Source organism: Emys orbicularis, chromosome 7 (genome assembly GCF_028017835.1).
Source record: "Emys orbicularis isolate rEmyOrb1 chromosome 7, rEmyOrb1.hap1, whole genome shotgun sequence".
Classification (NCBI taxonomy): Eukaryota; Metazoa; Chordata; order Testudines; family Emydidae; genus Emys; species Emys orbicularis.
The window spans coordinates 27,582,455-27,654,543 of record NC_088689.1 but is presented as its reverse complement, the minus strand read 5'-3'; the positions used below and the strand labels follow the sequence as shown (position 1 = coordinate 27,654,543).

Below are 72,089 nucleotides of genomic sequence, written 5' to 3'. Positions count from 1 at the left end.
TTGAACCATTTTGGCTGAAATTTAAAATAAAATAAAATAAAATTAAAAAAGCAGCCTGAGGTAAACATCCTGCATAGAGGGAAGGCGTTGAATACTGGGTTGCGGGAACATGTGGATACCGCAAGTGAACTTGAGAATTAGCATGGGGGACAGATGAGAGGGCTGCATTGTGGCAGTACAACCCAAAAGGGCCTTACGTTGGGCAAAGTCAGAGAGAGTCCCAAGTTCTGTAAGTCCAGTTTCTATAAGGATGGTGGTGGTGGTGGTGGTGGTTTGTGTAGTGATAACCGTCCAGTGCACTGTTTGATGAAGACTCTTTGTTTTAGTCTGAAGAAGATTTTCTTGAAAGAAGAAAAGAAATAGAAAGGCTCTTGCAGAAAAATTCAGACTGGATATGGGATTGGTCCAGTAGGCCTGAGAACATCCCACCAAAGTGAGTGTTCTCAGCATGCTGCAGTCCTCCTGCTGGGGCTTTTATTTTTATGGGTGGTAAATGTATATTTGCTAACATGATGTTTGTTTTCCTCTCCTAAACTAGGGAATTTCTCTTTAAACACCCTAAGCGTACTGCCTCTCTCAGCATGAGAAACACAAGCATGATGAAGAAAGGGGGCATATTCTCAGCAGAATTTTTAAAGGTTTTTCTTCCATCTCTGCTTCTCTCTCATTTGCTTGCCATAGGGCTAGGGTAAGTTCTTTATTTAAAAAAAAAAGTCTTTCTACTGTAGCTTTCTCCCATCTATTATCTGAATAGTGTCATTCCAACCTGTAGTTATTCATATGCCTACAATTTAAATGGTACAACTATTTTGCCACACTGACCAGTTATTCACTAACTAGTATCTACTACTTTGAAGCTATTTTACCACAGAAGCAAAGCAAAGCAAAACAAAACATGGCCAGACCTGACCAGTAATCTTGTTTTGCAAGTATCCTACCTGTTGCTTGTGGCATTGCTGCATGGGTCAGTTTTCCTCAGTGTTTTTCTCACTACTTGAGGATTTACCTAGAAAACTGTCAAAAGCTGAAGTTAGGAATTATACATACAGACATACTATTCAGTTCTGTTGTGATGACTGGATTTTAACTTTAAAGGGAAAAAAGTCAGTGGGTTTTATTCTGCATGTTTCTGAAACGTGAGCATCTATAAAAACAATGGGAGGGGTATTTTTCAAATTAGCATTGGGCCAGATCATACTGACCTTCAGTCGCACCTGTAGGAAAGGGACGTGGGGAAGAGATCAATCCCTCAATTCCATCCATTCAGAGGCTGGGGTTTCCCTACGTGTAGAGGGTGCTTCAGAGCCCATCCCTAAACCCAGAAGATCCCCAGGTATCCCCACAGATGTTAGGGAATCTGTGGGAGGCCAGGCCCATCCACATTAAGGCCTCATGGAGGTTTGCTAGGGACTTCCCACAACCCTAGAGGAGTGAGCTTTGTGGAAAGGATAAAGAATTCTGGAGTGTCATATTTTTTCCTAGGAATCTCTGTGAGATTAAAGGGGGATGATCTGCTTCCCCCACCACCCCCACTCTTCCTTTCTCCCTGATCTGCCCAGTCCTCTGCCCTCTCACCTGTGTAGATCCTGGACCTCTGAAGAGGCCTCTGGAAGTTCCAGGGGGGCAGGGGAAGGTTTGCCATATGTTGCAGAGCCACTGTATTATAAACAAACAAGGTGAAGCTTGCTCATTCCACAGGGCAGCGTGACTTGTTGTAGTCTCATACCAGCATAAATCAGCAGTAGATCCAAGGGGTTCGACCATTGTAAAACTATTGAACATGAGATAAGAATCAGGCTTAATAACTTGCCAGTGCAGTTTACAATTATCTCATAGGCTTGTTTTCAGTGTTCCTTCCCTGATGGAGAGTCCCTTATTTCCTCTCTGTTCACACACCCAATCCAATTGGTTTGAGTCAGACTGCAGATAAGGGAGAACTCCTAGGTGTGTGAGGGCACAGATTAGCTATCTTCATGTACAAATCCCAGACCCCAACCACCTAATAAAATAAGTGATTTTAAACAAACCAATCTTTACTTTCCCCCCAAAATCTTAAATATATGTTTAAACTCACTTACAATAAGTCTACAAAGTTGATTATATAAATAGAAATAAAAAAAAAAAAACTGTTCAGTGTGTTTCTATAAAATCTTGAAGTTTTCCTTTGAAGTACAAACAAGAATACTGTAACATTATATGTACTTCATTAATGACTCTCCAGAATTTCTCTGACCTTGCAACATTCTAGCTGACTTATGGATACAGTAGCACAAGATCACAACTTGTAACACCTTCAGGAAGTGCTACCTTTAAATGTGGTCACAATGGTTAATTTTCATAGTGGTCATTTCTTTCATCTGAGAAAAGCAAACAACACAGGAAAACATAGAACAATAATGAAATCATATTGAGGTGAAAAATAAGGAATAAACAAATAAAAAGTGATTGATAAACACTAAGTCAAGTAACTGAGTGGGTGTGTAACAGCTCAGCTAACACTGAGCACATTATTTTGCTTCTTAATCTGGTGTGAATTATGGGGCAAGAGTACACACAAAATCACGAACAACTGAAAGCAGGTGTTTATAACAAACTCTTTTGCAATTTTAACTATAGCAGGTGCTGCGACTACTTCTATAAATTACATACTAGTAATCTGATGAGGGAAAAAGCATTCCTTACATGCTGTACATTCTTTTTAAAATGAAATGCTTATTCACATGTATTCTCTTCCCCAAGGATTTATATCGGAAGACGTCTGACAACCACAACTACAACCAGCACCTTTTAAAGGGAGAATAAAATTCGGTCAGGCTCAAAGCAATGAGAATATCCATCTGGGAATACAAATGGTGAATGGCAGGAACTTCTGAGCTTGTGATAGCTACATGTCCTTGCTGTTTGTTCTGTAAATGTGTTCCTACTTTAGTAGTAGATGGGGGACAAGAAATACTGAAGCCAAGCTATCATGAATAATTTTTAGATCAATTTATAAAGCATGTTTCAGATTGATTAATATCTGCTGTAATGCTTGGTAGCATTAAAAAACCCTCAGTGTTAAAAAATAAACTCTTTGCTTTCATGTACTGGTTGTGATGCAGCTAGGAATTAATCTAAACCATTATTTCTTTATATTTCTGAAAAAGTGAATATTGTCATTATTGAAGTGTGGCCTTATAAATACTATTAGAGAATCCTGTGACTTGATTTGAGGTGACTCATCATTTTCTTAAGATTTTGATTAGCAATTTTGCATGGGGGAGACACGAAATCTTAAGACCCTTTCTAGATGCTCAGCTCATACATACAGTGTAGCTTCAGTGGAACTATGCTGACTTACAGCAGCTCAGAATTTGGTCTACAAGAGCCTCAATTCAAATTTGGACCTCAGTGCCTAACATGATTTCCTTTTGCTGTGCTCTTTGTTTGTTGGTTAATTAAACTTCCTCTTCTTTTATATTCTTGCAAAATATAGCTTTAAAACTAAGTGTTTTTTGAATTGATAAAAAAAAAGTACATTTCCATCCTAAATTGGCCTACTTATTTCCCTTATAAATCTGAAGGAACAGCATAACTTGCTTATTTATGTATACTAATGGAACTCATTTTGTTTCAGGAATTTTATCTTACTGTAATAAGGAAAAGTTTTTTTTTTTGCCAAATTCATAGGAGGTCTTCCGTATTTTTTAATAAAACTTGTGGATTCACAGTTGTTTCCCCTTTTTAAAAAAATGTTTAAAACCAATTTCTGAAAGCTGTTTAAAAGGTAAGTGCTCTCTTTTGGAACATTTCACTGTTTTTCATACCTAATTCATCTGTCTTATCACAAATAGCAAAGAAAGGTTTACTTAAAATGATTTCATGATTCATCCTTAGATATGAGTAACTCTGAACTATTAACTGATTAAAAGAAATTCTCAAGGAGAAACAATTGAAAGGCACGGTCTTTCATTTTACACACACACACACACACACACACACACACACACACACACACACACACACACACACACACACACACACACACACTATCTGTACATACAGATTTGACTTTTGCTTTGTGATATCATTGTTTAAAAATAAATTTGCTTTGAGCATTGATTTTCTCCTTATCATTTGGCAAACAGACTTTTATCTTTTGTTCTTGGAATGGAACTGAAATTAACATGGCTGTTTACAGCAGCTCCACGACTGTACACAGTGGGCACCTGTGAAACAACACTATGTTTATGCCCCATCACCAACAATGCCATCACAGTTGTGGGGATAGTTTGCTGCTGCAAAGGCAGGAAGTGGCACTCATCACCTAGTCCCTGACCTTGCAGATAGTTACACATGTTTATCTTTACACATGAGTAGTCCTTTGGGGATCAGTGAGATTCTACATGTGTATGAAGTTAAGTATGTGCAGGATCAAGACCTGTTTTGTACTGTATTTATTTGTTTTTTACATTTTTCAACTGTGGATTTGTAGGATTTCTTTATTTTCTGAATAATCTTTCCCATCAAACTGTAAGCATTTGAAAATAGATTCCGTTTGAAGCCTAAAAAACACAATTTTACTCTATATAGCCCCAGATGAGCTTTGTGTCGGCTGACGACTGCACCCATGCAGAGTTCATTCCATGATTGGGAGCCAGAGTCATGAGGAGTTATAACTGATGTTTTTTATTCAACATCTTTCTCCCAGGCAAATATTATAGACCATTATTTTGATGTTTGAGTGGCTGTCAGATCAAGTATACAAGCAAAAAATACATTTTAGTGTAAAGACTTAACACCAATTATTTTTTGTAATTTTTAAAAACAGAAATGAGCACCAATAGGGTTTGTTTTAATTTTTAGTAGTAAATATCAAATAAGTTTATATTCTTTAAATTGCAGGAGTGGCTTTTTCCCCCTATAATCAGTGTGTGCACTTATGTATTACATTTTTATGTAACAAGCTTGTAGAACTGCCCTTTTTCAATTGTTTTAGATTGATATTTCTTGTTAAAAATGTAGTGCATTGGAAGTTCCTTGTTTTTAAATATATTCTGATATAATTAGAGCAATATTTTTAAGAAGGTTAACAGAAACTGTGAAATGCATTTTAGAAAGACTTCCTGGTACCATTGAAGTAATACTTAGTTAACATTACCATAGTAGATTGTGACATATCACTTGTAAGAAAAATACTAACCATTAATAAAAGGAAGGAAATATGTTTTGCTTCATTTTCTTATATTAACAACAGAAGTAAAGAAACCTAACACAGGGAAATAGAGTTACCAGTGTGGTTTCCTGCTTGTGGGAAAGATGCTGGGGAATGTAGCTCTGTGGACACCGACTTAGAGTTGATTAAGTGTGGTTTAAAACCTTTTTAGCCCAAGTGTGTCACCCTGTTGAGTCCAAGCTATAGAGCTTCAAGGCTGCATAAGAATCTGTGCCACAATGCTGTTTGCATACCACAAGACTCTAAAACCTATTCAGCTACATTGACTGCACTACCATTTTCTTTTCTATTGTTCCATTTCCAGTATAATTTTTCTCAAAACAATTTGAGTTGCAAATACCTCTCATTTAGATCATCCCTTATGACAGGATTAATATCTTTGCTCCTAACTGAATCCTCATACATAGGTGACAAATAATAAGTTAACAAACAATAGCTTTTTCATCAGTCTAAATAAAAATCACTTTTCAAGCAGGTATCACTAGGTACCTGCAATGTAAATTACATAGGCTCTCTCAGTGGTTGTGAAAGGTGCCAGATATATTTGTGTGTATCATATATTATTGTTTTGCACTAGCCCCAGTATCCTCCATATCAGGATCAGGACCCTGTTGTGCTAGGCTCTATAAAGGCTTACAGTATTGGGCCCTGATGTAGAGTGGAGCTCCTGCTGGGTGCATCAGAGTTTCACTGATTGCAGTGGGGGCTCCCAGCAGATGCAAGGGTCCAATCTTTACAGAGCTGCTTGTAGGACTGGGGCCTAAACTGAAGCATGATGCTACAAATGTGCATTGCCAAACACTGCAAGCAAGAGGTAACAGATCACCTAATTACATTGGCCAGCTATCTGCAAAACTTGATGGTTCCAAATCAACATTAGGAGCGTTTTGATTTTATATACTTAATATCAGCTATTCCCAACATCACTGAACTTAGGCATTTGAGTTAAATAAATGTACAGTGCGATGGCTAACAGACAGTTGCAAGGAAAGCACGTTTGTCAATGGTTCAACACTTCTCCCCCTTCAATGAAAAGTGGAGCATGCTCTCAATCTAGATCAGTGCCACCATCCTCCCCCAAAAGGTCCAGCAAAACAGAGGAGGAGAGACTTGACATTCCTTATGATTGGAAGGCTCTACATGCAAACTGAATGGAAACAACTAAAGGCATGAATTAAAACCAATTGTCATTTTGGTTCTAGCTTGTGTGCAGATGAGCCCTAAGTCAAAAATAAAGCAGAACTTTTCAATTTCAAAAAGAAATACAAAGTGTATAAACTCATCTTCTCCCTCTTCCAGTCCCCTTGAAAGGTAGGCTTCAATCCCTGAAGAGCAGTACAGAATAGTAGTCAGTCAATCCATTCTGATACTTTCAGAAAGAACCAGTGATTCAAAGGCACCATTTAGCTTTCAGATTCCATTTCTCAGATAAACTTGACACATCCTGACAGTGCTGTGCATGGGTAATATAACTCACTGGGAAAATTCAAACTCCAGCATGGCTCCTGTTCTAGCACAAAAATAAAGGTGACTGATTCTCATGGGAGTTGCAGGTACTCAACACCTTTCTGCCTTCTTTCTGCACCAGCTCAGAGTCCGATTTACCTCAGTGTGAATCCATCCACATGGAGCATTTTGCAGAGTTGGGGCCTACCTTGGCTGAGATTTAGTACAATGTAGAATATTTTTCTCGAAGAAAAGTCATGGAAACGCCATTGCTTGCGGCTTTTCAAACTACATTGAGCAAAGCATGAGAATACACTCTGTGGAACAGTCCTGTGCCAGCAGAGGAGTAGGGTATAAATAATTTCCATCTCTAATATTAAAAGAAAGTTGTACTCTATATGTGCCAAGACTAGTGGGTTCATTAAAATAAAATCAAGTGTCACCACAGAGAAGAGGTCCAAATATACCTAGCTAATAAGCCAACAGAAAAAAACAAACAAACTGCATAATTAAACTTAAATATATTTTTATTTGTAGCTAATCCAGGAGACTAGGCCACCAATTCAACCACCTTTGGCAAGGAGTAAAAACCATGATAATAAAGTGTTCAAAATAATTGGAGATCCTTATATTACTTATTACTTTTAAGTATCAAATGAGAGATGTTACTACTTCCGTTTTCCCCCAGTTCCAGGATCCTCACTCAATAAACTTGTATTCGCTGTTCTGACATGCTATACAAATCATGGAAAGTATTCTGAAGAAAAAAACTACTCATTTTACAAAAAGTGACCTTGGAGGTCATTTTAAAAGACATCTTACAGGCAACTTCTAGTGTTATAGACAAGTAATTGTAGGACCAGGATTTCAGGCTCACCCCAGACTCTCAATTTGTAGTCGTATCAGAGCGTTAAGTTTGCCAGCTGCACAAAGAGCACCCCATAGCCTTCTGAAGTCTGCACCACAGCCACAAAATTTCTGCTAGATAAAATCCTTAGCTGGCAGAAGATCAGAGATTGTAGTGAGGTCATTCATACTGCACCTGAAATATGTTGTATTAATGAAAAATGAAGATCAACTTGACCAAGTAAAGATTCACTAGACTACACAGAAAAAAAAAAAAAGTTAACCCTCTGACCTTTTCACATGGTTGAAAAAAAGGCAAAATTGATGGATAAATGTAACCATATTATCACAGCAGTATTAATCTAGCACTATTATTACTATACCGAGCATTTAACAATATTATATGGTATATACTGTATGTTACTGTATAAAGTACTAGACTAGCTCTATCTTGTGGTCAAATTATTAATTGCTTTTCATATATGCAGTTCCTACATGGATTTCCTACTTCAACTACCAGATCATTTATACAAGCCTAGAGAGCTCAGAATATACTACAAATATACAAGTATAACTAGTGGACAGCTAGTGTATATATTATGGGTATAGAACTCATTACATCCTGGGAATTAAAAAATAAACAAAAAGCAAATGGTTACTTACCTTACAGTAACGTATAGTGCACTAAGTTAGGAGCAATAAATCATCACAAGTCATAGCCAGGATCTGACCCAAACAGAACCCAGAGACTTCTCATCCAGGCAAAGATTATAGCTCTAGTTGATAAGCCCACTTGCTTTTCACCCAATTGGTTTTCCTTATCAAGTACAGGACAAATTTTTGGTTTGAATGGCTACAGTTGAGTCTTAAAATTTTTGTGTAGTGTATCCTTGATCTTATTTTCTATAGGGTCTTTTGGAAGGAAGTCCTGTGCTGAAGTTGTGACTTGTGTCTTTCACTGGTGGGTAGCTGCTTTACCCACATTGGGTTGCTGTTTACAGGAGGGAGATAGCACACTGCTCATCCTGGTCTGGGGACCCATTCAGCCAAGAAAGGGTATGGTACAAATACCTTGACTGTGAGGCCATACCTACGTGATGGCCCCAGGAGCCTGGAAGGATTCCTGTCTGCTCCCCCAGGATCCTAGAACACCCGTAAGTACTGTAGGGGACACCTCTCTGGGCTTTACCCATTAAAAACAGGATTCATGAAAGGAGGAAGGGATTTTTCACTTACCTCCCTGTAAGTGATGGTGCAGCCGTGTGAGGAATGGAGTCCTCACCTGTCTCTGTTCTGGTCACAGACTGCCTGAAGTGCTAACAATGCTTAAGTGTGGAGCCATCCTGTGGAGAGGGGGAAGGGGAAAGAGAGACTCCCCCTTCCCACCGGTCAGACTCAGAGCCCCTTTCCCTGGCAAAGTGAGGGGCCACAGACTGAAAACCAGACCAGTATATCCCATTACACTGCAGCCTATGACAGAGCTTCACAGGAATGACAGGCTTCTCTGCAGGCCCAGACATGCTGCAGGTGAAGGAAAGGTAGTGAGCCTGTCCCTGAATACTGTGATAGCCTCTTTGAAGAGAAAAGCCCCAGCAAAGAGACTCTCAAGGGAGAAGAAGGGGTTTAAACCAATTTAACAATGCTCATTAACAATATGAGCTATGGGCCTTTGGAAGGGGGTGCTTGCTTGAGTTTGCAAGACTTACCCAGGAGCCAGCTGTGGAGGATTCCCCTCTCCATGGGAATCCTCTGTTCTTGGTTAACTCTCCTATGGGAGTCAGCTTCAGGTGGAGTTGAGGCCTATGCACCTGTCCAGCTCAAATCCCCATTCCCCAGCAGAATGAGAGTCAGAAGCTTGTGGCAGCAGGGCATAGCTTGCCGTCTCAAGCCAGGCCCTGGCAAAGTGAGGGTGGATGGCTTGTGGACAGGACACAGCTTGGCTTCTGATGCTCCTGAAAAGCTGCCTACAGCACCTCTTGGACTTAGCTCAATGCTTCTAGAGCTTCCTTTCTGCAGTGGTGGAAGGCAAAGGGAGCCCACTCAATAGGTGCAGTACCAGAGAAGCCAGATGGTTAGAGCATCAATATTCTGGTAATTCCTAACCTCAGGAGAGAGAGAGGAGTTATCAGCTGAGATAAATTAATATTCCATGAAAATGAATAAAAAATTAAGTTATAAAATAAAAACAGTCTGGAAAAACTGAACTGCTAACTTCTTCCACTGCTGGACACAGAAAATCTGGTGACTTGAGCTGAGTCCTGGAACCTCCAGCAATGCTGGACCACATCCGAATTCCACAGGTGGGAGGTATTCCTTATTAGTGATGGATGAGGAGAGAAGCTAGGCAACAGAAAATTGACATTTTCACTTTTCAAACTTTTATAGAAATGCTAAGAGGAAGTCAAGAAATGACATGGTTTAGTAGAGAAAAAGTTAGGCACATCTCATACAGTTTGAATTATGGATATTTTCATGGAGAAGCACAGAAAAGCTGCATAATTGCATCATGTATAATTTGTATTTAAATATATTATTTAAATTAAGCCATGAAATTAAATATTTCAGAATTCCACAGTCAATACCATAAATATACTTTTGAGCACGAGCGTCTTCATCCTCTCTTCATACTATATTTTATCAATCTAGCTTTAAGGATTCCTAGATGACTTCAGCACACTGTAATTTCTGGATTAACTTTGCAAGTTATATAAAACTTGCAAAGTTCTGGAGAAACTTTGCAAGTTATATAAAAATGTGATATTAGTCTCTCTCTCTCTCCACTGTGTCTGCCCTAGCAATAGAAAGTACCAATACTACCAATCAGTCTAAGATACGACTCTTTACTCAAAATCACCTATCTGAAAATGTATCTATTTTTAGAAGTTTAAAATGCACACTGCATGAGCATGACTTTTATGTTTCAAGGAATCATACTCTCTGCATCTTCAACCAAGTGAAGCATTCCCTGTTATATACATTACTTAGACTTATGGGAGAAAGATACAAAAGCAAATTCATTGATTTTAATTCTCAAGCTTACTCTTGTGCTCAGCTCCATAGTTTTCCATTGATTTTTTTTCACCATTAATTTATCTACCAACTCTTCGGCTTGTAGCTGGATTCTCTCCATGTAGTGATTAGAAATGGTTGTGACTAAACCCAACTCCTCCTTTCTGTCCTTTTTATTCTTCCAACCACACTCCCAAACTGAAGACTATGGTCTATCTTTTTTTAAAGGGTCTAAAGATTTTAGTTGTCTCAGTTTTTAGGTGACCAACTTGAGACCCCTTCAAGGGGGCTGCTTTTCATTCAGTGCTGAACAACAGCCTTCTGAAAATCAGGCCCTCAATTTAAGCATACAAAATCACTTGAAAATTTAAGCACTGCATACACATTCTTGAACCACACAATAAATATCTGTTCATACAGTGCTTTCTGCAGTCCAGCATCTCCCACAATTCTGAATGTTTGGAACTGCTCTCCCCTCTTGTAAGTCAAGGAGTCAGGTCAGCATTTTGGCACTACACAGTCCAGCCATGCCCCCTCTGCTCCTACTTGCTGCCAGTTTCTCTACCACTGCAGCAGCAGACAGTGGCAGTTTTTTTGCTGCCACCCTTCCTCCTATTTTAACTTTTCCCCCTTTTTGTGGGCTTTTCAAATGGTGAGTTTTTCCCAGCTCCACCCAAGCCTTCTGTCCCAAACTGCGGTAGATCCTGGGTCTGCGAGTTGGACAGGCATATGGAGTCCCCTACCCACTGAGGCAGCCATGACTCCAAGAGGGGAAAAATAGACCAGCAACACCAGTGCAGAGTAGAGAGAAGCTCCAAAAGCGAGGAGAACCCTGACCAATGAACTCAGGGGGCAACTTCCAGGGGACAGCTGCATAACAAAGAGGGGAGGCTTATGGGGCCACAAGTCCCCCCGCTCAAGTCAAAGTAGGTCCATAGAACCCTGGAGAAGCAGGGCTTCAAATCAGCCAACCAGGAGGGCTCTGAAAATGAGTTTCTCCCCTCCCAGAGGGAATGGGACCCAGTGGGAAGATTCTGAGGCAGCTGTCTCGAGAGGGCTGCAGGCTGTAAGGAAGGCAAGCTGTAACAGAACTCACCAAAATTGCAGCAGAAATTCTATGTTCCTAAAGCAATAAAGGTTAAAAAAAAAATCTAAAAGGGTCAAAAAGGGAAAGAAAAAGCACAAAAATCCAGGAGATATGAGTTCTCTGACCACGACTCCTTCTGTGAGGAAGGTGAGCTGTCTGGCTCTCAAACTTGAGCAGGCTCCTGCGAGTAAACCTCAGAGTAAATTTCTCCTCTTAAAATCCTCCCGAGGCTGCCATACCCCTTCACTCTTCCTTCGAGGAAGTGATTAGGGATAAATGGAACAAGACTGATAATGGGAAGTATATTAACAAGAGCAATCTCAGGCTCTACAACATCCAAAAACTAAGGACTCTGTTGCTGATAACGAAGGAGGAGTTCTTCCCCCTAAGGAACCCATGGATAGAAAGATGGAAACCACTCTCAAGAAGGGATTTAAAGCCTCCTCCACCACCCTCTCGGCGTCCCTTGTAGCTACCTGCATTGCAGGAGCATCTCCTTTCTGACTGGAAGATCTCAAAGCTCTTAAAGACAGAGATCACCCTGACTTTGGCTCCACTTTAAAGAAAGTCTCCATAGCAACAGAGTTTGTAGCTGACACCTCAATGGATGCAATGAGGTCCTCAGCCCAAGCCATGGCTTCCAGCTTAGTAGCCAGGCATCACCTATGGCTTCAACCCTGGAAGGCGGATATTCACTCTAAGCAAGTCCTGTGCTTGGCTCCTTTGTTTTTGGAGAAAAGCAGGATAAGGTGGTGGCAAAAAATACAGAAAAATCCAAACAGCCTTGCCTTCCCCACTAAAAGCCCTGTGGAGAGGATATAGATTGGCCTTCAAAGAGAAGTGCTTCTTTCACTCATCAGCACAGAGGTACCAGCAGATTCCCCAAAGGAAAACAGAAGAATCAAGGTCCAGGGGCGAGGGGAAGTCTCCAGAAGGACCTCAGTCCCTCCCCCGCTCCCCAAATTCATTTCATGACAAAGACCGCAGAGGCCTCCACCCAGAACTGAAACTAGGAGGCAGGATTTCCCATTTCCTAAAGGAATGGTTTTCATCCACCACAGACAAGTAGGTCAGTGAGACAGCGAGCCAGGGATACTCCCTTGAGCTGGGGGCTCCACCTCACCTGTTCTTCACCCAGTCACACAGCTCCGATGACCCCATCGAACAACTTGATTCAGAACAAAATATGTCATCTTCTAGATATAGGAGTCAGAGTGTTCCCACAGAAGAAAGGTTCTCCTGGTTCCCTCCCACAGACTTCTGAAGTTCACCCTGGCAGCAAATATCCAGTACCGAACAATCCAATTCAGCCTATCCTTGGCTTTGGGGGATTTTAGAAACATGGTGGTGGTGATAACAGCCAGACTCAGGTTGCAGGGAACTCCTATGTACCCCTTCTGGAATGACATCATGATCAGAGCGCCATCACAGTCAGCAGCGCAAAGGGCCACGTCTTGGACATTGGAATCTTCTCCAGGTGCACAGCTTCATCATCAAAGCCAAGAAAAGCTCTCCTGTTCAATACAGAAAGTTATTTTCTTGCTTCAGAGCCACGCAAGGCCTACCATAGCACTACAGTATGCCTCCAACTGCCAGGACACCTGGTGTCATGCATCACTCCATGGGCAAAATCACATATCAGAAGTCTTCAAGCCATTATATTAAAGGTGTGGGATCACTGCACGGAACACATGACATTTAAGTACAGGTTTGAATGCAGGTGTTCAGCTCCTTACAGTGGTGGTCCGCCCATGACAATGACCACAAAGGCATGCCCATCTGCCTTCCAGATCCTTTAGTCCCTGCAATCAATGCCAGCCTAGAGGGCTGGGGAGCTAACTTGGGGACCTTAACAGCCCAAGGTCTGTGGAGCCACAGCATAAGCCTCTTAGAGCTGAGAGTAGTCAAGCTAGCACAGTAAAGATTCCCACCCACCCTAAGGAGAAACTACATCCTGTTTCAATAAGACAATATGACTAAACCACCAAGGGAGAACAAGGAGTCCAGCACTACACACACGGAAGCAACAGAAATAATGAGGTGGGCAGAGCAGTTCCTCCTTTCCCTCAGAACTATCCATATCAAAGAGGACCTGAATCAAAAGGCAGAGTGGCTCAGCAGGTGGAGGGGCAAAAACACCAAGTGGAGCCTGAATCAGGAGGTTTTTGATCTCATCGTTCAGATGTTTGGCCTCCCTCCCACCAAACTGTTTGTAAATCATAAAAATGCAGAGGCCAAACGGTGAGGTTTTGGGGATCACTCAGACCAATGAGGGGTTCTGTCACTGTAACTCTGGGTGCCTTAATGCTGTACTGCCATGGCTCAGAATCCTGACACCAGTAGCCAGCCCACAAGCAAAGATTTCACCTTGGCTTCCACCAGCCTAGTTACTTCTTGCAAGGTGATCCCAACAGCCCTTTAAGTCACAGGTCTCCCCAACTCTGTCTATCCAGAGTTCTTAGCTACCAGCCTCTCAAGACTTTTCCCTCTGGTTCATCATCCCTGAACGTGTGAAAACAGCTCCCACTGGCGCACACACTCCACGGTTTGCATGCGAGAGACCTGTTTTGGGTAAAAATAAAAAGAGCAAACAGAAAAATCACAGATTCAAAGATGAAATAATAAGATAAAGCAAACACATACAAGTTACACAAAAAAAACAAAGATGCTATTTCAGACTTTACACTTCTATATCTGACATTCACTTTTCTAATATCAAAGTTACCTATTCCCCCTTAACAGTTTCATAGCAGAGAGAGGCTGCCCTTCAGTTTCTGGATGAAGACTTCAATTTTAAGTCTCCTTTAAAAGTTTTTTTTTTTTTTTTTTTTTTTTAAAACCTTTCTTCCCCCTCCTGGCATGGACACTCATGGTTACAGTGGGGAGTTCTAGCTGGGATGTCTCAGTGTTTTCCCATTAACCCTAAGGGCTTTTTGTGGGTTGTACAACACTAGGTGCTCCCCTTCCTGCCTAACTACTTCACTGTTCTAAGGTGATGAAGTTGCACCAGTTTACAATCACAATTTTCTACATATGTATACACACAAGTGTACATGTTATGGTTATTCATGTATGAACATTAATGACCATCCAGTTCAGAACATTGAAAGCTTTCATGAAAGACCTTTCTTTACATTTTTATACATTAGTAACATTGTGTACAACCTGCTGATTCAATTACTTATTCTTTGGGGTTCAGACCCCTGATCTCCCATCGCGGGGTCTGGACCCTGATCATCACCTCGAGATCCATGGGTACAAATGCTTATCACAGTTGGCCACAGGGCATACTTTATACTTTTCCACCCTTTCAAATACTGGGGAAGGTGGTCCAGAAAATAAAATGAGAATAGGTGATGGTAATACTGGTTATTCCTCAATGGCCGAGGCAACCCTGGTTCTCAGACCTGATAGAGCTGAAACTGGATCCCCCACTCTAGCATCCTTGGAGACCAGACATTCTTCTCTCAAGGTCCTCCTTTTATTCAGATCTAAAGTGGCAGCAACTAACAGCCTGGCTAGTGAGGAAGAAGCACTAGACAGTCTCAGTCTGTCCTCCAGTGTTAAGACATCACTTTTTTCTAGGAGAGTATCCAGACTAAAAACACACTCCTATCTGGGCCAGATTCAGCAACGGTTGCCAAGAGAACGTGAATTCCAGAAATCCAGGAATTCCAAACATTCTGGGATTTTCTCCAAGAAGGCAGACAGAGGCTTCCAGCCCAGTACCATTGTGTCTGCTCTTAGTTGTGTGCTATTCGCAGGATTCTCTGGCTCCCTGACAATCCGCAGGGAGCCAGATTCCTTCAGTCTGATTAGCCAGGGGTCAGGCAGGTCTTCCCAAAATGGGACCTTCTGCTAGTTTGGAGGGCTCTGACAAGCCTTCCCCCTCAAACCTCTGACTTCAAAGTCAGCCTTTTATTTAGCCATTATGACTTGATTCTTAGTAGCTGTCACATCTGCCAGATGAGCATTGGAGCTGGCAGCCTTATCTAAGCAGGAGCCTTACTGTGTGTTCCATGAGGACAAGGTGGTGCTTTTGGCACAAGAATCCTTTCTTCCTAAGGTAGACTGCCCTTCCACGCTTCCCAAGAGGTTGTGTTTCCTTCCAAAACCACAACATCCAACTGAAAAGGTGTGGCACACAGATGTCAGAAGAGCGCTGAAAATCTCTCAAGCATACAGAATCTACATGAAGATTGGACTCCCTATTTGTGTCCTTCCACCTGAAATGCCAGGGACTCAGAGCTTCCAAGTCCCCCATTTCTAGGTGAATTACATTATGTAGCGTGCAAGCCTATAAAAGCGGAGGTTCCTGTCCCAGAAGGGATCACGGTGCACTCCATGAAATCTTTAGCAACCCCATGGGCGGAATGAACAAATGCATCCACCTGGAAATTTGCAAAGTGGCCACTTGGTCTCCAGCTTCATTAAGCACTACAGTATGGGCGTTCTATCTTCTGCAGAGCCCTCCTTTGGCAGGAAGGTAATGCAGACAGTGGCCCAGAAATAATACTGACTTCTAAGTGAGCTCACAAAGGGGTGGGGGTGGGGGTGGGGCACAGTAGATAGTACTTCTTTCCTATTGAACTTTCGTTTAATAACTTCCCACATACAGAATTGTAAAAACTCTGGGTTGCAGAACAGAAATTTTCTGATAATTTATGTTATACAAGCTTTACAGCTTGGAAATTGCTCCTGCTTGCTGCCAGATGAATTGAGAAGGTGTAGCCAGACCGCATGGCACCATATTGATCTGCCTCTGTGAGCTGCAGACAGAGCAGAGTAACCCCAGATGTCCAGAACTGTAGAAGACATTGCAATCTGAAAGAAAATTATCAGTAAGAAATTTTCCATTTCATCTATAGCTCTCAAAAGCACTTTATCCCTGTTTTACAGATGGGAAAACTGAGGCACAGATGGTGAAATGACTTGTTAAGGTCACCCAGCAGGCTGAGTCAGGAATAGAACCTATATCTCCTGAATCCAGTGCTCTAGCCACTAGACAACATTGCCTTCCCTTATCAAATGGAATTTTATACAACTGATTACAGCATACGAATCTTAAAATGTTCTAAAGGGAGGATCCTCTTGGATATGCTTGGTGCATTTAAACATCAATACATTATATGGGAAAGAAAAGTATCAAAGGATAGATCAAAAAGGGAAATTTTGACGTATCTGTAAATTCTGATACAAAGATTCAGGAGTTACACTTCTCATTTCCTCACATAATTGAAAATTACTCCCTCCTAAAGATTTATCCTCCTCCTCAGAAATGTTTGCATAAAATAAGGATCCTTATTTCCTAAACTGAACATTTTTACCTGCCAAGATGAGAGCTTGGGACTTAATTTCTCTTGCAATATTTGTAGACAACACATCTAGGCTTGAAGAATTCAATTAAAAAAAAAAATCGACCGATTTTATTGATGTATTTGTAAGTATTTTTTCAATTTATCAATTTAAATTTTCGCAACTGGGTGTGTGTGTGTCAGACTATTTCTGACAGCACATACTGAAATTCAAAAAGTTAAAATTGTCATCACACACTAAATAAATAGCCTTAAAAAACCCTCTAAAGTTCTCAAGGAGCATTTTTCTAACTTTACCCATCTGTAAATGTCTATCATCGAAATTTAAAAAAAAATCAGTTTGGGTGTACACAGTGAAATCAACATTTATCAGCTTTTACTGATAAATAATCCGTCCAGTGCTACACATCTAATGCTAACAATATTTCTCCTGTTTATACCTTCCACTTGAAATCATACTATAATTCTGTCTCCTTAAGTACTTAAGATACCATGGTGTTGGGTGCAGTATAACAACCTCCCTAGAAAACAGACAATAGAAATCTCGCTCCCACCACTCCCAATGGAAGTTTTCATCCTGACTTCAACTGGGTCAGGATCAAGACTATTTAACTTGAAAAGAGTAATGTGGTGTTACAAACTGATTTCAGACACCAAACAATTGATTTTATTAATCTCAAATTTTATTTTCGTGCAAATATTTGAAAATTGGAGTGGAAGAATGCCACCCATCAAAACAAAAAGGACAAGAAAAATTGTTTCCAAGTAAGATGCACGTTGAAAGCTTTTCTTGAACCACCAGCTGTTTAACTAAAGAATTTAAAAAAAAATTTTTTATATGAAGTAGCCAAATATAATCTCTCTTACAAAATCCTTTAGTTTTCTCCTAATCCCACCTATGGTTTGGGGTTTGCTGGATGCTCTATAATGGCTCTATAATAAGCAGCCCAACTGCATTTACAGTCATCCAGTATGGTGAGATGTCCTTCTGAATTAAGGCTCTGACCTTACAAACACGTAGTCCCGGTCTATACTAGAAAATGAGTTTGGTTTAACTACATTGGTCAAGGGTGGGAGAAATCCATACATCGGCTTGACATGACTCGGGTAAGTCCCTGTGTAAACAGCACTAGGTCGATGGAAGACTTTTTCCATCAACCTAGCTACTGCCTCTCGGGGAGGTGGATTACCTACACTCACAGGAGAACCCCTCATGTTGGCCGTACATAATGTCTACACTGAAGCACTACTGTACTACTGTAGCATTTTAAGTGCAGACAAGCCCTTACACATGTTTAACTTTGCTCAGTGGAAAATTAATGGGACTACTCAAGTGAACTGCATAAGAAGTGTTTGCAGGAGATTCTACAGGCTTTTGCTAAATATACTTGGTCATTTCCCTTTCCTAAGAAGCATACTAATTTAATATGGAAGTCTACATTGAATTATATTGGGGGAACTCTGCTAGAATTTCAATTTCAGAAGCGAAAAAGTTGTCAAAATACACAGAGCACGTTCAGGTAAACATTTAAAATTTATTAAACTTTTTGGTCAAAATAATTGAACAAGTATATACAATCCCATTGTATTAGCTCTATTATGTATTTTAAGAACAAGGTCAAATCTAATGCTTAAATGACCTAGTTCCACATTTCAAGATTTGCAAATAGTGTCACAACCAATATACAGTATAAGATTTTTATTTAAACTTTATTCGTAGAACCCCAAAAAGTTAGCTGTATTTACTAGCTTATTGTGAACAAGAGTGGCACTATGGACATTAATTGAGAGGGAAGGAACAGAGACATTTTTCTCTTGCATATCCATATCTGATTGAGTAATCATAATACACCTTCATTTTATTAAAAATGGAGTGTAAACCACACTTCTGTATTTCATCAGGGAAGCTCAAAGGGTCCAATTTTCAGAAGACGCCTCTGATTTGGCAGGCACATTTTATAGTCCTTACATATCTAGGTAATTTGATGCTATTAAAATGAGCCTGCAGTTATTTCAGGTACAATTTTACACCCACACCTGTTTTGGGTGAAAAACTGATGGATGAGTTTCAGGCTCTTTTGAAAAAGAGTACCAAGAATTATTCTTTAACCTCCTGTTGTCAACAGAAACAGACATTACCACAAATGCATTTCATATCAGTATGTAGCCTCCATATAACCTGATCTCATGGTGTCAATGGGTTACAATACATTAAAATTTGTTATATTGTGCTGCTGCTTGGCATAATAAGTTAATTTTTTTAACTGCAATGTGAAATTCAATATATATATATTATGCCAAATTTTTAATATTTAAAATAAATTATATTTTTTCCAAAACAAATGTACTAAACAGGTAAAAAAAAAAGTAATGCACATAAGGTATGTGTCTATGTCAAACATTTGAGAGACATCTGTTAAATCGGATTTTGAATTGTTAAAGCAGCAATTTAGTTGAACGTTTTAAGATTTTTTTTCCCTTCTGTTCAAGGTGGTCTCTTTCTATAATGGCTCTAGATAACTTTATACCAACCTTTTCAAACTCCTACTTTTTGTATAAAGTATGATGTAATTTTACATGAAAACACAACTTAAACTAATACAAATTTTGTGGAAACTAATTTCAGAGTTTGAAATATTTCATACTACATGAAACTGATTTTTGACAGGCAGGTATGAACAATGTTCTGGGACAAACTATTCAAATCTTCCCATCAGAATTATTTTTCACAACCTCAATACATGCGATAAAAAAATAAAAAGACTGAATACATACTTTCAGATTTAAAAACACTTTTTATAGTTTGTTATTTTTATTAAGTGGTTTACACCAGAAGGTGTGGTTATAGATACAGTTGGTGAGTAAATATACATGGAAGTCTGCCTACAAACCCAACTCAAGACCTACTTAAGTGCTCAGAGATAAAAACACCTAAGCCTAGATAAAAGGCCAGAGGAGGAATGTTTTACAGGCATAAAGCACAATATATGTTTTGAAAGGCCCAAATATTACAGCAGAGAAAGAGCGCAGAGACAGAAATTACATTTTTATGACAAGTTTTCTTCTTGGGTGTTAAATTTTTGGTCTATAAACTGGAAAGGAAGGCTCAGACTTAAATAAATACATTTGAGTATTGGCCTTTATTGAGCACTGTCCATCAATTCTGCTTCTAGTGGGCTTTTTCTTGTTGAAAATTGCAACTCACATCCCCCCTCACTGAAGGCAGAACTACACCATGAACTCAAAACCAGGCAAGCTTCTCTCCTTTATCTATAAAGGGAAGTAAGTGCATCAATGTTCTTTACTGGTAGGACAACAAGGCCTTCTCTTTTACAGAAACAACTGAGCTTAACTATGCAAGAAGACGACTTTGTCCTCAAATAAGCCATCTTTAGTTAATTTTGTCCTGGAATATATACAAGTTATTGGTGGCAGCTACAGCAATGATGTTCTCTGTGGGGTGCCATGCTGTATGAAGGATCTTCTTGTTGAAGTCCAGACTGTCAACACTTATCTCATCTTTCTTTCTCTTACCACCTGTACACACTTTGCGTGGCTTTAAGATGGCACGAGGTTTGCTACTTTCTCTTGATGCTTCTAATGTAATATCCCGTCGTGTGTTACGGTCAAACATCCTAAAGAAATTGTTGTAGGAGCCAGTCATGATAGCACTGTTTAAAACCAGAAGAAAGGGAAATATTTTACTTGGATTACTAGAGACCATAATACATTATTCCACTGCAGCGTGCGTCTAATTTATTTCTTCTGTGCACAGAATGAATGACTGCCAGGACTCAAGTTTAAGACTAGAACCTTGCACTATATTCTTTTCCCTCTTACTTTATGTCCTTCCTCATTGCTACTCCTTTGATCCATCTTCCCACATTATTTATTTCATACACCACATTCACCACTGCCTCCTCTCCAGCTCTCTCCCCACCCACTTGCTATTCTACACATCCTCTCCCCTCACTGTCTCTTCTCTTACAGACACAGACAAATCACTCATGACCTTTCCCTGCTCTAGCCCTCTGGACCAGCACAAGAGAAAGTGGCTGATGAAGTAGCAGCACCCTCCCCCTCACATCTGACAGCAGAACTGCCCCTATTCTTACTCTAGTATTATCCCTTCCCTACCCCCTCTTCATCCTACAGCACTGGAAGCAGCCAGGGGGAAAGGTAGTCCTTGAGCAACCACCCAATTCCAGCTAGCAGTACCAGAAATGCAGGGCAGATCTCCTGCACTGCAGACACTTGGATGTGTATTTCAAAACTGTCTCCTGGAGCCCAAAGCCAATTCCCAGATACCAGTTATCTCTACCTTCCCCTGATGAGAACAAATTATAAAAGTTAATACAAATATCTACATCTCAGTGAAAATTTAATAATTGAGAACAGTGTAAAATAAGCTGACTATAATATCAAAATACAAGGAACACTATACTGATTGGATTTTACTAGAGAGGGAAAGAACTTCTCTGGGGTGGAAACAGTGCCACATAATTTGTGTAACAAGGACAATATCAGAGCCTTAACTATAGAACAGGTTTGTTTATATATAACATTCTAAACCTATGATAGTTCTTTTGACTTTGAGAAATCAAAAAGGTAATGCAGGTAACCTTTTGCCTGAAAAATTCAGAAAATGATCAACTTTGTTGAAAGATATTTAACTCTTGTATTAGCAGAAATGTAATGTAAACAGATTGACACCACTCCTTTCTGGAACTTGATACAAGCAGGGTAGGATTGCTAACATTCCAAGTGAGATTTTTGCTATGACCCTAATAAGCTCTCGGTCATGGTTACAGATGTAGCTGCATCTCTGTCCTCTTTCTTATCTCACTGAGTGCACTCCTTCAGGTGTTAGGCTCATTCCTATATCCCACAGTGGAATTTTGCAATGCTCCCTCTCCTTGACTGGGACCTAGGCTACAGTACCCTATCAAACATTTCTGCCCTGCAGATCTCCCTGTGTTTGGGCACCAGGTTTTTCCCTTCAGGAATCTGTGACCAGAGGTCTATATTGACCAAACAGCCTTCTTAAAACAAAAGTATTGTTTTGCAGCAGAAACAAAGTGTTAGGGGGAAAAAGGATTTTAAAATAAATAAGTCTATAAGCATGTCTATCTTATTTAAGGGTCCTATCATCCCATGATGTTGACATAGGCAGGTCTAGCTTCCTCAGAAACCTGGAGTGAGCTGTTATGTCAGAGTCTTATTTTACTCTGGTTCCTTATAGGTTCTACCTCCCCCCGAGAGCATGTTCCTATTTATATGGTTCTTTTGTTCTTTGGTATTTGGCGGGTCCTGGCCAAAATCAGTTTTGTAGACTGTTTGGAGACTGAGGCAGAATCAAGCTAGCAGTGCTGCCATTGTCCCTTAACAACTCTCCAGTGTTTGCTGATAGGTAGCTCTCTTGAGCCATTCTTCTACTTCCTGCCTGTATTTCAGACATACATCTATTGAGCTAATATATCAATATATTCATACAGTAAACACCCAATAATCAGGGCAACATACAATATCAATAAGTTATCACAGCACAGCTCCAAACCACCACACTCTTGTATATCACTTTTTATCCAGAAATTTTAAACGTTTCCATGGATCATAACACAAAACAAAAGCTAGAAGACGTAAAACTGCATTATACAGCTACCTCTGTTTCTACATGTATCGTTTACCTTCGACAACAAATTTAAGGACAGAACCCAATAGAAAGGTTGGAAATAAAATTAAACAAAAACTGATCTTTCAAAATATTGAAAACCAGTTCTTTGTCTTATTTCAAAAACTTATGAAAAAAAAATGGTTTCAGGATAGTTTTGAAGTCGAAATCCAAAAAAGCTAGTTGTATGCAACCGCAGCAATAATTTATACTAAATAGGGTTAATTGAGAGAAAGTTTACATTGCCTTTGCCACCTCTTTGAGGATGCAAAAGAAAATAATTTAAGACCCTAATCTTGCAAATTGAGTTCAAAAGGACTGTTCACACACTTAACATAAGCATATGTTTAAGTGTTTTCAGGATTGGGGACTAAATTTCTGAAATTAACTTTATTTCACAAGTTAACCTTACCTATCAGAACCATTCCAGCAGCACTCAAACTTGTCAAAGATGCAGTCATTTTCATACAGAGAACAAAGCTTGCTTCGAAGATATTCATGAACCTTAAAACATTTAAGGAAGTATTAGACAGATCTAAAAAAAGAAAAAGATAATATTTTTTAATTTTAAAAAAGCAACACTTTACCTGATATGTCTCTACAGGCCTGTTTTCCATATTGAGATCCCACACTTTAACTGAAAGGTAGTCTCTTGTCATCATGTATCGACCACTGTGACTGAATTTTACATCAGATATCGAGGAAATAATTTCTGAAAAGAATGATCTGCTGCTAGGATCTTCAGGCTCTTCAAAAACTGTAAATAAAGATGTAAAGTAAAACTGAATCCAATACACCAAATTTTACAAATGGCAATGCTATTCAGTATTTACATATTTTAAAATCATGGTCCTGAATACTAAATCCTCCATTTAAAAAAAATAAAAGAAAAAGAGACCATAGCCCTGCTTAGTTTTGTGGGATTTTTTTTTTTTTTTTAAACAAGGTGATCTTTCTTTAAAAAGGCACTAAGTTCTCCTAGTTAGAATCACTAGCTCTTAAGCTCCAATGGGTTCTCCCATTAGGACATATCAAGAAGCTGCAATTCCTGGAGTTTGAGAATGAATGTTAAGAGGCAGAAACTAACAAAGAAAACGTATATGAAGTTAAATTCAAAAGTCACTGTGTTCCACTAGGACTACCGATTATTCTATAACTTTATCATAAAGTAAATCTAAAAAATTTTTAAATGCGAAACAGTAAGAGAAGTCAGCATCTCCAGTGTACATTTCTTTTACAGATCCCACATATTTTAGTGGTTCTGTAGGGAACATGGTTTATTTATAAGTGACTATAAATTGCACCACACAAAATCTACTGAAGAGCAAGTTTCTATTTACACTGAAATTGCAATGACGATCTTCGTCTGCTTTCTTGAAACATGCTTCTTGGTTAGGTTGAAAGTCATTTACTCTTAATTCTTCAAATCAATGACAATACGAACCATTCAACACCAGGGAAATAATACCAAAGTCCTTTCTTACAAACCTTTTATAAAAACATCATAGACTACTGTACGTTTTACATAGTAAAGGAAACTAACACAAATATGACAAGTTAGATTGGCCATTGACATTTCCAACTATATAAGCTAAGTTGACTAAAAAGGAAATGCACCATACCATACTTGCCACAATGTTTAAGCATTTCCCTTCCCCAATAAAAAAACCTCATCTTTGCTACAGTATATGAGCTTACCTGGAAATATCAATGCAATTTAGGTCAACCCCAGAAAGTAGATATATATAAAACCATTACTACTGTAATACAACCAAGAAACAGGCTGTGTGTAAAGATGGGCCCTATTCCTTATGGTGGAAATATAAAAGCTTTCCTCACCTATATGAGGCTGTGTGGCTCAGTGCTTCAAAAACACTGGCCTTTCACCTCTGGGAACTGGCTTCAAATCCAGCACTGATCATTATGAATAAAATTCATTCCGATAGCTGTAAATGGTCACAAATGAAATGGGTTCTGGCAGCCTCAGCCCAGTTCCTAATGCACAAAGGTAGATGTCAATAAACTGCCCTGAACTGGCACTTGTTAAGCAGATACCTTTGAGAAGCACCAAGACTGAGTCTGGACAGAAGACAGGTCTCACTGGTGCCAAAAGCACTTGAGTCACATCGTCAATTGTCTCATGCTACACTTCTGCTTGCTGATGGCCTAGAACAAGACAATTAAAATGTTCCATTCTACAAAACTATGACTCCTTACCTTTGTAAGTTCTTTACCAATAAGCAGAATTTGACATTTTAATGTTTATATAAGTAGAATACCTACACCGTCTCTTGTTGTATATGACAAACAAGTCTATAAAGCAAAAAGATATAATCTAAGTTACTTACATTTTGAATGCCTATCACAGAGGGCTGAAGAACGCATATCACAGAGTCGTATAGTTCCTTTGCTACTACTGTAGACAAACACATTACAATGATGTGGGTGAAACTCTGAGGCAGTAATCACTTCTGTTAGTTCCTCCATGTTAGCGGGCTTAATATCTACAATGTCTGAAAGTTTGTTGGTAAAGGCAACAAATAGCATTTCACATTTTTATTGTTTCTAAAATAAAATTTCAAAAGTTAATGATGATTCTGGTATATTTTTAGAAGCATAAGGTGAGTTCCTCCCTTCTGCTTTGGGGACATTTACTCATTGTAAAAGGACAGGAGCAAAATAAAAATAATCCTGGGCTGGTCCTAGGATCTGTACCCTAAAAACTAAAAATATTTGTGTGGAAATTTTTTGCAGGATCTTACAAACTGAAGACTGAATGGCCTTCGTTCCCCTTATGCCCTGAAACAACTTAATGGCTATTTTATATTTCTCTCACCTTTGCGTTTATTGAAGACACCTACATTACTTGCCAAAATATCTCGGACCATTTTGGCCTGAGATAGGCAGCCTTAAGCCATAGCAAAAGGGTCACTTTCAGTATTGTTTGCAAGGCATATCCATACTTGGTATGCAAAATTCTAAGTTTTTACTTTATTTCAAGATTAACATCAGACTACACAGCTGACACTTTGAATACAACAGGAGATAGAACTCTCTAGCAAAATGGAATTCTTTATTTTACATATATTATCAATAAGCTCATTTAATGGAAGACTGACCCCCACATTTAAGATATATGCTCCCAGCATTTCACCTCATCTTCACTTTCTACTCTGCAAAATTAAACTACCTAAACTCTACATATCTTCCTACTTGCAGCTTTCCATTTCAAAAACATGCTTCACTGTGAATTAGTGCATTTGAACTATTGTTTAATTATATGACTGGAGTTAAATGAAAGTATTTAGGGCACTTATGTTTAGTAAAACTGCAGATATAACAATAAAAGGGTTTCTATTAATAGAAAAAACAGAGAAATTTATATATAATCATAGAATTCATACAGGAAAAGGATACTAAAACTTCTATCTGTGATTTCTAAATGCCATAGGTTAATTCTTAGGTCATCCGCAGAAAGGTATGTTTCATGATCACTATTTACTGAAATAGAGTTTATGTGATACGTGTGTGCATTTGCAAATATCCTTCGGGGACTTGCTTCTACCATTAGGTCCATGGGTTTCAATATTGGCACCTGCAAAGGGGAAGAGAAGATATAAAAACTGACTTTTCTTATATGTGGGGAAAAAGTTAACTGTAAAGATAAAAGCTAGTAATTTGTGATTCAAAAGTTTACATTAAAGATGAATTAATTCAGCTACTGTATACATAGTCATATTTGCGATTATGTAAAATAATAATGTAGACTACAGAAATCTGATTTTATCTCTGTATAGAAACACAGTTCACTTAGTTCTAGGGCACTTTTCAAATTCACTGGGCAAAAAAATATAATAAAACAGTTGCCCACCCTACTCTGACTTTCCATATTAGCACTCGCAAACCAGATCCCCGATTGAAATGCAAAAAAATGACAAATATGTAAGGCTCTCACATACTTCCCCATCGAGAGATAAGTACATGTTTATACTGAACAATTTGGAGATACTCAATTTGAAACTCTCACATACCTGAAAATATCTTCTGTAGTTACTTGTAAGATCTATAACAAAAATTAGCTAAACAAAAGAGATCTAAGACTGTTTACTTTGAGCATCTGATAGCACTTGGTGCACTGACTGCTTCTCCTCTAAAAATCAGTGAATCCCTTCTACACATCAACAAGGGAGCTGAAAAACCCTTAAAACATTTTAAAATGGAATGAAAAAACTATTTGAATGATGAACAAGAAGAATATGGACTTTTAAAAGAAAGTTAATTTACAAATGAAATCAACTTGACCATGTCCTCATAACATAATCTGATGCTCTTTTTAACTGAACTATTGACAAATTATTTTTAAACACACTGAGTGGAAAGCTAAGAGAATAGAAACAATTTTTTTTTAAAAAAGCTTAGATACAAGAGGTTTCTGGAGTTGCCACATATCTTGTTTATTATAAAAAAAAACATTCCTCTTCTTGCCACTAATGATTAGTCACATTTTAACATTTAAGGTTAAAACGTAAGAAAAAATATAATTGATGAAGTGGAGTGCTAGGATGAGGTGGACTAAAAATAATATTTTTCAGGGTACATGAGTTTTATTATAAAAGAACAATCAAAATACAGAACACTAGAATTAGTGTAATTAAGGAAAGGTTAAGCAAAATCTAAATTACAATTAATGCAGTTAAGTGTGAAATTCTCCTTTAACTCCTGGCTGCAAGGCTGCACAGAGGAACAGTGGGCACATGAGCCACACAGAGGGCTTCCACTCTCCATGCCCAGTGGAAAGACCCTCTGTGCCAGTTTCGTAGACCAGTACTGAAGGAATGGGGATGTCTTTATGTGAATCCAGTAGGCCTAACACCCCAATTGCTACAACTGCAATTCTGGAGTACCTGCTGTTTGGAGCAGAAGTCACTGTGTATCACATTGACAAAGATACATTCCCTGCATCTAGTTATTTAGGTTTTATGTGGGTGAAGCAAATTTCTTCTAAAATGCACAAGAAAGGGTGAAGTAAAATTCACTCAATGAAATCTAAAAGTAACTTTTGAGACTAGAATGTGAAAGTGAAATAGCATCAGGTGAACATATTAAGAGACCACCTGAATCATTCCTGGGTGATCGATTATGAAAACATACAAGTGTAAATATCACCAAAATCTCAAATAAAAGGAACATACATTATTAATAAGTTACTGGTGAAACTAAACCCTGAACCACAAAGCTTTCTAGTAACCGTGAGGTTTTTACTACTTATAGCTACAGGACACTAAGAAAAATATTACCTACACATACAATCTTGCTTTGGAAAAGTGACTTGACCTATTATTGTAATTTGATTGGGTTGTGACTGGCTTTAATAATACTGTGTTTTTATAGCCTCAGCAATAAAAACAAACAAACACATGACCAAAAGTAGAAAACCTTCTTGTTTCTGCTCTCAAAGAATTTTTAAACTATAGTAGAACCTCAGAGTTAAGATAACACAGAATTACGAACACTGACCGGTCAACCACACACCTCATTTGGAAGCAGAAGTACGCAATCAGGCAGCAGCAGAGACAAAAAAAAAAAAAAAAAAAAAAAAAAAAAGCAAATACAGCACAGTACTGTGTTAAACAAACTACTAAAAAAAGGGAAAGCTTAAAAAAATTGTAAGGTAATGAAACTGTTTCTGTGCTTGTTTCATTTAAATTAAAATGGTTAAAAGCAGCATTTTCTTCTGCATAGTAAAGTTTCAAAGTTGTGTTAAGAATGTTCAGTTGCAAACTTTTGAAAGAAAAACCATAATGTTTTGTTCAGAGTTACAAACAACTTCCATTCCCGACGTGTTCGTAACTCTGAGGTGCTACTGTATTCGGTCTTGTCTTGACACAGCATTCACTCCATAGTCTTCCTGCAATGGCTTTATATATTAAAAAGGGTAAATCAGGATTAGGAATGGATCCAGTTCTTAGTTTATGATGGTGAAAGAAGAAAATGTTATCAATAACATTTCTTTGCATATTAAAAACATTAAATCCACAAAAAGAACAGGAGTACTTGTGGCACCTTAGAGACTAAAATTTATTTGAGCAGAAGCTTTTGTGGGCTACAGCCCACTTCATCAGATGCATAGAATGGAACATATAGTAATACATATACATACAGAGAACATGAAAAGGTGGAAGTAGCCATACCAACTGTAAGAGGCTAATTAAGTAAGATGAGGTATTATCAGCAGGAGAAAAAAAACTTTTGTAGTGATAATCAAGATAGCCCATTTTAGAGACAGTTGACAAGAAGGTGTGAGGATACTTAAAATGGGGAAATAGATTCAATATGTGTAATGACCCAGCCACTCCCAGTCTCTATTCAAACCCAAGTTAATGGTATCTAGTGTGCATATTAATTCAAGCTCAGCAGTTTCTCGTTGGAGTCTGTTTTTGAAGCTTTTCTGTTGCAAAATTGCCACCTTTAAGTCTGTTACTGAGTGACCAGAGGGGTTGAAGTGTTCTCCTACTGGTTTTTGAATGTTATGATTCCTGATGTCAGATTTGTGTCCATTTATTCTTTTGTGTAGAGACTGTCCAGTTTGGCCAATGTACATGGCAGAGGGGCATTGCTGGCACATACATGATGGCATATATCACATTGGTAGATGTGCAGCTGAACGAGCCCCTGATGGTGTGGCTAAGGCTAATGTCCTATGATAGTGTCATCTGAATAAATATGTGGACAGAGTTTGCATCGGGCTTTGTTGCAAGGATAGGTTCCTGGGTTAGTGTTTTTGTTGTGTGGTTGCTGATGAGTATTTGCTTCAGGTTGGGGGGTTGTCTGTAAGCGAGGACTGGTCTGTCTCCCAAGATCTGTGAGAGTGAGGGATCATCTTTCAGGATAGGTTGTAGATCTTTGATGATGCGCTGGAGAGGTTTTAGTTGGGGGCTGAAGGTGATGGCTAGTGTCGTTCTGTTATTTTCTTTGTTGGGCCTGTCCTGTAATAGATGAATTCTGGGTACTCTTCTGGCTCTGTCAATCTGCTTTTTCACTTCAGCAGGTGGGTATTGTAGTTTTAAAAATGCTTGATAGAGATCTTGTAGGTGTTTAATCTGTCTGAGGGATTGGAGCAAATGCGGTTGTATCTTAGAGCTTGGCTGTAGACAATGGATCGTGTGGTGTGTCCTGGATGGAAGCTGGAGGCATGTAGGTAAGTATAGAGGTCAGTAGGTTTCCGGTATAGGGTGGTGTTTATGTGACCATCACTTATTAGCACAGTAGTGTCCAGGAAATGGACCGCTTGTGTGGACTGGTCTAGGCTGAGGCTGATGGTGGGATGGAAATTGTTGAAATCATGGTGGAATTCCCCAAGGACTTCTTTTCCATGGGTCCAGATGATGAAGATATCATCAGTGTAGCGCAAATAGAGTAGGGGCGTTAGGGGACGAGAGCTAAGGAAGAACACTTCAACCTCTCTGGTCACTCAACAACAGACTTAAAGGTGGCAATTTTGCAACAGAAAAGCTTCAAAAACAGTCTCCAATGAGAAACTGCTGAGCTTGAATTAATATGCAAACTAGATACCATTAACTTGGTTTGAATAGAGACTGGGAGTGGCTGGGTCATTACACATATTGAATCTATTTCCCCATGTTAAGTATCCTCACACCTTCTTGTCAACTGTCTAAAATGAGCCATCTTGATTATCACTACAAATTTTTTTTCCTCCTGCTAATACCTCATCTTAATTAATTAGCCTCTTACAGTTGGTATGGCTACTTCCACCTTTTCATGTTCTCTGTATGTCTGTGTGTGTGTGTGTGTGTGTGTGTGTGTGTGTGTATGTGTGTATGTATATATATATATTTCTTACTATATGTTCCATTCTATGCATCTTATGAAGTGGGCTGAAGCCCACGAAAGCTTATGCTCAAATAAATTTGTTAGTCTCTAAGGTGCCACAAGTACTCCTGTTCTTTTTGCAGATACAGACTAACACGGCTGCTACTCTGAAACCTGTCATTAAATCCACAAGCACTAAATCAAAACCATTAGGAAAAAATATTTTTTGACCTTTCCAATTTCAGAACAAGCTCCACTCAAATACAACATCAAATGTCTCTTGTAATGCATCCTTGAAACCATTAAATTTAGACCTAGATGACCAATATGGCCTAACAGTTCATTTTAATAAAAAAGGGAGCTGACCATTACAGAAAAATATTCTTTAAATTTAATTTTCCACCAATGTCAAAGATAACCACCCTATTTTAAGTGCAAATTTATGAATCCACACAAATGCTGCGAGATGGGTCACTAACATAACAGACTATTCAGGGAGATAAGTAGAAGTGATACATTATTTAGGTTCAAAGATAGCTTAAGAGTCTCATTAAAAAAACGATCATTCAAAAATATTCTTCTATCTTAATAATTTTACTGTCTTCTATAAATTATTTAGATGAGTGACAGGATACACCTAATGAAAAATATTAACTTAATTTTAAACAGACTTTAAAACCCCTTTTTATATTTACAACAGCATTAAGATGTTCCAAGATGTCACTAAGAAGCCCATAACAAAATATTTTTGTCTGAAGCACCCTGGTCTTTAATCTTCCCAAAGCATCTAGGCAGTGTTTTATGGGCCCATGAATTAATGAAACTTCAGTAACGTCTTTCATTTAATTCTGTGTGTTTTGTATGATCCTGAAATACCCAATACAGTTTTGACTCCACATAATACAAACTGCAATACAAGACACAACTTTATAAGTGAACAACACCTCTTTTTAAATGTACAAAGGTAAAGTTGTACATTCAAAAAGTAGATTTAACTAGAGCCAAAGGAAAAAACAAAAAACATACTCGTAGTGCTGTGATTCTAAATGGATCCCGAAGTCGTCCATCTTCATCTTTCAAGTTATAACCTTCAGCTCTTTTATCCCTTTCACTTATTTTCCATAATTTAATAGTTTTATCTAAAAACAAAAATTCACATTCTTGAAATTGAAATTACAAAATTAAAAATGATTCAATAATTATAAAGTTATATGCCAGATTATAAACTCTCCCAGGCAGGGATTGTTTCTTCATCTGGGTTTCCTCTGTGCCTATTACAAAGAGGCCTCAATTCTGATTGTAGCCATTGAGCGCTACCATAGTATAAAATGATTAAAAACACAAACACTACATACTAGAATATTTTACTTTGTTTGAACTGCTTATGAAACCATTCAGAATTGTCCTTAAAGTTGCCTATTTTAACTAGTTATATAAAATTTCCAGACAAAATATAAATTTTAAATGGTGTTAAAGTTGAGAATACATATCAGTAATGTAGAGATTTGCAGGGATGTTCTTATTATGCCCCAAACAAGCAAGATAAACTGAGGAAGTTTGGAATTAAAACTGAAATGAAAAGAAATTCAAATATGTTACTGTATGGAAATGCATAATTAAGGCCCTAATGCCTTAATTCTGCCCTGTAGCACCAGCATAAAATAAAGGCATTGTAGTATTTGAGATCCTGGATTAGATGAAGTCCAGACAGACATTAGATTTTTCATATATTTTTCCTTATGGTGTCACTATAGGATAGAATTAAGGTTTTCTGGGTGCTCTAACAGTGTATTTCCATTCTTTAACATGCTTGGATTTCTTTTAACTTCAACTTTGAATTTCCAGGAAACCGCTTTCTCGGCCATTCCCTGAAATCCTGGATTCCAATCTGAGGACTACAAAAGCCATGTTGGATTTATTATTCAAGGGGGCAAAAAGCCATGACAAAGTTCCTAAATGACTGTAATTTTTCATATGTAGTCAATTTCCAAGACAAGCATCCTTGAAGGCATCAGCCTCTTTCCTCCCTCCCTCCCACCGCCAAAAAAATAAAAACACAAACTAGGAGCTCTTCTTACAGCCAGCAAAACTAGGCCTCTCTTTCCACCTTCTGGAGCCAGAGAATAGTCCTTTGAATGTAGCTTTCAGCTCACCTGCTTTTTCGGGATGGTTCAAATATATTCCGTTGGAAAATCTACCTGTGAAAGAATACTATTCTCCTTCAGGGTCACCAATCCCCATGATCCTTGTGCACATAAGGATACTGAACTATTAAGACAGGAAAGCTCTTTTTCCACTACAGAAAGATGGAAGAATCAGCCTCCAGGGACAAACTTAGAAAGGAATGTTACCCTGAGCCCATAAGTGAGGTTGTGTAAGAAGATTTAAGGAGGAGCACTACACAGGGCGAACCGCCTTGTTAAGGTCAGGAGCATCTTGGTCTGCTGGTTCAGACAAAGGATTAAACCCTAGGCTTCTGGAGACTAGCAGGTCATCTATGTGAAATAAGTTGTCCAAGGACGAGGCTGTGAGTTTTTCAATATATGATAGATTGAATGCTCTGGGGAAAATATTCTGAGGACCACCAGCAAGGAGTATTAATGCAATGTGTCTTTTGACTGACTTGGTCCCACAAATTTCCATGTTAAAAGTTCTTCTCCAAGAAGGCATATGATTATTCAATTCCTGCCATGCTTACATCAGAACCAAGGTACCAATGGCTTCTGGGCTAAGTGGGGGTTCTGACTTTTGAGAGGGAAGAGGAGCAATGTAGGATCAGTGAAATTATGACACCATAAGCACTGGGTATACTTATATCTGTTGACACATCATAAATGGAGGGGCATTTCTCACAAGATCATCTCTACCAACTAAAGGAGAAGGAACACTGCACCTGGAGGAGACTGACTCCACAGAACACTCTGAGTGTAAGGAAAAACATTCAAAGCCCCTGACTCTATCCTAGCTAATCCTGAGGTAAAAACATGGCTTTGGCGGGGAGGGGAGTCAAGGTAAAATTTTAAGCAGAAGTCTAGCCTCTTTATCTGCTAAGACAAGGAAACAGCAGAGAAGCATGAATCATCCACTTTCCTTTAGAGGAAGAATGAGATCTTTAAGAAGTCTGCTATTTTCATTTGCTGTTAGGAAAATCTAATCCTCTGATTTAAGGAGGGATGTTTGAAAAAATGTTTCTCCTCCTTAAGAAATAAATATACACATGAATATACAGTAAAAGGTTTGGGTAGCATGCACGAGGTATTTGCATTTAGTAATTTGTTTTTGTTATTCCCCATCAAGCTAACAAAGAAATGTGCAGTTGAACCAGTGATCTCCTGAGGAGTGAGACTTCCTTTATATTTTAAAATTCTACGAAAAGTGTGACATACCCATTTGAATAGACCTTTCTTTCAGAAAGTGTTATATGCACTATTTTCATAAACAAAGAAGAGACTGATATACAATGTTGAAATGTACAGGGATTTGTTCTGCTGTTTCACAGCTGATGTCCCTGGTGTTCTGTTTAACAGGTGATCATGAAATAGTGGACAAGTCCTTGTGAAAGGTAATAGGGTATGGGTTTTCATCCTGGAGCTCATGATCACCCTCCCCTCTGCCCTTCCTTTATGGGGTGGGGAGTCATGAAATTATGGGAAGAGAATCCAAAATTTATTTCTGTTGCAACGAGGTTAGATTACAGAAAAGTTGAAAACACATTGGATTAGAAGAATAAAGAATTCATTTATGGACTAAGGTATAACATAGAAAAGTGATGTAGTCGGGAAAGTAGACTGTTTTAACCAAAGTCCATGTCAGGAAAGAAAAACAATTATTTTTAACTTTGCAAACAGGAGGGGACTGTCTATTCAGAAATTCAACATTCTTTCACTCAGTGTTGATGGAACTGACACTTTCATAAAAGGTAGATGATTCCAGTCAAATGCTGGGTAAGACAACAAACATTCTCTAAGGAGCTGGGTTGTGTTATTGCCAAAGGGATTAACTTCAACAGTACAGATAAAGATGAAGCTTTGGCTGTTAGAATGCCAAGAAATGTCTACCATGTAAGGAACAAGGTAAACTATCCAGTTATTTCAAGTTTACAGATAGACTGCAAGTCCTTTTAATAGAATCCATATAACAGATATCTCATCTGAAACCTTTTTAGGTTTTCTTTCCATTCTATAAATTGTCTAATTCAATTTAGAATAAGCAAAAGCTGTATTTGTAGAATTGATAGATGTCTGGGGGAAATTGTTTGCTAGCATTCTGGAAAAAAGTGAATTCATTATGGGAGACAAGGAAGAATGAGCCTTATTCCCAAACCCCAAATGCTAATCAGAAAAGCGGTTATCACTTTTTAAAAAAAAATCTATAAAACTAGTACCTTCAAGGCTTCTGAGTAAGGGGGTTTATTTGGATTACAAACTGATCTGGGGAGGGGCTTTCCTTTAAATCTTATACAGTGGCAAGTACACCAGCAGCAAATAATGATAACTTGGGTAACAGTCAGATGTACAATAAAATGTAGGCTTCCAGAGGCATATAAGACCCACCCCAACCACCAAAGATACAAAGTTCTTTCACACTCACTTTGCAGGTTATTTTATGATAAAGAACACCAGTGCAATTGTATACTGCAGTATTCCATATGAAACTTAATCACACTTGCTCCATGTTTTAAATCTATTAATTACAAATAATCATAAGGTTACATTAGTTGAAAGATTAGAGGGAAATAATTTTGATGTCATTTGTTTTCAGCATTTGATATTACTTTTGTATTCAGTTTCACTGCTTCCTTGTGTAGTTTCCATCTGTATTCACCTTTCACACAGTAATGGGGAAGAAAAACAGTTACAACTAGAAAAAAAGTGATTTAAAACAACAAAAATTGGCAGGCAGATTCCGGGTCTCATGTAATACTTGAAACTACTGTTGATTTTTTTTTTTTTTTTTTTTTTTTTTTTTAACTGGTTTGATTTTAAACTCATACTATCTCTTTAGACTTGCCAACCGGCATTTTCAGGACATAGTGTAGGAGTAATAACCTGCAAAAAAGCCCTTCCCTATTAATAGAGCGTTATGGTGGAACAGCAGTACTACAGTACCCAGCACAATGGTACTGCAATCCAGAATGGAGTATTTTAGTGAAACCATAATATAAATATTTACTAACATATATTAGAAGGTAACCATTAAGATTTTCCCCAATTTAATATGGCAGAGAGGAGAGGTAGGGCTATATTTCAGATTTATTTAAGTGAGACTCTTAATTTTATGTATGGTATCGACATACCATGGTCATGTATGTAATGGAAATACAAATAAATGTATTCCTGTCAATACAGCTGTTCCTTTTAGTTTGTAAGCTCTTTCAAGCAGGCACCATGCTCTGATGTTTGGGAAACATATCACATTGTGGAAACCACCAGAAATAATGTTGCATTACTAACATCAGGTTGCTCTGTCATTGAAGAACGGCCCTGCCACTGGACAGCGCCAGGATCAGAGAAACACAAAGGAGGCTTAAAGCCTCCTTCTCTCAAGCTATGCTAAGGACATGGGGCTAAATTCCTGCCTTTTGCAACACATTTGTGCATGACAGGAGTAGAAAGCACATAGAGCTTCTTTACATAGCCTTCAGTCACACATGCAGAACAACAGGCAGGAAAAGTACTGCTGGCTATTATGTCAGCTTACATATTACATCCAAGGGCACATTCAGTGGGTTGGTAGGTATATCTTCCCATATTCCCCTAAGACAGTTAATGCATAGTTACTTCACTATTCTAAACATATGGTATCAAACCTAACATGTCTTGCATGGAATTAAAACTATGAAAAAAGGATACTATTCTGTTGTATGAAAGTAATGAACAAATGGATCCAGGGTAAGACTATGAAATTCAACTAGAAGTATCAAAAGATCTTGCTGATTTACAAAATAAAAGTACACAATGAAATGTGCTTACCATTTGTAGACAGCAGGAAATGAGCAGCATTCTGTTGTGGTAACCACCTAATTTTATTAATTTTTTCCTCAATTTCTAGGCTCTTCAAGTAGTCAAACTCAGGTTCATGACTCTGAAAGGTACTGTAAACGTTATATTCTCCCCGAGAATGAGGACGGCTTTTATTCTGCAAGGAAGCATAACATTTTTATTAATGAAATAGAACTTCTTTATTTCTGTACCTAGAAAATGACAACACTTATATAACATTCTAAGAACAGATAAAATAAATGTGAACTAGGAATTGGGAAATGATACTGGGCAGCCTTGATGAACTGGTCAAGATCCATTAGAATGATATTCTGTATAACTGGTCTTTTACAATACAAATTGTAAGTTTAATTTAAAACTTCCATTTTTGTTTAGTTTTAGAAATTGCAAAATCCAGCCTGTTCCTGCTATGTTTGATGCACCAGTACGCTCTCTGCTGGCAATGTTCTAGCCACAGAATTTCACTGCACATTAGACATGCCTTATATGGTTACGGAAAGACCCCATTTCTCACAAGATGTGTGGTTTTGTAAAGTTTTTAAAATGTATTTTTTTAATATACCAAGGTTATAACATTACAAACTCTACAAAACTGCGCATATTGGAAGACAGTGGACTCTTACCACTATTGGGCAGCTCCAGTCCACAGTAGGGTTCTGTGGCTGGTATGTCAGCAACAGAGAGAATGTGGTGCACCAAATAGTGAGGGAGCAGGAAATCTGTAGCTGGCCTTGACTTAGAGATCTGCAGAGAAACAAAAGTTTTACAGTAGATTAATATTATACAAATGTTTCTTCTTGTTCTTGTTATTTGGGACAATCAACATGTAATTTCTAAAATTACTGTTTTTTTAAAATATGCAAACTGACATTAATGCAGATTTGCATTAAAAGTGACCTGAAAATGATCATCTCCCCATATCAATGTGTGGCAAAACCCCAACAATCAAGCAAAGATGGTCCAATCCTGCAATGTGCTGAGCATCCTCAACTTCCATTCATTTCAATGGAAGGTGAGGACACTGCGTAATTCAAGACGACGTCAACTTGGCTTCCATTCTGTTTTAGGCCACTCATCAGCAGGCTCTTGTTCAGGTGCTTCCCTATGTTAACAATAACCACCATGAAATACAGCCAGAATATGGAGTAGGCTGGTGAGGCCTCAGGTACAGTAACTCCTCACTTAACGTCCTCTCGCTTAACCTTGTTTCGAAGTTACATCGCTGCTCCATTAGAGAACATGCTCGTTTAAAGTTGTGCAATGCTCCCTTATGACGTCGTTTGGCTGACTTTACAAGGGAGCATTGCACTAGTTCTTCTTCTCCGCCTCCTCCCCCTCCCTCCCAGAGCTTCCCCCGCCGCCAAACAGCCTGGAGTGGAGCGGAAACGGGAAGAAGCAGGCCTGGAGCATCCCCCGGCAAAGTCAGCACCTGTTCTTCTGGGGGGAAGCTGCTGCTGCGCACGGTACTTCCTAGCGTCCTTGCCTGCCTCATTGTCTGAAGCGGGCTGTGCCTGTGTGGGGTAAGCCAGGGGCACCTCCCCATCACAGTACAGTACAGTACTGTACAGTATATAATGCCTTTTGTCTGCCCCCAAGGGCTTCAGCCCCAGGCAGGGTGCCTGTAACCTAAGCCCTGCCACCCAGGGCTGAAGCCCTCAGGCTTTGGCCCCAGGTGGTAGAGCTCGGGCTTCAGCTTTGGTCCTGGGCCTCAAAGTCTAAGCCAGCCTTGGCGACCCCAATAAAACGGAGTCCCGACCCACAGTTTGAGAACTGCTGCTCTAGCCCATGGGGATAAGCAGGACTTCCCTGCAGTTGCTTGTTCCAGCAGCCAGGGACTGCTGTGGTGCCAGGCACCAGAATTAAAAGCAGGAATACTGTCTCCTGTCTTCTCAATACTCCCACTGCTGGTGCCCAGGAAATTTTGAGAAAGAAATAGCAGCATAACTACAATGCAAAGGGATAAGGAGCCATGGTGGGGAGACAGGGACTGGGACAAGGAGTCAAGGGGAGGCAGTGGGAAGGCAAGACTAGGACTGGAACAAGTTCAGGTTGACAGGACCAAGGGCAAAACAGTTTGTAATCACTTGAGTATGCTACACACAGAACCTGGAATAAAACCCAGGATTCCTGAATCAAATTCTTCTAGCCAAATATGTGCCTCATATCCCTCTACTGGCTGATCCACACAGAAGATGACAAGTCACTACTGCTAGCAGTGACTGTCAGCTCATGGCCTTGTCTACACTGGGAAGTTTCTGCGCAGTAAAGATGCTTTCTGTATTGTAACTCCTGAGGCGTACACACTGCCAAGCCACTTACTGCGCAGAAACTGTGTAGTTGCAGCGCTGTAAAAAAAAACAAAACAAAAAAACAACCCAACACACCCCGACACGAGGCGTACAGCTTTCTGAACCGGGGATATAGCGCCGCAGTGCCAGTGTAGACACCCTGGTTGATTACAGCGCTGCGATTGGCCTCTGGGAGGTGTCCCACAATGCCTGTTCTTGCCTCTCTGGTCATCGGTTTGAACTCTACTGCCCTGCCCTCAGGTAATCAACAGTCATCCCCACCCCGTAAATTCGTGGGAATTTTGCAAGTCTCCTTCCTGTTTGGTCAGTGACATGTGCAGTGGTCTCAGTGCATCTTTGCAGGTGACCATGCCTGCACCACACATCAGGCGATCCCCCACTTGGAGCAGTGCTGAGCTGCTGGACCTCATCAGCATTTGGGGAGAGGAGGCTGTCCAGTCCCAGCTGTGCTCCAGCCGTTGGAATTATGATACCTACGGACAGATTTCACGATGCATGAAAGAAAGGGGCCATGACCGGGACACACTGCAGTGCAGGTCTGAAGTGAAGGAGCTGCGGAACGCCTACCACAAGGCGCGGGAGGCAAACCGGCGCTCCGGTGCTGTGCCCACGAGCTGCCGGTTCTACAAAGAGCTGGAAGCGATGCTTGGTGGCGATCCCATCTCCACTGCGAAGTCCACTGTGGATGCTTTGGTGGCTTGCGTGCCAGTCGAGAGTGGACCAAGCCAGGAGGAGGAAATCTTGGACGACGATGTGGAGGGAGAGGGGGACCCAGAGGCAGAGGACGACACGGAAGCCAGAAGTGCATGCAGCCAGGAGCTGATCGATCTCTACCCCGGAGGATGCTAGCCAGTCACAGCTGTCAGATCTTGGCAAAGTGCAACCAGGAGAAGAGGCCCCTGGTAAGTGGCTGAAGCGAGTTGCTGCGGGCAGGAGGGTTGCAGAAAGCAGGCTTGTGTCTGTGTGATGCGCGTACCACCACATGCTTAGTCTGAGCGGCGGAACAGGGTGTTGACTGACTCCCTCACTTCATGAGCATCTGCCTCAGAGATTTCCAGGAAACTCTCATGGAGATACTGGGCAATCCGCTGCTGCAGGTTCTTTGGTAGAGCTGCTTTGTTTGTTTCTTGCCCCATTAAGGGTAACTTTTTCCTGCACCACTCTGCTGTCACTGGGGGGTGGGGTGGGAGGACCATTGCTGCACACAGGCGAGCCGCATAAGGGCCAGGGTGGCCAAAAAACAGGAATTGGAGTGGCAGGACAGCGAAAGGAGCACGCGGAGTACCAGAATGAAGCCACGGAGCGGCTCTTAAACGTTATGGAGTGCCAAGCGGACACGCTCCAGGTGCTACTAGCACTGCAAACCGAGCAGCTCCTCACCCGCCCTCCCCTGCAGCCACTGTCGCAAAACTCTTTCCCATGCATCCCGTCCCAGACACCACCAACACACTCTTATCAACCTCCTGGCTCCAGTCTGTATCCACGGCATTCCACTCCTCCCCCGTCACAATCCAGCACTGTGGACTCCCAGTACCCACTGTACTCAACACCCGTCCCTCTGCAGTTTAGCCCTGCTGAAGTACAGTACCCGCTGCACTGTCCTCCAAAGGAGAAGGTTGGATACGATACCTGGACATACACAAATCTAACTGTCCCAGGACCTCACCTCCTCCTGGGACCCTCCCTTCCCCCTCAGTGCGGATGTATTTTTTTGTTTGTTTGTCTCTCTCCTCCAGTTGTTTTTTTAAATAATTGTGTTGGTTTGAAAGTAATCTTTATTCTATTAACTGAAAGCAAACAGAGCCCTGAAAAGCAGCAGGCAACTTTCTTAAACCTTCATAGTGCATCATCTGCACAAATGACAATCACCTCAGCATTATAAGCACTGCACTTCTGAACACAGCAACAAATATTAGTGGCTTTCAGCTTCAAATTTCTGCCTCAAGGCATCCCTGATCCTTATGGCCTCACGCCGCATCCCTCTGATAGCCCTGGTCTCTGGCTGTACAAACTCAGCCTTCAGGGGCTGAGCCTCAGCAGTCCAGCCCTGAGTGACGCTTTCACCCTTCCCTTTACAAATATTATGGAGCGTACAGCATGCAGCTATAAGCATAGGAATATTGTCATCGGCCAGGTCCAGCCTCCCATATAGGCAGCGCCCGTGGGCCATTAAACGGCCAAAAGCACATTCAACCGTCATTCTGCACTTGCTCAGCCTGTTGCGAACTGCTCTTTGCTGCTGTCAAGGTGCCCCATGTATGGCTTCATAAGCCACGGCATTAAGGGGTAGGCAGAGTCTCCCAGGATAACAATGGGCATTTTGACTTCCCCTACAGTGATCTTCTGGTCTGAGAAGAAAGTCCCTGCTTGCAGCTTCCTGAACAGGCCTGTGTTCCGAAAGATGCGTGCGTCATGCACCTCTCCGGACCAGCCTGCATTAATGTCCGTGAAATGCCCACGCACGATGATCCACAAGCACCTGGAGAACCATTGAGAAATACCCCTTCCGATTAATGTGCTCGGTGGCTAGGTGGTCTGGTGCCAGAATTTGAATATGCCTGCCATCTATCGCCCCTCCGCAGCTAGGGAAGCCCATTTGTGCAAAGCCATCCACAATGTCATGCACGTTGCCCAGAGCCACAGTCTTTCAAAGCAGGATGCGATTAACGGCCCTGAACACTTCCATCAACATGAGTCCAACGGTCAACTTTCCCACTCTGAACTAGTTAGCGACCTATCGGTAGCAGTCTGGAGTAGCCAGCTTCCACAGTTCAATCGCCACACGCTTCTCCAATGGCAAGGCAGCTCTCATTCTTGTGTCCTTGCACCGCAGGGCTGGGGTGAGCTTATCACACAGTCCCATGAATGTGGCTTTCCTCATCTGAAAGTTCTGCAGACACTACTTGTCATCCCAGATGTGCATGACGATGTGATCCCACCACTCAGTGCTTGTTTCCTGAGCTCAAAAGCAGTGTTCTACTGTGATCAGCATCTCCGTGAATGCCACAAGCAATCTCGTGTCATAGCTACTACGCATGGTGAGATCAATGTCGCACTCCTCTTGCCTTTGTAGTTTAAGGAATAACTCCACTGCCACTCGTGACATGTTAGTCAGAGTGAGCAGCATACTGGGCAACAGTGCGGGATCCATTCCTGCAGACCAAAGAGGCAGAGCTCGCAGTACACAAACCGTTGAAAGATGGTGCCAAATGTGAACGAAAGCACAGGGATTGCTGGGATGCAAAACAATGCCTCACAGGGCATTGGGACAGGATCCAGGATGCCCCGCAACCCCCTCTGCCTTCCCTCAACTCTTAGCAACAGAAAAGGAAGAGATGCTTTGTGGGATAGCTGCCCAGAGTACACCACTCCAAATACCACTGCAAGTCCCGCAAGTGTGAACACGCTATTACGCAGGCAGCTGACAGTGTGAACACACAACAGAGGTTTCCCTTCAGCGTTCTCTGAGCGGCGCTGTAACTGCCGGCGCTGTAACTCTGCCAGTGTAGACATATCCCAAGTGGCAGAGGTCTGTGCTGGTGATCTAAAGGTCTGTGAAGCAGATACACCTATATACAAAAAAAAATTATCCCAAAAGTGTGATTTTAGAAGGAAAAAGACTTTTTGCTCTGACTGAATTAAAGTCTAACCTACAACCCAAATTTTCAGTGTAAAAAAAAAAAATGCTGCTCAAAGATAACCAAAAAAATAAGAGGATGTTATGAATATCTGTCTATAAAACACAAACTGTTCTTCTCTGTGCATGGCTCAGTGAATGTCTTGTTTGTGTTTTCCTATTATTTCAATTCCAACTTTTCATAGCTTTGTATTTTTTTAAATTATTATCGAGTTGGGACTTTAGTAGGATAGTTGAAATAATGTCTGTGGACTGACCTAAGACTTCAAATGTCTCAAAATAGCTTTGGACCTGCTGACTGTCTAAACATTTTTCTATCTGTGGATTTTCTGAGTGGTATTACTGCAATCAGGAGGTTCTTTGTTTAGTAAAGGTGACCTAAATTGAACCCCATTGGACAATGCTCATAACTTCAGAAGAGGAGTACTCCATTCTGATTCCTCAAGGGACTCCTGAGGAGGTGTTCCAAAGGGAAGGAACCAGCTAGGTCACCATCTTCAAAAACTGAAGTAAACAAAGTTGCCAAAGCTTGTGGGTCTGCTTGCAACGGGTTCTGGCATCTGGCCATTTGATGCCTCCATGCCTAAAAAAAGGAGGCCTGTACTTGCTCCATCCTCCCAGCTGGCCACCAAGGGTACGTTCCAGCAACATGCAACATCTAAAATTCAATATTTACAAGCCTGTTTTCTCTAGAAAAGCAGCAACTTCTGTCAATGTTAAAACATCCAAGCTGATAAAACCAGTGGCTAATATTCTCAACATGTAACAGCATCCTGAAGTTGAATTAAACCACAAAAGTATCAAATTTTCAAATTTGTGTTTTTTCAATTTTTGTTAGTAGCTAGACCTCTCTAATAAAAGTGCAAGAATACTAAAGTTTTTTTTTTTTTTTTTAAACTCCAACAGATGGCTAGTTGCTACCAAGTGTGTGCACATGTGTGTGCACAGCTAAAACCCACAGAATTAGAGAAATTTGCAAGGAAAGAATAAAGTTTATCTAAGAACCAAGCATATAGGCTTTTTATTGTTTTACCTCTTTTCTCCGAGTTCTATATACATTTGGGTAAATAAATAATGCTTTGTTCTGAGAAGCACTTTTTGAGTCACTTTAATAAAAGATGCTAGTCACAGGCCCTCAGAGGAAAAGAGCTTACAGGTGCCGGATGCAGTTGGTCTTGTCATGTAATAATAGTTGGGAAACGGGGCTGCCACCCAGAGATCCAGTCCCAGAGTGGTTGGAACGTATGTTTCCATCCTTGAGAGAGGTGAAGGAATTCAAGCCTATTACCTGAAGGACACACTTGAGGGACCAAAAGTGGTCTGAAGTATACCTCCCATAACTGATGCGAGAAAGAAAAAAAAAAGTTGGCTTATAACATATATTGATAATTTCTTTGTGGGTTGCACAACCTCGGAGGACCTAGTGTGAATACCACCCAGTCAGCTTTAAATGTGACCAATTCCCTACAAGTCTATATTCCCATATGATTAATCAGAAAGTTTGGAACACATGAGAAGTCAATATGGCTCCACTTGATGGAATTTCTTTAGTTTTCCTAGGTTCTTAAGAAAAGCAAATTACACACAAATAGTCATGTTAAATAAACATTAAGGTTGCAAAGTCAAGCACTCAAAAGTGAGATTATCCTAGAAATAAGGTTGCTTGTGCAACCTTAATTTATCTCCCTTGTGTATATGCATTATAATCCTGTCTTAAACTACCTGATCATGTACTAGAGAGACAAGGTGGGCGAGGTAATATATTTAATTGGACCAACTTCTGTTGGTGAAAGACAACCTTTTGAGCCACACAGAGCTCTTCTTCAAGTCTGGGAAAGGTACTCGGATTGTTACAGCTAAATACAAGGTGGAACAGATTGTTTAGTCTAGGTAGTTAACACATATTGTAAGAGACCGTTCAAGGTGGCCAGTTAACCTCTGAAGTCATAAAAGAAAAAAGGGAAGGTAAAAGTGGGTTACAGATCATTGTAATAAATCATAAATCCAGTGTTTTTATTAAGTCTGTGATTTTTAGTTTTGTCTAGTAAAGTTATGAATTCAAGCTCCAAGGCTAGCCTTTTGAAGGTGTTCTGCAGGTTTCCCTTGAGAATGAGGACAGAGGTCAGATAATGCAGTGATTGTTTTGTGAAAAGTGTTCGCCCACGGGTTATGTGGTGCTTTTGTCTTAGTTTTCTATGTGATGAGTGCCATAGACAAGCCCATGAGGAAATTAATAATTCTGTATGCAGAGCAGGATTTGAATTGTATGCAGTAAATAAGGCATGGGTCCATATATTGAACAATGAGGCTAAAATGAAATATTGACTACCCATTAACTGAGCACTGCCCATCCTATACACTTAATGAGGCAGGGTTCTGTAAAAATAGTATGAGATCTTGAATTAAAGACTGTCAAAATGCATACACAGAAGCGGTAAAAGTTAAGGTTCCACGGGCCACCTTAATTCTGGTAATTCCTAACTTCTGAGTGCTTGACTTTGCAAATTGAACATTCTTTTAACGTAGTTTTTATGTATAACTCTATAATGTAGATATAAATGTACGCATACTTGAGGGCTCAGAGACAGGATTTTCCTCAGGCTTTCAAAGCAAGGTATAAAAATGCTCTTCGGAGGCAGAAAAAAGTTGAAAGAAAGTGAACATTCCACTTGGTAGCAAGAACCATATAAAGATTTCTTTTACAGATATGGCAAAGCGATGGTAATCCAAGTATTTGGCTGTGTAAGGATCAGGTAGTAAATCTGTGTTCTTTACATTCCATGAGCTCATAGTGCAGTATCCCAATGTACACCATTTGTATGTTGTAATAAACTGGATTATGCCCCTTTTAAATGTCACCATCTGTATTTATCAAGATTGAGGATACAGAATTTTTCTGTGTTTTTTTCCTTCTATTGTGAAGATTATGGTACAAACAATATGCAAATATGAAGTGTATATATACACATGCCAGCCCACACTGAGTAACACAGGAAAATTTTAACTGGTGCCTACCATCTCAATGACATTATCTGCCAAACAATTTTTGGAGAAGGCCTTCTCTATGCTCTGCCCTGTCAGGTTGTCACACATTTTTGGGGCTGATTGGGAAGCTGCTGCCTCTGCTATCTTTGAGTCTGCTGCTCCTAGAACACAGCAAGCTGCTGATGCTTCAATTTTCAAGCACCCTCTGCTTTCCTCCTAGCAGGTGAGCTGTCCATGCCTTCTTTCTGAAGACAGTTACAACATTTCTAAAAGAGACTACAATTTATCTTTTGTCACCCTGACCCTGAGCTTTAAGTTAAACAGTAGGTCCCATGGCAATCTGCAGAATAATTGACTAAGAGTCCTGTGACACCTTATAGACTAACAGACGTATTGGAGCATAAGCTTTCATGGGTGAATACTCACTTCATCAGATGCAAGGATAATTGTGATGCAGAATAATTGTGATTGTACAGGCTAAACAGAAATACTTGGAATGGCCATTGCTTCAAATACAGCATTGAGTTCAATAAAGAGATTGGGACAATTTCAAATTTTCTAAAGAAATATCATGGACTAGAAAACAACATGGTAACATTTAAAGTTGGTGATATCAAAAGCTGCACCAATATCATGCATGTTAATAAATGAAAAACTCAAGCGCAGCTTCGGTAGGCACACTTCATTGTTTTTGAAGTCACTGACCTCTTGTTCCCTTTGAAATATAACCACTCTGCCACCCTTGTCTCCTGTCGCAAGAAGATCTCCAGAGTAATTAAATTCAACTGTTGAAATAATATCAGCTGTAAACATAAAATAGAGATAAAATAGCATTATAATGTGTAAACTGAGCCAAGTAATTTCAAGATCTAGAAACTGAACACAATACAGAGGAAGACAACTATTCCACTTTGGTAATATGACAGCAAAACAATCCTATCTAATTTACAGCATTACTATCCAAAACTAAAGCCAATACTTCTGTGCATGTATATCTTATTATTATATCTTATTGCTGTACATTTGCTGAGTGGCAACAGTATGCTCTATGCTGAATAGAACAAGGTAGTAAGCGAAGCCCACAAAGGTACGTTTATGCTACAAACACCGACAGCTGGCCTGTGTCAATTGACTTGGGCTTGCGGGGCTTAGGCTGTGGGGCTATAAAATTGCAGTGTAGATGTTTGGGCTCGGACTGGAGCTCAAACCCTGCGACCCCCGGGAAAGCAGGTATGAGATAACCTGCCGTCTGGGGAAGTTTCCTTCTAAGCTAATCTCCAACAATTGAGGGTTACAATCTAAAACATGATATTTATATCCTCTCAATTTTTTTTATTTTTGCATTTATTGCAACAATTCTGGATATTTTTGCTACCCAGATAAATATCTAATCTTGTTTTGAATCTTGCTAAGTTTCTGGCCTTAGTGATATTCTGGGGCAATGAGTTTCACGGTCTAATTGAGCATTGAATAAAAAAAATATTTCCTTATCAGTTTTGAATTTGCCACCTTTAATTCTCTTGAATAACCTCTTGCTCTGATGACACAAACAAACAGACATTCCTCTCAACTGTCTCTATACTATTATTATTTTGTATTTATGTCCCCTGAAATTTGTCTCCTTTCAACATAAAGAATCCCAATCTTTTTAATCACTTATGAGTTCACCTATACTTTTAAACATTTTTATTATCTGCCTCTGAACCCCCTCCAATTCTGTAACATCAGTTTTGAAATGGAGTGACCAGAACAAAACACATTATTCCAGATAAAGGCATACAATTGTCATATAATAGCACTACAGTATTTTCAGTATTAAATTTCCATTCATTCCTTATGCACTCTATCAATTTGCCTTAAAAAAACAAACAAAAAAACAAAAAAAAAAAACACCCCACTGCTGAACATTCAGAGGCCTTCACTTTTGTCCAAAAGGATGCCTAGATCTTTTCCCTGAGTTTATTGCTAGTTTAAAACCCAATAAAGTGTATTAGTAGTTCCAATTACTCTCTGCTGTGCACATCACACTACATTTTATCAATCCTGAATTTCATCTGCCATTGTGTTGCCCCTTCAATTAACTTGATTAAGGGCCCTCTGAGGTTCCTTAAGGTCTTCTCCAGTCTTGACTAGATAATTGTGTCATCTGCAAGTTTGCCGCCTCACTGATTATCTCCTTTTCTAGATAATTTTAATAAATTAAACATTAGTCTTACCATATAATGTTGTGGCACCCTGTTGAAACCTTTCCATGATAAAAAGTGCCCATTCCCCCCAACTCTATTTCCTATCTCAGTCAGTTTCTGATCCATGACAATACTTTGCCTCTCACATTAAAGTTTTAAAACACATTTCCTAAAATAAATTTTCTGCAATACATATGGAATATTCTGAATACAGGAGGGTGTGTCATAAAGGTTTTTATTGGCACTGAATAGAATGATCTAATTCAAAAATAGTTTTGACAATCTTGAGCTCCTTGAAGCTGACACAAACTGAGATAAAAATATTATCACCATATCATACATATACAGATATATGAAAAAATAGGTGTGTGCATCACGTACACAATGAGAAACTGAAAAATTGCGAAAAAGCAGAATGAATGAGCAAGTGATTTAAGAAAGTTGTGGAGGCAATCCAAATTTGATGCATAAAAATCTATAGATTTAGGATATTTTCAAGAATTTATTTCAAATTTAAATGTCCAGCCTTTAAGTTACAGACTATCATCACTGTATAAATAAGCACATTGCTACTGTAAAATTTGAAAGCTATACAACAAGTGAGACCATTTTTACTAGTGGAAACTGGTAAAGTGCCTCTGAACAGAAACTGAAATTAATCCTTCTCTTAAGCTATTACTGATAACCTTTAAATCGAAGGAAAAAAACATTTTAAGGAAAACGCCTAACATCTATTCTATCCTCCAATTCTAACTACCAGAGTACTCATTGACTCATTCTCTCAAAAAACATTAAAACAAAAAGCAGAAATTGGCATTGCTGAAACCTTGGGAGACAATCATTATAGGTGTTTTTCACAGAGACTTATTTTGTTTGATGCCTATGAGTAACTGATGTCACGTGCTTAACATAGGTCTATTATTTACTATTTGCATTACAGCAACACTGAGATTGGGTTCCCATTATGCCAGGCACTTTACAAATAGGATACAGTCCCTGTCCCAAACACTTTAAAATTTTAGTAGGCAAAACAAAGGGTGGCAGGGAAACAGAGGTACAAAGTGGTGAAATAAATTAGGCAAGCTCACATAGCAGATTGGTGGCAGAGCCAGCATTAGAACCCAAACTTCTCTGCTGACTCCCAGTCCAGTGCTCTGTCCACTGAACAATGCAGTCTGGATTTTATACAGAACCCCCCAAAACATGCTGGGTGTATTAAAGACATGTTCGATATGGAGAGGTAGATAACTAGAGGTGGCATAATAGTATAAGGTAACAAAAGAAGTGGAGGCAGTGGAGTTAGTGACAAAGTTCAATGGTGGCAGAGGTAAACAAGGTCAAACGGACATTTGATTCATCTTGCAACTACAGTAGCCATTTGGATTGACTGCTGGAGACTATGAAAGTATGGGCTTTTCCACTGGAGCACTCCTTTATTGTGTCACTACTGGAAAACTAATGAGGCCATGTGGGAGGTGCAGCCACTAGAATGATTTGTGGGTGTGCACGGGGGGCGGGATGTGCTGGGACAAATATTGTAAATTGCTGACAGTACATACAAGAAAGTAAGTTTTGGAGAAGGAAGCCAAATGGCGTACAGAAGAGTACACAAGATTACTTTACTGTTCTGCTGTTGCCATGGAGCTGAGGGAGCTGCACAGAGCACGGTGGAGTCACCACTGCAACTTCCAGTTTGGAAAAGGTCACTTAACTTCTGCTTCTCTAGCCTGTCACTCTAACAATGTTTCAGAACACTTCTATTTATTTTTTCCAAAATCTAGAGCTTTCTTATTTAAGCCTACATAAGAAGTTTTAACGATGTTACTGCTATATAGAATAAACACAAAAACATTAGAGGATCACAAGAATTAGGAAAGGGACTGTTATAGCTAACTACATCTAAGTGTTCTTTGGCTCTTTCAGCTCAAACTGTCAAGAACAAAATTTGGAACATAATGTACAGCAATTCAGAACTATTAATCCCCTGATAACAAAAGTAATTTTTCATCTCCTTTCATAGAATCATAGAATATCAGGGTTGGATGGGACCTCAGGAGATCATCTAGTACAACCCCCTGCTCAAAGCAGGACCAATCCCCAGACAGATTTTTACCCCAGTTCCCTAAAATGGCCCCCTCAAGGATTGAACTCACAACCCTGGGTTTAGCAGGCCAATGCTCAAGCCACTGAGCTATCCCTCCCCCCAAAGGTAACCTGGCTTGTTGCCTCCAAGAGCAGTTCATATGAACAAAGAGGCTAAAGGTTACCTGAAAAGGAAAAACTGATTGGGCTTTTGCTTTACGATATATAATTTGAATTTTGCTTTTTTTAAAAAAGGGTTTCCCCCTGTTTTTTTCTGTTTACCTTAACAATGAGGAATTTCAAATCTTCCCTTCCTGTGTTAGAGGACTGGAATCTTTCTGAACCCTTGGTCAAAGGGGTGAAGGTACTGAATATATAAAGTCTGTTCTTTGAAGTGTTTAAGTTAAATTGGCAAAAAACAGCTTTAAACATTCTAAATAAGTTAATTTTTCCTTTTAGGCAGGTTTCACTTCCATGATTATAAAGGAACAGTCCCATAAATTCTCTAACCATCCATACAATTCCAAGGGTAGACAAGACCTAAGTGTTTTAACTTTTTTTTTTTTTTTTTGGGTGGGGATGGGGGAGGGGGGGGGAACAAAAAACAAAACAAAACATGGAAAACCCTTCCCACCTTCTTCTTCATCCTTTTCTCATGCTGTTCTACCCCAGCCTCCAGCACTTTCAGCTCTTCTTTTGCACTGTGCACAAACCCATTCTCTCTCCCTTACAAGCCACTTTAAAAAAAAAAAAACAACCACATTTGCAGGGCTTTGTTTTTTAAAGTTACCACACTAAACTTGATGTATTTTTAATCACATTTGTTACATACGAATATTTTTCTTCCACTAGTTGCAGGACCACCAATTTTCTCTACTACTAGACTATATCAGGCAATCCTTGACAAGAGGAAAGTAACCATTACCAACATTTCCCAGAAAAGTGAGGAAAGAACAAGTAGCATCATCATAATATCTTCCCCCAGTCCTTTCTGAAAAGAAAAAATAGATTTCTGGGCCTATTATACCATGAAGCACTACTCTTGGGAGTGGCACACCCACAGAAAGCTATGAGATTAATTATGTATTACTTGGAAACACTTCTGAAGGCTTGTCCAACTTGCTGCCCTGCATGTTTCCCTGAGGGTGACAGACTCACTCTGCCCAGGAAGTGGTCATAGGCCTCAGCAAGTGCACTTGTAAATTAGGCAAGAAGGCAGGTCTTTTGGATTTATATGGTTCTATAATGCACTGTTATTAATCAGGCAATGATTTGTTGCTATCTTACTGTGACAGAATGGATCTGAAGGAGGAGTACATTCTTACTGGAAGTAGTTCTGTTGATAAAATTTAACTGCTCTCTGCAAATCTACTGTGCAGCTTTGCTCCTTATAACATGATGGTTTAGGGAGGAAGGAAACTAAAATGTCATAGGACAAATGACAGCTTCGAAGTTGTCAGTAGCCATTCCTAGGGCCACTTTATCATCCTGGAATTTACGACACTCAATCTCTATAGATGGGACCCATTCTTTTTGATCTGATGTTAGGGCATTTTAAATGACCACCTTTTAGTATGGCAGTAAATGGAAGTCTTGCTCAGCAGCTCAAAACACTAATGTGTGCAGAAGAGTGTTGAAATTCAGGATAGGTATTCTCAATATTGAGATGCCCCAGTTCTTCACAGCAACAATGAGCATTTTCACAATGTAGGTGGTCTGCTAACTACATGTATAACTTAAGATACTGTAGAGGGAGAATAGCTTCTCCATAGTTAAGGTCACAAACAGCTTCCATTATTAAAGTCATATTTTTGCCTGTTTGCTTTGGTCTGTATAATTGTTTTGACCTGAAGACCGCCATATTTACTGTAAAGGCATAGGACAGGGGTCGGCAACCTTTCAGAAGTGGTGTGCCGAGTCTTCATTATACCCTCTAATTTAAGGCTTCGCGTGCCAGTAATACATTTTAACGTTTTTTAGAAGGTCTCTCTATAAGTCTATATATTATATAACCAAACTATTATTATATGTAAAGTAAACAAGGTTTCAAAATGTTTCAGAAGCTTTATTTAAAATTAAATTAAAATGCAGATCTTATCAGTTTAGTGTGCTCCTTACCCTTGCTTTTCCTTGCTGAGTTTTCTGGCACGTATTTGTCTGGCACGTATTTGGATACAGTACTTTAAGCTGCGCACAGGCTTCTGAGTGATCAGTTGTTAACCGGCTGGCAGGAGGTCAGCGGCTGGAACCCCAGACCGGCAGCTGAGGTGAGCGGAGCGGGCGGCTGGTAGGGCTAAGCAGGGCCGGAGAGCTGGACCCCGTCTGGCAAGGGGCCTGTGCTGGAACTCCAACCGGAAGCCAGGTGAGTGGGGCTGCGGCAGAGACCCCGGCTGGCAAGGGGTCAGCAGCTGGAACCCCAGAGCAGCGACTGAGCGGCTCAGCCCGCTGCTGCTCTGGGGCTCCGGCCGCCGGCTCCTGCCAGCCGGGGTCTTAGCCCGCTGCCGGCCTGGGGTTCCTTCACCCAGGCCAGCAGCGGGTACTGAGTGGGACCGGCGGCGGGACCCCGGCTGGCAGGAGCCGGTGGCAGAAACCCCAGAGCTGCGGCGGGCTGAGCTGCTCAACCCGCCACCGCGTGCCATCAAAAATCGGCTGGCGTGCCACCTTTGGCACACGTGCCGCAGGTTGCCGACCCCTGGCATAGGAGAATGTTTCTGTAAAGTATGCAAAAAAAATCAAAATCTTTTGGAATGACAAGTCATTTAAAATGTATTCCGATTTGAATTTGTTGTCTAATGTTTGTCTTCTTGGATCTCAAAACCCGCCTACTACTGTCCCTTCAAATTTGCATATAGTTAGATCTTTTCAAAAAGTTTTAGCTAAGCAAAATTAATGAGTCTTGGATTGTTTTGGGATCCAATCCTGTCCAACTTCATTAGGATTTTAACATGTTAAAATACACCTGCTTTCCTAGATTTGTTGGCTACAAGAAGAAAAAGGAGAGAGGGAAAGGGCTGAGGACATGATCAACACCACAGGAAGGGAAAAACAGCAGTTGCTGGAGTTCAGCTATGAGGAGGGAAATACCTTAACTTTCACCCCCTCCATAGTGTGCCACTCTATCCCACAGATCCCAACAGCGATCCCCAACTTTTCATGGTCATGCCCCCCCACCTTGGGATCGGGGCCATGGCTCACAAGGGTGGGTGGATGGACAGCGGTAAGGGGGATGAGGCTGGGGCCACAGCTAGGGGCATTTCAGGGGCCAGGAGTGGAGCCACAGCCAGGGGCCGAGGCTGGGCTTGCAATCAGACTGTGGGGGAGGCCGTGGCTGGGAGCAGGGCCGCGGGTGGGGCCTGATGGCACTCCCTCCCTGTCCCCCTGTGGGGGCTGGCCTGTGCCCGGTGGCGCTCCCTCCTTGTCTTCTTGTGGGGGCTGGGCCGCGCCTCTCCCCAAACGTTCCTCTGTGCCACCCTGGGGGGGTGTGCCTCACAGTTTGGGGACCCCGCCACAGAAACAGACACACAAGGGGGCAAGAAGCAGGAGAAGGTAAATATACAGGATTATGCATCCAGGAGGCAAGCCTATATTTTCAAAAGGAACTCGTTATGGTATTCTCTGGACATATTTTCTAACTCCTGGAACTATGTCAATAATCTAAATCTACTAAAAGAGCATTTAATTTACTTAAATTATTCTGAAGTTATTTCAACTGTACTACTGGTAAAGTTGTTTAAATGAACACTTAATTATTACAAAATCCAGCTGGTACAGAGCTTAATACAGGGGTCAGCAACCTTTCAGAAGTGATGTGCCGAGTCTTCATTTATTCACTCTAATTGAAGGTTTCGCATGCCAGTAATACATTTTAACGTTTTTAGAAGGTCTCTTTCTATAAGTCTATAATATATAACTAAACTATTGTTGTATGTAAAGTATATAAAGTTTTTAAAATGTTTAAGCAGCTTCATTTAAAATTAAATTAAAATGCAGAGCTCGCCAGAACGGTCGCCAGGACCCAGGCAGTGTGAGTGCCCCTGAAAATCAGCTCGCATGCCGCCTTTGGCATGCGTGCCATAGGTTGCCTACCCCGGCTTAATACAAGCAGTTTGTTGACACAAAAAGGTTTTTCTAATTACACAAATATACTTATACTAATGTAATGTCCCCATGTGGACACAATTATTCCAGTAGAAAAGTGGCTTTTTCCCCCCCACTTTAGCTTAAACCCTTCCCAAGCAACATTAGCTACACTGAAGGCAATTTTATTCTGGAATGAGAATGGGGCCACTTGGTAATTACACTGTACCCGTATAAATGGTCAAATTTTATTATATAAACAAGTCCATGTGACTCATGGTCTTTACAAGACCTACCTCTCTGCCAGTCTCTTTTTCAAGGTGATAACCAAGTATTTTTGCTTTACAGGAGCTGAGTTGGAAGACAGAGGGCAGTAGCTTTCAGTGGTCACACATTATAGAACTGCTGAAATGGACCCAGCTGCTGGGTTGTCATCTGTTTTAAGCAATACAGAGACTGAACAGAGGCCAACCAATGGCCCTATCCTTGGGTTCTTAGGCACATCCTCGAGGTGCAGATGCTCTGTCTAATGCTCCCCCTCCCCCATGAGAGTTGGAACCCACACAGCTGCCTAGCCCCTATTCTCAGATTCCCTGCTGCTTAAACTCACCCTCCCTCAGAGTTCTACCAAAAGGTGAGAGAGGCTTCTGGCTTTCAGTTTAACTCTCTCCTGAGGCAGTACAGTAATTGTTGCATATAATGCACAGACACTTTATTTAGTCTTTGTCTACACTGGACTTTCATCAGTAAAACTTTTGTCGTTCAGGTGGGTGAAAAAAACATGCCCCCAAACGACAAAAGTTTTACCGATGAAAAGCGCTGGTGTGAACAGTGCTTTGTTGGTGGGAGAGCTCTCTCCTGCTGACAAACAGCAACAACACTGCGCGCATTTTAGCGGAATGGCTGTGACACAGCCTCAGAAGTCACCACTGCTCTTTTACTTAACAGATAAAACACCAGACATTACAGATCATTTAGAAAAACAATGAAAATCCTAAATGCAAAGCATCTTGTGAGCTCACTCTTTCCCTGGAAGTTACACAAGCAGAGTCTCTAGCCTCATCAAGCCACTACATGCTGGGCTGCAAGCTGCTACATGCTGGGTTGCTTCTTCCTTATCCTAACCTGAAAAAAAAGTGGCCACATAAAGAGCTCCTACCTTTTTGTAACTTTTAGCCCCCTTTGTCAGGTGACATCCTGCTCAGCCTCCTCAGGTGATCAAATTCCTTCCAGGTGACCTCTCCCCTGATTAACTAGTCTAGTGTTTAGAGCTATTCCGTTTCAATGGGAGAACGTTTCAGATTTATTGATCTTCTATTGTCAGCCCTGTACCTCTATTCGGTTGGAATTTTGGTCCAACATGGAGGCAAAAGGACAACAGAAGACAAAGGGCTGCAACTTCAAAATGGAGTTTGTAGCTTGGTAAAGCTGTGACGAGCTGCGGCTTTGTCTGAACCAGTTCTGAACTGTGGATGTTATTATGAAATTGCATCATGAAATTTCAGTGGCATAGAAAGCCTATATGTATGTGGATCCATCGTGAGTTAACAGGTTGTGTCATGTCTCTGCCAGGCCAGAGACAACTGAGTGATGAGCACTCAAAGATGGTCAATTCAAAGTATGACACCTTAGGACAATGGGTTTGCTCTAGCTGGGCACTTCCTCTTCTTGTCTATGGGCAGAAAAAGCTTTGGAATGTAATGATAAGTTACTAGGAGCAGACAAAAGAAGCTGGCAGCCCCAGCAGGAGTCTATACATGAATTCACAAGGGAAACGGAGTGAAGGAGAGCCATTTTGATCAGATTAAGATGAGAGAGACTGCTCAAGGGACAGGTTTGGTAAGGCAGCAGAGGACTGCACCTGCCTGTCCTGACAGAACACGGATGATCCCCCAAGTACTCCCAAGGGAAGGGTGAGCTACTGAGGAACACTACATTTAGGATGTTTATTTTGTACTACCTGTACTCTCCTGTGCTTTACACGATTAACGATAAGACAGCATAAAAGTATAATGCTATACCCACACATACACACTCTGTATATGCTTCACAACTATTACGTGTCACTGAGAGTTAAACTGTAAACCAAAAACTTCACACTTTTGGGTGGAGTTCTGGGAGAGGGATGTGTTTAAGTAGTGGGGAGTCTGAAGGGTCAGTGTCGTGCCCAGAGGCGCTAGGTGGCTAGAAATTGGGTTCCAAAACTCCGGGGGCGTGAGGGGGAAGGGAGAGTATATGTCAGATAGAAAGTCTGCACCCTGAGTGTTTGCCCAGGGACCCCAAGATTAGGGCAGTGTCTGGACTCCACTCAGCCTGCAGAAGCTTGAAACACCCCAGGGATCCAGCAGACAGGGGGTTGGATTCCCCTCAGAGCTATCCAAATAGGTGGCCAAAATGGGACACTTGCTAGAATGCGCAACACCAACATGCAGACATCTGCGGGACTGGGGCCTAAACTCATCCCTTTATTTCAAAGAAGGATCAAGATACACCAAAGTCCAAATAAAGCTTAAAATACGATAGAAATTCAAGCTACATAAATTCTTAAAAGTAGCACTTGTTTTGTGAAGCAATCACATTGTTAGAAAGCACTTCAAGTATAAATTACAAAATATATATAGTTAGTATTTGATTACAGAAGACAGCATCTTTAACACAGTCCAAATACCAACACACAATGCTTTCAAGAGAAACACACTTATGACAGTTAACAACCTTGGAAAGCCTAAAAAAAAAAAATCTCAAGATGTCAGTCTGATAAGGATCTTAGGTTCCTTCCAATATTTAAGCAGCGCCCTGACTTGTCACCCCTGAAATTAAAACAGGAAAAAGGTCTGTAGTGACGGCTAGACAAATTTTAAAATTATCCATAGTACTCCACTAACCAGATTTGAAAGTGACTAATGCTTGGTCTACACTACAGAGTTAGGTCAACATTAGGTCAACCTAATTATGTGTGTCTACACTACAATGGTGCTTCCCCTTAAGTGAATGGTCCATTATAGCAACATAGTAACTCCACCAGGAGGCACAGTGTTTATGTTGATGTAGTTAGAGCAATGCAGTGTCTGTGTACACAGTGTGTTACTTACATTGGTTTTTGTCTCCCACTGTGAGCCCTCCCCCCACACCAGTGCTGACAGCTGGGTGTGGGCTCCCAGCCTTCCCCCTGCCCAGCGCTGACATCCCAGAGTCCTGTTGCTGCCTCCTGGTGAGGGATTAAGTGTGAAGGAGAGCCTGGCCAGGGTCTGACTCTCCTTCCCTGTCAAATCCCTCACCAGGAGGTGGCAGGAGGACACTAGGCTGTCAACCCTGCAAGCAGGGCCCACAATGGGAGCCCCAGGACTGACCAAGTTGCCAGAGCTCAATTTCACAGCAGAGAGCCCACCAGCAGTGAAATTGACAGTCTTGTCAGTTTCACTGCTATTATTATTTCTCATTTTGTCTCCAGCTCAGGCTGTAAGCAGATAGCCAGAGCAAAATGTAAACTAACAGCAGCCGTGAAACTGACAAGAATGTTAATTTCATTGCTGGTAGGCTCCCTGCTGTGAAACCCCATCCTGGCTCACTGTGAGCCCAGCATCTGCCTGACAGCAGGGGGTGGGGGAGGCAGCTGTGAGCCCCCTGCATACAGCTGAAGCTGTCAGCCCCAGGGCTGCCAGGATCCAGTTGTCAGTGTCCCACAATGCCCCACTTCAGTCACTGGAAGAGCACCACCCACAGAAGAAGCAAGTATGGACATGAACCACTGCTTTAATTATTGCAGTGGCTGTATGCCGACTTAACTTACGTTGACTTAATTTTGTAGTGTAGACAAGCTCTAAGGAATATGGTCATACCGTTTGATCTCAAAGATCCAAGCATATCAGTATGCTGATATACACAATGGGATAAGACTCTTCCAAGAGTACTGGGCAAATTTATCTGAAGGGGAATTACTGTGATTAGACCACTTTTGTTGCTTTCTTGTTTGTTTTAAAGAATTAATTTAGTATTATGTCTGCTGAAAAACAGCTATCTTCTATTGATCAGATAGGGCAAATTAGAGAAAGTAGTAAGATCCATCAATCACAGTTCTAATTGTGCTTACAAAACATTAAAACTGAAAGTATTTAGAAACATTTAGAAAGTAACTTTAAACAGTTAGGCAATCCCAGAGCTATCTTTGCCTGTGAAATCTGGGGTTATCAGCATGGAGGCTTTAGGCAAAATATTTCCCTGAAATAAGGAAACTACAATTGAGATTTAAACAATCCACTTTTAAGAAGTCTAACTTTGTTAAGTAACTGAAACACTTGCTTGGTATTATCAAATTTCTTTCCCCAATACCATTCTTCAGCTGTTCTCAAACTCTCCTACTTTGAAAACTACATCCTTCTATATGCAATAAATCTAACATGTATCATCATTTTACATGACCAGTTTAGAGCCATTACTGATATCCTGAAAGAGTGCACTTCCATTTGTTTGAAGACATACATATAAAAACAATTCTATATCAATCTCAGCAAAAAAGATTCACTATAAATTTATAATAGCTGTTTCAGCACAGGGATAGCATCAGAAAGAAAGCAAACTTCAGTTTTCTATATTAATCAAATAGGTTAAAAAAAGTTTTGAAAATGTACATTTCAGATAGAGCTTACCTGTATCAGCACATATAATCTATTAGGATTGTTACTATCTCACACCACTCAGAATAGTATTTTCATTAAAACAGCATCATACCAGAAACAGATGCTGAACATGATCTTTTACGTTAAAGAAATACCTTTAACTTTAAAACTAAAAGCACACTTTTGACTTCCTCAATAGTTGCAAACTGAACATGAGTACTTAATAAAAAGTTTATAGAAAAAACTCTCCATTTGTGTATTTTATGGATCTGACACCACTTTGTGTACTGTCATTTTCAGATTTCTTTGTAGAGTTAGTTCCCCCCACTTACATCTCTTTTTCCACAGAGCAAAAGATAAAGACAGTTAAAAAAATGTATTTGTAAGACCACAAAAAGTGACAGGAAATTTGCAGTTAGTAGTGTATACCATCATGACTATATTGCGAGCTGATAGCGCCCCATCAAATCAGTTTATATGGACAGCTTGGTAAAAAAGACTGAGATTAGACACCACAATTCAGTAATCAAGGCCCAACTCCAACACCTAGGATCAAATACTGCAACGCTCACTATAGGTGCAGACTCTCAGACTTCAGTGAATGCTACAAGGACAAAGAGATGCACAATAGCAGAGCCCAAAGAAGGACTGGGGGACCAGTTATTTTTTTTAAATGTGATTATAAATATTCCTGTTTAAAGACAAAAGGTGAGAGAAAGAACTCTCACAAATGGCAAAGGCTAACAGTATTTCAAGTGTAGCAAATTATAAATATAACTAAGGTTTCAATCCTGTAAAACACATGCGCTTTCATATCAATGGGACTACTTACAGGTGTAAAGTTAAGCAAAAGGTAAAGCATTAAGCAGTATCACGAGCAAATGAGTCTACAAGATTTTGATTCATACTGGGGGGGGGGGGGGGAAATAAGGCTAAAAACAAAAAATGATTTTTAAAATGTACTTTGATATAGAGCTAATGAAATGCCCCTCATCTGAAGTCCATGCTTTTCATATAAAAATTATTTAAGACACTCTTCAAAAACACTTAGAAATAAAAGATCCAGCTAATGCCTTCAGTTTACTCGAATTTTACTATGAACAAATGGATAAAATTTTAAAGCTCAGACAAAAGACTAAAGAGAAATGCTAAGAGCCACAACACCACATGGGTAAACTTTTACAAATATTGGGCTCAATGCACACTTGAAGGAATGGGGTTAAGCAGGGCACGGACCTCACTTCCCATGCCAACAAAGAGGCCCGCTGCACACAAGGGGGATTCACTCATATTATAGGGTAGCAAACACCACCATCCTCCTAGGGATCCACAACGGAAGGGCAATTTTAGTATGGTGATGTGTTAAATAGGAGATCTGTTGGTGGAGGTTGCTTAGAAATAAGCTGAATCAGCACATTATCTAGTAACCCTGGCTGTACCCCTTCTAATGGAAGTACTGTCTACTTTCAGATTGCACTGGCCAGCAGTTATGTGAGTCTTGCAATACTAGAGGCCATTTTTGGGTAGACTTTCTGCCACCTTGAGCCAAGATCGCTGCCAGATTTAATGTCGTTTATGATGCTAAAGTGAATGAGGCCACAACAGGTGCGTCTGCTTCACTTAGGCAGAACTCCTGTTGATTTAATAGGTACTTAAAATCAGGCCCATAGTTGGAAAGTACGTTGTTACGAGTTTTATAAGTTATAGCTATACAGTTTTTCCTATCAGACTATGCCAAGGGATGGAGCTTAAGTCTTTCTAACTTGCCAATGCATCCTGTAATAATGTGCATTGGATCTTTGAGAATATACATTTCTTCCACATTGAATTCTGATGTTACAAAATCACTGAATGAGGTAGTAAAACTTACTCGCTATTTAGAAAGGAGAGAGCTTCTGATTATATACAAATGTCCTGGTAATCAGCAGTGACTGAAAGGTAATTTTATCATAGTAAATATTTACCAAAACTGGATTGTTTCTTAAAATATAAGCAGGGGTGGCTCTTTAAGCTTTTTCACAGACAAGAGGTTTAAACAAACAAAAAGACAGTGTTCTAGGAATGCCTGAAAACCTATTAATATAATTAATTTACATAAATTCACAACTTTAGAGTGTGTTACAAGTGTAGAAATAATCAGCTGACGCATACACCCATCTCTAGTCTGAATATTATCTGCTCCAATAAATTGAGTCTTTCACATGCCAGATATTTTGGAGGCAATGCTGTTTCTCCAAAACAAAAGTAACATACAAACTAAAACGGCCTCATAATATTTTTGCAGTAAAAAATAATATGGATGAAACAAACTACGCATGGGAAAAATACATTCAAAAGTAATTCCAGAATCAAGAACAATGCACATAAGTAGCTAAAGTACGTGTGGTTTTTTTTTATTTTATTTTTTTAATGTAGTAGAAACTCAAATACGTGAGGCAGCATATGACATCCTCTTTACAAGCATGTATCTCAAACTGGGACAATAGGAGATCTTTTAAAAACAGAGACTGTAACTTATTGAAACTCATATAGCAACACTATACACATCAATCTTGATTATTTAGAAGGGATGGACTTTTTAAAGCAAAATGTTTATCGTTTTACCATTCTTATTCCAAAATGCTCTACAAGTCTAACGTATTTCAATTGCGCTTAAAAAGGTACTTATTTCCTACCCAAATGTCCTTATTTATAGCTTTCAAATGTCAGCAGGTATGAATAAAATCCTTCATTGCCACAGGGAAATTCTAAACACTGCTTTTGAAATTCATCCCTAATGAAGGAGCCTCCCTCTCTGCAGAAGGCAGAAACTTGACATGTCTGACTACCTTTCTTTTAAAAAAAAAAAAAAAATTACCACTGTCAATACCCCATCTCCCTGGTGATTATAAATGAAGAAGAGGAGGAAGCCACCTTCTCTGTTATGCTATCTTGTGAGAGCAAGCCGTTCGGAAAAGCACAGGCACTAGCTTAGTCATCGCATCCTTCCCCCCCTACACACACCCCATCCTCCGGGATTCACAATGGGGCAGGAGAATTGCAGCACCAGCGCCCCGCACGAGTCGGTAGGCGTGACACGTTAGACAAAATAGGTGTTGGTGTCTGGGTCTAAGGCGGGGGTCGGGGTGGATTAAAGTGAATGCGGGACTGGGAGCCACTGACACCCCCGACAGGGGACCCCTATGACACGGCGATTCCTGCTCAACCGCGGGCCGCAGCGCCCGGACCCCCCTTCTTACCTTCCGCCACGTCCTCGTCGATAGCCCCCTTCACCTGGGAGAAGCACCACTGGAAGTCGTTACCACCTCCTCCTCCGCCACCTCCTGCCACCCCTGCGGAGACAGAGCGCGGTGAGGGCGAGCGGCGCGGGCAACCCCAACCCGGCCGAGGGCACCTGACCCCTAACCCGGCCCCAGCTCCCCGCACCAACCCTGGCCAGGCTCCTCAGTACCCGGCCCGGCTCATCCCAAACCCAGCCCAGCTCCGTACTGGCCGGCCCGGCTCAACCCCCACCCAGCACCGGCTCGGCCCTGTCCCTCTACCCAAGGCCCACACGCGGTCCGGCTCGGCCTGGCCCCGAACAACCCAGCCAGCCCCACCGAGCCAGCTCGGCCTCCCATGCCCCGGATCCGCGCTGCCTGCCCAGGCCTGACTCGCTGCCCGCCCCTGTTCGGAACGCAGAGCGCCCTCCACCCGGCCCCTACCCTAGGCCAGGCCCAGGCCTCCCCAGCTGACGGCCGCGGCGCTGCGTGCGTCTCGCTCACCTGCCATGTCGCGCAGTGTGTGTGGGGCGGGGGGCTGCGGGGCCCACGAGGGGGAGGCGCCGGCCGGGACCGGGTCAGAGCCGCCGCCGCCGCACACAGCTGCAGCCGCTGGAGGTTTTGGGGTTTCAAAATGGCGCCCATTGCCGGTCGGCCTGATCCGGTGACGTCATCCGTCTGCCTCTCTGCGGGAGGGGGAGCTGGGAGCGCCGGGCGGTGCAGGAAGCAGGCGGAGCCGGGCCCGAGCTGTGACGGCGGGGGATACACGGGGGAGGAGGATCTGGTGCGGGCGTGGTGGGACCTAGAGGACATAGGCTGGCCGAAGGGGGTGGCCTGCTAGGCTGGGGCTGGCTGAGGTGGGTGGCCTGCTGGCACCCAGGGACACAGCTTGAGGAGGGGCAGTTTATCCAACTTGAGCTGTAACCGCTCGCCAAATAGAAACCTGCTTAGCTGGGACTGGGGGATCCTGCACCAGGAGGGGGACAGGCTGGAGTGGGGTGGCAGCTAGGGTATCACCCAGTGCTTAATTTGTGCCCGTTCTGAGCCCTGACATCTTGGGGCTTGGCAGTTCTGAGCCCCGGCACCTCTGCACTTGCTGTGTCAGTTATGAAACTACAGATGTTGCTTGAGCCCCGTACCTCTTTCATTACCAATTAAGCACTGCTAATGCCAGGCCGGCGGGAAACGCTCCCTTCAGGCTGAGACCAAACGGGCAGAGAGGTGGTATAAGGCAGAGGTGACGCGTAGGGGAGCCTGAGGGGTCCAGTGTTCCCCTAGATTGGCCTGCTGGGGGGAGGGAGGGGGTCTGTCCTTTTGCTGTGCCTGCCCCCCAAGCACGCTTGGCCCCTGTCCCTGGCAGCCAGGTCCGAGCAGGGAGTGGAAGGGTTGGGACCAGCAGCTTCTCATGCCAGCCATGCTGGGTCACCGCTCTGTGCAGCGTAGCAGCTGCCTGAGAGAGTCTGGCTGGGGAAGCGGTGGTGGGCTACCCCCTGCCTGGGCCTGGCTGCTGGGGACAGAGGCCGAGCAAGCTGGAGCCCCCTCTTCTCCAGGCATGTTTCTGGCTTGCTCGGCCCCTGTCCACGGCAGCTGGGCCTGGGTCGGGGGTGGCCCACTGCTGCCCCAGCCAGGCTCCCTCAGGCAGCTGCTGCACAGAGCAGCAACCTGGAGTGGCCAGCTTGAGCCGCATGATAAGTGCAGGGAGAGCGGCCAAACATGGTGGGGATGGTGGGCGGACACAGCGGGAGATGGACAGAGCCCACTCCGGCAGTAACTCTGGTTGGGTGGGGTGAGCCCTGGGCTGGGTGCAGGGCAGGGGTGAGTCACTGGGCAGAGGAGACACGTGTCCTCCCCTTTAGATTGTGGGCCCCCCCTCTAATATGGGGAGACACGGATCATCTCTGGTACAAGGCAGCGAGAGAGGAGCAGGTGGGGTGAAAGGGCTGAAGTGTCACTATTGCCGTGTTTAAACACAACGCTAGCTAGCCTTGTTTCTATCTCAGTTTGGCTGGTCGGTGCAGCTAATGTTGGATAAACTGTAAGGAAGGCCAAAATCAGAGGCGATAGAGACACCAATTTGGTATGCAGGTCCTGTTGGGATCCTGGAAGTGGGCGGGCAGAAGCCTGGTATGCAGGTGAGAGGTAAAAGGATTGGACCTGGGAAGGTTAGGCAAACATCATCTCCACACATCTGGGCACTCAGAGACAGCATTGACAAGATTGAGCCCTGGTGGTTGCACAGCTGAGAGCAGTTGCTTAGCATTATCCTGTCAGATCAATCAGGACAGAGAGTTTTCATTCTGCATACCAGTTTATGCAGTCATTTCAGCAACACCATAATCAACAGGCCACAAAAAGGGGTAACACTGTCAGGAAGATATCTGGCTTTTGAGTGTATTTTTAAACAGAGTTCCACTTAGTCCACTGTCATCTGTAACCTATCATTTAAATCAGCTTCTGTACCAAATGACTTGAGGATAGCTAATGTGACGCCAATTTTTAAAAAGGGCTCCAGAGGTTGCCCTGGTAACTACAGGCCAGTAAGCCTCATTTCAGTACTGGGCAAATTGGTTGAAACTATCGTAAAGAACAAAATTGTCAGACACACAGACGAACATAATTTGTTGGGAAATAGTCAACATTGTTTTTGTAAAGGGAAATCATGCCTCACCAATCTACTAGAATTCTTTGAGGGGGTCAACAAGCATGCGGACAAAGGAGATCCAGTGCATATAGTGTATTTAGATTTTCAGAAAGCCTTTGACAAGGTGCCTGACCAAAGGCTCTTAAGCAAAATAAACAGTCATGGGATAAGAGGGAAGGTTCTCTCATGGATTGATAACTGGTTAAAAGATAGGAAACAAAGGGTAGAAATAAATGGTCAGTTTTCAGAATGGAGAGAGGTAAATAGTGGTGTCCCCCAGGGATCTGTACTGGGCCTAGTCCTATTTAACATATTCATAAACGATCTGGAAAATGGGGTAAACAGTGAGGTGGCAAAATTTGCAGATGATACAAAACTACTCAAGATAGTTAAGTCCCAGGCAGACTGTGAAGAGCTACAAAAGGATCTCACAAAACTGGGTGACTGGGCAACAAAATGGTAGATGAAATTTAATGTTGATAAATGCAAAGTAATGCACATTGGAAAACATAATCCTAACTATACATATACAATGATGGGGTCTAAATTAGCTGTTACCACTCAAGGAAGAGATCTTGGAGTCATTGTGGATAGTTCTCTGAAATCATCCACTCAATGTGCAGCGGCAGTCAAAAAAGTGAACAGAATGTTGGGAATCATCAAGAAAGGGATAGCTAATAAGACAGAAAATATCTTATTGCCTCTATATAAATCCATGGTACGCCCACACCTTGAATATGCGTGCAGATGTGGTCGCCCCATCTCAAAAAAGATATATTGGAATTGGAAAAGGTTCAGAAAAGGGCAACAAAAATGATTAGGGGTATAGAATGGCTTCTGTATGAAGAGAGAGTAATAAGACTGGGACTTTTCAGCTTGGAAAAGAGGCGACTAAGGGGAATATGATAGAAGTCTATAAAATCATGAGTGGCATAGAGAAAGTAAATAAGGAAGTGTTATTTACTCCTTCTCATAATACAAGAACAAGGGCCCACCAAATGAAATTAATAGGTAGCAGGTTTAAAACAAACACAAGAAAGTCATTTTTCACGCAACCCACTGTCAACCTCTGGAACTCCTTGCCAGAGGGTGTTGTGAAGGCCAATACTATAACGGGGCTCAAAAGGGAGCTAGATAGATTTATGGAAGATAGGTCCATCAATGGCTATTAGGTAGGATGGGCAGGAATGGTGTCCCTAGCCTCTGTTTGCCAGAGTCTGGGATTGGGTGACAGGGCATGGATCACTTGATGATAACCTGTCTGTTCATTCCCTTTGGGGCACCTGCCATTGGCCACTGTCAGAGGACAGGATACTGGGCTTGATGGACCTTTGGTCTGACCCAGTATGGCTGTTTTTAGTATGTGGGACATATTTTTGCTTTTAAATCCCCCATTAATGGTAGGCTCCTCTTTATTTTTTTTTATTATTTTTTTTTTGCTCCTCTTTCTTTAGTCCTCTGTTCGGAATCCTGCACGCTCTGAGCTAATACCATTGACGTATTACCGAGTTTTAACATTATCTTTATTCCTTACCCTTACACTGTTTGTTTTCTTTAAACAGCCATATGTCTTTATAGTTTTAAGGATCTGATTTAAATCCAAAATAGCAAGGAGAATTCAGAGTTGATTTACCATTCCTTGTTAAACCATGCCATTCTGGTATGGAACTAAATAGTATTATAGAAATGTAGGAGTTGAAGGGACCTCGAGAAGTCATCAAGTCCAGCCCCCTGCTCTGTGGCAGGACCAAATAAACCTAGACTATCCCTGACAGTTGTTTGTCCAATCTGTTCTTAAAAATCTCCAATGCTAGGAGTACTGCTCACATTTCTTACTTGGAACAAGGTTCCCTTTCACATACAACAGTATTCTGTCCATCTTTCTTCCCAAGTGACTTTTTTCCTCTTAATAAATGCTCACAAAATGTATTTTTTTTTAATGCTCACAAAATGTATTTTTGAAGTCCTTTATTTATGTGCAGGGACATTATAGACAATGGCATCTGCAAACTTCTGTCTGCTGCCCTGCCAGTGTACATCAACCATGATCTATTTTAGAGAGACCAGTCTTAGAACAGTTTAGTCTCTGTGTGCATTCAAAACCTCGGTCTATGAAAAGTGCACTAATAACGTGTAATTTTTTCCTAGCTAATGCCTTGCACAGCTAATCTATAGTATGAGTCACCAAGAAGTTTAATTTATACAACTTTATACACAAATGGTACTTTCATGGAAAAATGCCCTGAATCTTTCATTTTAAAAAGGAAAATGGTGTCAGTGTATATTAGAATCCCTTAAAAATCCTTTAGGCCTTAATTAATTAAATGCAGCATACCACTGAAGTTGCATGTTATTCATTAATGCCAATTGGATTTCCTATTTTAAAATGTTCTTTTTTTAAAAAAAAACTTCACCCTGGAATGATACAACATGAAGTAATAATATGGACCCGAATCTTGAAAGCTAATCCACGCAGGTGCTACTGTGGGCTCCACATGAGCGCAGGAGTCCACCCAGGCGTATCATCCTGCAGGATGTGGGCCACAGATGTATCTTCTAGAGGCCCAAATCTCCATTTAATTCTGACAAAGTCATATTGACATTATAAATGTGGGACAAATGTACTAATGTAATTTCATTCATATTAATAGGAATAACATGTTTTTAAACTAGTATAAAACCAATGAATACTTCTTAGGAGTAATAGACTGGGTTACAGACCACATTTTATTTATTGCTTCTCCCCTAGTCTCATTTATCTAGTTTTCCTGTAGACTGGTTTGTTTGATTAAATATACAATGAAAAAGAAGACACCTGTGTTATGAAAGAGCCCTTGCAGCGCCATAGTTAAAGTTGCTTTCTGTTTTGCACTTAAAGTGAGAGTTTAACCTATGTTTTATATGAGAAACACAGTGAGTGAAATCCTGACCCTATTGAAGTCAATAGAGGTACGTCTACACTGCATCTGGGAAGTGTGAGTCCCAGCATGGGTAGACAAAACAGCATTGTGGATGTTGTGGCACAAGCGGCGGCTTGGGCTAGCCAATCGATCTCGGACGCAGGGGGTTGGGTTGGCCTGGACTTGGGCAGCGAGTCCAAGCCACCACTATTGCCATAATGTCCACCCTGCTCTTTTTAGCACACTGACTTGAACGGAGCTAGCACAAGTCTGTCTACCTTTGTTGGGAATCATATGTCCCAGCTTCAGGGTAGACGTTCCCTAAGAATCTTGTCATTAAGTTCAGTGAAGACAGGATTTCACCTAGTGTATCTGCCCCCAATTTTCAGTCAGAATCTCTCTCTCTCAAGTAAACCTTGAATTTTCTGAGGAATTTCAAGAAGATTGGTTAATTCATAAATGTCTAAGGCTCATAATTTTTTGAACTGCTCTAGCTTAAAATGCATGTAATGAGAGTTTGGGCTCCCTGGCGTTATGCAATCATTTTGTTACATAAAGAAAAAATAGCATTCTTTGTCATAATCTTTATGTGCCACAGGTACCCAATGGAGGATATATGTGAATGTGACTTTTCCAGAAATGTGCAGAACAGATAGTAGGCCAGAAAGTTTAGGAGAACTCTGGTTGGTTGATGGTGGTGGGAAGTTTGGAATAGAGGATGTGGGAAGCCTGATATACTTACTGGTATAGGTTGTGATGTTTTGTCTGTGTTGTTGTGTGGTGGTTCTAATGGTGAGCTGTCTCTCTCTGGGTGAGACAGGAAAAGGTATGTACTCTTAGATGCCTTAACTTTTGTGGTTATATGTTAACATGTTACGTATGCAACAATAGCTCGCAGCATAGCATTTTTGTGTGTCAGTATATCTATGGAGTGAACTAGCTGCTTTACACATGTCGTATAATAGCATATGAGTCTCTAGGTTTCAGTTGAGAGGATATGAATATTTACACAAGTAAGCGTGTTCTGGCAGCATCATGAGAACCACAAATCCAAAACGTAGGGCCCTGAGGATGTGTGTAGACACATTCAGTATTCCAAATTCATGGGTTTTATATATTTGAAGAATTTCACACATTTTAGTAGAAAAATGTTTTTATTAAATACATACATAGGTGCTGGAAGGATGTCAGGACTGCTGTTGCATCCGCTGGCTAGAAGTGGTTACCATCATATACAGGGTTTACAGTTTGGTTCAATGGCTCTCAGCACCCCCACTATAAAAATTGTTCCAGCACCCATGAATACATATGCACAGCATTGATCTGCATGACCTATTTATTTATTTACTTTGTTAGAATGTTACACTAACTTTGACTATTTTCCTGTTGTTATGTAAACTTTCTCAACTTACAGCTTGATTTCAAGACAATTCTGAAGAGTGGTATGGTGGAAAGTGAGAGGGCATGATCAGATATTTAGATTGTAAGCTCTTTGGGGTAGGGACTGTCTTTTTCTGTGTTTGTACAGCACCTAGCACAATTTTGTCCTGGTCCATGACGGAGGCTCCTAAGTGCCATAATACAAATGAATAATAATAATAAATATTGATAAGAAATAACTTAGTCAGTCATCATACTTGTATTTATTTGTATGCTATAAACCTGTTTAAAATGCTGCAAAGGTTGCTGGGTTTTGCTTACATCTGTGAAATATTGCACTCTGCTCACTCCCTCAGGCTGTGAAGTTATTTTTACCAAATGCCAGTGGAATTTTTTTCATATGTAAAACATAGACAATGTACTATTAATTACCAGATGAAAGAAGGGTTAGGGTTTGAGGCCATAGGTTGCTTAGCAGTGTCCAGAGAGACAAAGCCGTAGTATTGAGCATCTGTATTCACTGTAATGCAAAAAAAGTGCTTTTATTAGCTACCTCTACCCCAGCACTGGGCTGAGAACTGGTGAGCAGGATGAAAAGTGGGCATGATGCAAAAAAAAAAAAGGGGGGGGGGAGGCAAGAGGATGGTATGATCCATGAACCTCTTGGTGCCAGCTGGCAGAGGGATCCCTTGGGTCAGAGGTGTACATAAGAATTCACTAGGGTGGCATGTGAGCCAGTAGCCCCTTGGTCATCATAATCACTGTGAAATGTATGGATGGATAATACAGTATTTAAAGGAGGTGTGTGTCTGTATAGAGAATTTTGTTCTTAAGGCAGGTAACCAGGAAGTTACGCATCTTGTACAGGTTCCTTTCAAGCAGGAGGTATCTCTCTGTCTGGTCATGTGTGATGTGTGTATTGGACATTGTTTGTCTCACAAACAGGAGGCCCTGGAGACGCAGGGGGAGCGCGGGGCCAGGGTGAGTGAGAGTCCGGCCTGGCCCCGAGCGCAGGCAGGACTGAGCCGGGCAGTACCTGGAGGGAGAGCAGGGGGGCGGCCCGCGGGGCCAGGTGGCGGAAGTTCTCCCCACCTGGGCAGCGGGACTTGGGAGCAGCCGCTGCTGCAGCTCCCACTACCGCGGGGGGAGGAAGCGGCCGATGGCCAAGCTCGGTGGCTGCGGCTCTGGCGCCCCCAAACCCCCCGAGCCCGGGCCTGTTGCGGGGACCCAGTAGCGCGCACGCTGTGCCCAGCCCCTGGCCAGTCGCGTCTGGGCTGGCTGCTCAGCTGGTGCAATCCCGCGGCGGCCCCGGGGTGGAGGCATTGGTAGCCCAGCCCCGTTCGTTCCCCTGCGGAACCCGAGCGGGACGTGGGGGCTGGGGCCTGCTGCCCTCACTCCGGGGCCGCCCGCGGGATTGCACCAGCTGGGCAGCCAGCCCAGACGCGACTGGCCAGGGGCTGGGCGCAGCGTGCGCGCTGCTGGGTGCCCGCAACTGGCCCAGGCTCGGGGGGTTCGGGCCCAGGCGCCAGAGCCGCAGCTGCCGAGCGCCATGGCCGCTTCCTCCCCCCGTGGCAGTGGGAGCTGCAGCAGCAGCTGCTCCCGAGCCGCTGCCCGGGGGGGAGAACAGCCTCCGCCTGGTCCCACAGGCCGCCCCCCTCCTCTCCCTCCAGTACCGCCCGACTGAGTCCTGCCTGCGCTCGGGGCCAGGCCAGACTCTCACTCACCCCGGCCCCGCGCTCCCCCTGCGTCTCCGGGGCCTCCCTCCAGCGCTTGTGGAGGGAGGAGGAATGGTGAGCCTTGGGAAGAGGCGGGGATTTGGGGAGGGAGCCAATGGGGGAAGAAGGGGGCGGAGTCGGGGTGGGGGGGCGCGAGCACTTCCGGGCTCCGGAGTATTTGCTTGTTTGTCCAGTGTCCCGACCTAACATTGGTCGGGACGCGGGACAAACAAGCAAATATCGGGACAGTCCCGATAAAATCGGGACGTCTGGTCACCCTAGGTGTATCCCAGGATGAACTGAGGAGGAAAGCTGACAGTGTGACTTGTCTCATGATTGGAGGGTCACAGCCAAGTGTGGCAATAAAATTCTAGAAGGATTTTGGTGAGCACTGCTCTGTTAGATATTAAAATATCTAATTAAGTAACTCTAGGTTCTATAATGCATGATATGATTTTTTTTTATATGTAACTATTTGTTTCTGCTACTTGAATCTGTACTTTGTTAAATAAACTTTTACTTGTTTTCATTTTAAACCTATTTACCTGCTATATGTTAAGTGGTGATCTGAGGTGTGACTGGTAAGCTGTGGTATACTTTTTCCTTTGGAAGCAGCAAATGGGTGAATACTGTGAGTGTCCTTTGGAATGGGCTAGGCACTACAGGACGATGCTAAGAGGGCTCAGAGATTGGAGTGTGCCTATCACTAACCTGTAGAGAAAGAGAGAGAGAAAGTGGGGCCTATGTAGGCTTGGAGGAGAGTGAGTGTGTTGCCTGCAGCTGATGGAATCAGGGAGCTGACCCACAGCAAGCACAGACAAGTCTTCCTTACACTAATAAGACCCTGAGATATTGGCTCACTTCACTAACGGTCAGGCAGGTGCCCCCAGTTGATAGAGTGGTTAAGGACTTTCCCCTTCTTCCTGCTGTTGACCACCACACTTGTCTTGTCCAGACTGAGCTTCAGTTAGTTGGTTTTCATTCAGATTCCAGTTACTGCCAGACATCGGGTGATGTGCCAGCCTGGAGTGAAAAAAAGGGAGATATAAAACTGGGTATCATAAGCATACTGAGGACACCGCAGCCCTTATGGATGATCTCCTAGAGGCATTTCATATAGATGTTGAACTGAAAAGGTGTTAGGATTGAGCCTGCCTGGGGCCTGCACAACTGAGAGCGGTTGCCCCAAACCATTGTGTATGATTGCTCAGAACAGAATGAGCAGGTGCTTCTGTTCACCCAGGCCAAGTCCTGTCATGAGTTGAGCAACATCCTGTGATCAACAATATCAAAGGCCACTGAAATGTCTGGAAGCGTCAGGCAGTGCATCTTTCCTCTCTCCAATATCCTAGGGAGATTCTTGACCACCCAAATTAGTACAACGTCCTATCTGAAGTCTAATTGGATTATATGCAGTACATAGGTATTAATTTAAGGGAAGAACTATAGCTCACAGATGTCTCATTTAAATTACCTTTGCCCTCAGGATTCGTGACCCTTGTTGTAATTGTGGGAAGAAAAGAAAACAGTTCTATATGCTTTTTATGGATTTCATTATACGTTAAAGAAACTTAAAATTAAACTTTCAGTGAAAGACTAATTACTATACCTTTTACTAAACTAAGTAAGAATTAAACACACAGTTAACAAATCAAAGTTACAATGTGAATTGAATAAATAAGCCTATGAATTAACAATGATATGGAATGGAATCACAATCAGATCATTAGATGAACACAATCAAGCTTCAGATCTTGAAATTAACACCTACATGATTCTTTCAAATACTAACCCTGGAAACTTAAGGAGGCATAGTTTACTTTTCATTCCTTTGAAGCCGTATCTAGATTCCTGCAAGGTTGCCATAAATTGAATGACTT

The 72,089-nt window shown here is 41.3% G+C and overlaps 2 protein-coding genes across 3 annotated transcripts in view; one reads left to right on the top strand and one right to left on the bottom strand.

Moving 5' to 3' along the window:
• Nucleotides 1–3,964, top strand: part of BNIP3 (BCL2 interacting protein 3) — a 17,116-nt gene extending 13,152 nt beyond the window's left edge. The window contains exons 4-6 of the mRNA XM_065407931.1: nt 327–433; nt 539–688; nt 2,740–3,964. Of these exons, the coding sequence (XP_065264003.1) occupies nt 327–433; nt 539–688; nt 2,740–2,791 (309 nt within the window). The 3' untranslated portion in view covers nt 2,792–3,964. The remainder of the gene's footprint in view (nt 1–326; nt 434–538; nt 689–2,739) is intronic.
• Nucleotides 3,965–18,443: 14,479 nt separating this feature from the next.
• PPP2R2D (protein phosphatase 2 regulatory subunit Bdelta) lies at nt 18,444–46,165 on the bottom strand. Of its 2 annotated transcripts, XM_065407119.1 has the most exons (8): nt 46,058–46,165; nt 36,392–36,557; nt 31,446–31,558; nt 26,007–26,184; nt 24,938–25,102; nt 23,177–23,346; nt 23,002–23,093; nt 18,444–20,589 (listed from the first exon to the last, which is right to left on the bottom strand). In XM_065407119.1, exons 1-8 carry the CDS (start codon nt 46,163–46,165, stop codon nt 20,310–20,312), a joined length of 1,272 nt encoding a protein of 423 aa, XP_065263191.1. In that variant the 3' UTR covers nt 18,444–20,309. The 2 variants fall into 2 exon arrangements, with proteins under 2 accessions (XP_065263191.1, XP_065263192.1); XM_065407120.1 differs by lacking the exons at nt 31,446–31,558; nt 46,058–46,165 and having other exon boundaries at nt 36,392–36,504.
• Between the last annotated feature and the right edge of the window lie 25,924 nt (nt 46,166–72,089).

Excerpts from the sequence above, each read along its gene's own strand:
- PPP2R2D (XM_065407119.1), bottom strand. The coding sequence starts at position 46,165 with ATGTTTACAGCTGATATTATTTCAACAGTTGAATTTAATTACTCTGGA. Across the intron at positions 36,558-46,057 it reads TATTTCAAAGGGAACAAGAG|AATAAAAGCCGTCCTCATTC; the intron begins GTCAGTGACTTC and ends GCTTCCTTGCAG. Across the intron at positions 31,559-36,391 it reads TTTCCTGCTGTCTACAAATG|ATAAAACTATTAAATTATGG; the intron begins GTAAGCACATTT and ends TTTTGTTTTTAG.